General features: G+C 57.2%; 2 protein-coding genes across 7 annotated transcripts in view; both read right to left on the bottom strand.

The window, feature by feature from the left end:
• The window catches only part of LOC135458856 (calcium/calmodulin-dependent protein kinase type IV-like), an 18,305-nt gene extending 16,264 nt beyond the window's left edge, over positions 1-2,041 (bottom strand). Inside the window, exons 1-3 of one of the 6 annotated variants that reach the window (XM_064734266.1) lie at positions 1,966-2,041; positions 1,052-1,627; positions 592-728 (exon numbers count right to left, since the gene is read on the bottom strand). In XM_064734266.1, the coding sequence (XP_064590336.1) occupies positions 592-728; positions 1,052-1,054 (140 nt within the window). In that variant the 5' untranslated portion in view covers positions 1,055-1,627; positions 1,966-2,041. Of the gene's footprint in view, positions 1-591; positions 729-1,051; positions 1,785-1,916; positions 1,936-1,965 lie in introns of those variants that run through there. The other 5 variants (XM_064734267.1, XM_064734268.1, XM_064734269.1 and 2 more) reach the window with 5 other exon arrangements.
• An 18,753-nt stretch (positions 2,042-20,794) lies between these two features.
• On the bottom strand, positions 20,795-63,276 carry EFNA2 (ephrin A2). The gene is made up of 4 exons (XM_064734508.1): positions 63,099-63,276; positions 27,846-28,135; positions 23,373-23,438; positions 20,795-22,195 (listed from the first exon to the last, which is right to left on the bottom strand). The coding sequence occupies exons 1-4, from the start codon at positions 63,218-63,220 to the stop codon at positions 22,074-22,076; spliced, it is 600 nt and encodes a 199-aa protein (XP_064590578.1). The 5' UTR covers positions 63,221-63,276; the 3' UTR covers positions 20,795-22,073.
• Positions 63,277-70,512: the final 7,236 nt, after the last annotated feature.

The raw sequence follows: 70,512 nt of genomic DNA, 5'->3' as shown, positions 1-70,512 counted from the left end.
CCCCCATTTCCCTTCATCCACTCCCTCAAATCCCTCCACCTCCCCCAAATCCATCCCATCTGTATTCCTCAGCCTTCCCCACATCCCTCCATCCTCTTCATGTCTCTGTCTCTCTTCCTGCATCCTTTCCTGCATCCCTTCACCCCCCATTTCCTTTCATCCCCCTCCCCAAATCCATCCATCCATCCATCCATCCATCCATCCATCCATCCATCCATCCATCATCCATCCATCCATCCATCCATCCATCCATCCATCCATCCATCCATCCCCTTCCTATCTGTCCCTCCCTTCCTGCATCCCTTCACCCACCATTCCCCTTCATCCACCCCCCCAAATCCTTCATCTCCCCCAATCCATCCCCTCTGTATTCCTCACCCCTCCCCACATCCCTCCATCCCCCCCAAACCCGTCCCCTCTGTATTTCTCCATCCCTCCCCACATCCCTCCATCCCCCCCAAACCCGTCCCCTCTGTATTTCTCCATCCCTCCCCACATCCCTCCATCCCTCCTGCTTCCCTCCATCCCCCCCTGCCCCATCCATCTCCTGCCCCTCCCAGCCCCTCCCCGCTCGCTCTCCCCGCCCGGTACCGTCCCAGCTCGGGCCCCACGACGTAGAAATCTTCCAGTGCCGCCTCCCGGTGGGATCCATCGATCCAGAACTCGCTCTCGCCCTCGCTCTTGGACGTCGGCATGGTGGGCTGGGGGCTGCCAGCTGCCTGCAGCTGCTGGCAAGGGAAAGGGGAGCCCCCGGCATGGATGGGCGCCTCACCCGCACCCAAATCCCCCCCGCGCTTCCCGCAGAGCCCAGATGGCTCGGGAAAAACCAGCGCTGGGGATTATCGAGCGCGGCGGAATCACAAATCCCCTTCCCACCCGGCACGTACGATGCTTTTCCCGAGATAATTCCTTTCCCCCCCTCTGAGATGTTTCCCCCCCTCCCGGTTTTTTCCATCACCCCCTCCCTCTTTTCCCACCTGTTTGGGTCCCCCCCCAGCCCCTCCACGCGCCCCCCGGTAATTTTGGGGTGGGGTCGTGGCCCGGCACGTACCATTACCTGCGGCGCCGCCTCATCCCCGCCGCGGGGCGGCCGTGCCGAGGGTGGGCACGGGGGGTCCCGAGCCCGCGGCGCCGGGGCTGAGCCTGCCCGAGGGCCCTCCCGGTGCTCCCCAAACCGGGGCGTCACGGCTCAGATCTTCTGGGGGGCTTCAGGGGGCTGGGAGGGGGCGGGGATGGGAGGATGGAGGGATGGAAGGATGCGGGGATGGAGGGCTCGGGAATGGAGGGATGCAGGGACGGGAGGATGGAGGGATGGAGGGATGCAGGGATGGGAGGATGGAGGGATGCAGGGACGGGAGGATGGAGAGATGCAGGGATGGGAGGACTCGGGAGTGGAGAGAGCAGGGATGGAAGGATGGAGGGATGCAGGGATGGGAGGATGCCGGCCAGCACGGGTGCAGCTGCCACGATGCCGGGCTGGGAGGATGCCGGGATGGGATGTGAGGATGCAGGGATGCCGGGACAGAAGGATTCAGGGATGCCGGGATGGAAGGATTCAGGGATGCCGGGACACCGGGCAGCACCGGGAGGCGGCGATGCGACGCTGCCGGGAAGCGGGAGCGCAGCGCTGCAGGGAGAGAGGAAGATGAGGATGCGGGGCCGGGGCTGCGGAGCACCGGGACCCTCCCCGGCAGCATCAGCGGCTCCCGCCTGGCTCGGCCGTGCCACCCCCCGGCCCGGCGCCGCCACTGCACCCCCCCCGAGCCCCCCCGGGGCTACGGAACCCGCGCGGTGCTCGGGGGGAGCCCGGGCGGCCCCGAACCCACATCGCGATCCCGCACCGGCAGAACCGGCCCCGCTGCGGGGAGCACCGGAACCCCCCCGGTGCCGCGGCCCCTGTCCCGCCCCGCACGCACCGGGGCCGCGCTGTGCCCCCACCCCGAGCAGCCGGAACCGGGAACCCACCCCCTCCCCTCTCCCGGTGTCGGGGGTCGCGGGGCGGGGGGCGCGGGCGCTGCCCGGAGCCGCCGCACGGTGACGCCGTCGCCCACCGGATGGGAACGGGGGGGGCGGGGGGGAAACGGGGAGGTGGGAGGGGACGGGGCGGGGATGGGATTGGGATTGGAGAGGGATTGAGGTACGGGGCTGGGCTGGGAATGGGTTGGGAATGGTGGGAATGGTGGGAATGGCGTTGGGAATGGTGGGAATGGGCTGGGAATGGCACTGGGAGTGGCACTGGGAATGGTGGGAAAGAGACTGAGAATGGTGGGAAAGGCGGGAATGGCACTGGAAGTGGTGGGAATGACACTGGGAATGAAACTGGGAATGGTGGGAATGGCACTGGGAGCACTGGGAATGGCACTGGGAATGGTGGGAATGGCACTGGGAATGGTGGGAATGGCACTGGGAATGGCACTGGGAATGACAGGAATGGCACTGGGAATAGCACTGGGAATGGCAGGAATGGCACTGGGAATATCACTGGGAATGGCACTGGGAATGGCACTGGGAATGGTGGGAATGGCACTGGGAGCACTGGGAATGGCACTGGGAATGGTGGGAATGGCACTGGGAATGGCACTGGGAATGGTGGGAACAGAGAATGGCACTGGGAATGGCAGGAATGGCACTGGGAATGGTGGGAATGACACTGGGAATGGTGGGAATGGCACTGGGAATGGCACTGGGAATGGCACTGGGAATGGTGGGAATGGCACTGGGAATGGTGGGAATGGCACTGGGAATGGCACTGGGAATGGTGGGGCCCAGCTGGAGGAGGAGGATGAGCAGTGGAGGGGAGGGGTGAGATGGGATCAGGGATCATGGGTGGGTTTAGGGTGAGATTGGGATTGGGGACGGGCCTGGAACAGGGAATGGAGATGGGATGAGATCGGGCAGGGCTGGGACTGAGGATGGGATGGGATGGGAGGATGGGATGGGGTTGGGATGGATGGGATGGGATGGGATGGGATGGGATGGGATGGGATGGGATGGGATGGGATGGGATGGGATGGGATGGGATGGGGATGGGATGGGATGGGATGAGATGGGATGGGATGGGATGGGATGGGATGGGATGGGATGGGATGGGATGGGATGGGATGGGATGGGATGGGGATGGGATGGGGATGGGGATGGGATGGGATGGGATGGGATGGGATGGGATGGGATGGGATGGGATGGGATGGGATGGGATGGGATGGGATGGGTTGGGATGGGGATGGGATGGGATGGGATGAGATGGGATGGGATGAGATGGGATGGGATGAGATGGGGCAGGGCTGGGACTGAGGATGGGATGGGAGTGAGGATGGGATTGGGTTGGGATGGATGGGATGGGATGGATGGGATGGGATGGGATGGGATGGGATGGATGGGATGGGATGGGATGGGGATGGGATGGGGACAGGGCTGGGGTGAGACTTGGACTGGGGCCAGGAACAGAATCAGAATGGACACAGGATTAGAGAAGGAGATGGGATGGGGCCAGGGATGGGACTGTGGATGGTGTTTGCATGGGGCCAGGGATGGGATGGGCCTGTGGGGATGGAACAGGTCCAGGAATGGGGTGGCAGTGAAGATAGGGCTGGGAAAAGGACAGGAATGAGGCTGGAATGGGGCCAGGAACAGAGTGGGAGTGGGGATGGGGTTGGGGTGCTGCTGTCCCTGTGTCTGGAGCCACCCACACTGCCAGGGAGCCCATGGGGTGTTGTGCTCCCCATAGCAAAGGGAGCAGGAAATCCCTGCTGAACATCCAAGGCAAGGAAACAACAGATTTTTATGTTTTTCTATTAAGAACTGGAAATAAGGAGAGCATCCCATAGCACAGTGACCCTCCAGTGGGACTGAGGGGCAGACAGGCCCTGAGGATGCTTCAGCCCCCCCCCAAATCCCTCACCACAAACAGGAGACCCCCAAAAGGCCCCGCCATGAAGGTCTCACAGGCAGGAAACATTCTCCTTGTCATGGGCTCCCCGAGTATTTATTAGAATATTTTATCATATCTGAGGGAGGCAAACTCAGCCCTGCTTGATCTCCTCCAGTTGCAACTCCCTTTTGAAAGGGATGTTCTCCGTGCAGGGAGTGACCTGCTCCGTGAATAAATTGACTCTGCCTCCGTTCTCTCCCTGTCCTGCAATGTTGTGGAGACAAGGGTGGGCTGCAGAGGCTGCTTGGCATAATTAATATTTATCACAAGCACAATCCCCCCACCCCGTTCATCCCCAAAGAGTGGGGGGCTGCGTTGGCAGCTCCTTCCCTTTGGAAATCTCATCATTGGGTTCTTAATTAGGGGTCCAACCCCTCCTGGCACCCACAGACACCCACGGGTGGGCACGGGATGGACAGAGGGAAATGTGGATGGGAATGGGGCATCCCCCGACCCCTGCACACCCCAAAACCCCCATGAGGTGAGGGGTACCCTTGGCAGGAGCTGTCCCAACCCAGGACACGTCCCCAAGGGGCAGATCCAGCTGCTGGCAGCAGGAATTGCCCCGTTCCCTGCCGGGCTGGTGGGACGCTGGGGCTGGATCCGTCCTCCAGCCTTTTGTCTGTGGGAGAGGAATTAATTATTTTGTTCTCTCATTACCCCGGACTAAAAAATCCATTTCTGAGCAGCATAAATTTCGGTGCCTGAAGTGGCTATTTTAACATCCCGGGAAACATTTCTCTCCCTCCCTCGCCCTTTTCCCAATCATTTCTGTCTCATTGGCAGCCATCGATGTTCCGGATGAAGCACAAGATGGAGGGACATTATCCAAACCCTGCAAAACGGCCTTTTCTGGGTGGAAAATGGGGTGGAGAGGCTGAAATGGGGTCCTCACGATCCCCACAAACCCCCGGGCTGGGGGTCTGGTGCAAAGAGAGAGCAGAGTCTGAGAACGGCCCCACCAGGGACGTGCGCTGCTCAATTGTTTGGAACATAAAATGGAAATTAATACATGGGGTGACCCCCCCACGGCATCCCCCCCTTCCCCCCAGCGCCGCTCGCCTCGTTAATTGAACGGCGCGAAGCAAATGAGGTCAGAGCTCACTTGAGCCAGACAAGGACACGGGAACACGCGAGGCAGGGCTGTACCTGCCCGTGTTTAGCATTCCTGCCGGGATCCGCTCATTAAAAACCTAAAAGGCGGCTTAAGCATCCCATTAGAGCCGAGCCGGGCTCCGCAGCCTTCCCTCGCTGAGGTTTGCGGGGAGAGCCGGGCACAAGGAGGGGGTTTGCGGTTCCTGCCCCATTGCCGGCTCTTTGTGGGGGTTTGGAGCTTTTTTGGGGGTTCCAGGGGCAGGAGAGGTGCTGGAGCGTCCCAAACCCTGTGCCTGGGTCAGGGCCATCCCTGCCTCATCATCCTCACTCTTCCCAAGGAGATTCTCTCAGCCAGGCTTTGGGAACAGCTCCCACGCCGTGCCTCAGTTTCCCCAGCTCGGGCAGGGCCTTGGCTGTGGGTGCTGAGCGTTCCCATTTTCCAGGTGTCCCCAGGGATGTTCTGCTCCATCCCCAGCTGTGGGATCAGGCTCTGCAGGTGATGTCCCAGCCCTGCCAGGCCATAGATTTTGGGATTTTGGGATTTTTTCACCAGGATTTTGGGAAGAGGATCCTGTGGGACCCCTCCCAGTGTCCCCTCACCCAGGACAACCCAAAGGGCTCCGTGCCAGGGCTGTGGGCACCGATCCCATGGGATGCTCCGTTCCTGTGGCACTGATGCTGTCACTGCTCCAGGGCTATCTGGGGACCCCACTCCTCGTGTCCCATCCCAAACAGGACCCCAGCAAGTGACAGGCACCCCAAGCCACCCTGAGACTGCTCAGTGCCCCAGCCAGGAGCATCCACAACCTCGAGGCTTCTCTCAGGTGCCACCTTGTGCCACCTTGTGCCACCTCCTTGGGGCTTTCTCTTCCCCAGCCGCTCCATCCTCATCCCAAGGAGCCAACCCAGCATCTCCTCTTTCCAGAGGAGGCTCAGCCATCCAGCATTCCCTCTTTCCCAGCATCTCCCTACATCCTCCTCCACTTCCTCCCTCTTCCCTTTCTCCCTCTCTCTCTTTTTTATTTTTTTTTTTTTAAGACAAGAAATGAGTTGTCTTCCCGCAGATGTGACTAAAAGCACTCTGGAAATGTCAGCCACTGCTGGAAAGGGACCCAGATAACATTTAGCTTTAGGTAAGAGAGTAGATTTTCTCTGCACTAATTCATATTTATAAGCTCTCGTGTTCCCGGGGAGAGCGCGGCGCTGATGGCACTCGCTGATTGCCAGCGCGCGGAGCAGGGAATTGTTTTCATATCCGAGATTAAAGAGTGCTTTCTGCTCCCAGTGGCACCTGTGTATTTACACTGGTCATTCTCAATTCATTCTTATAAGATTAAGACTGGAAATGGGAAATGGTTATAAAGTGCTGAGCCCGGAGGGGTCGGGGGACGTGACGGGGACGGGGCAGAGCCCAGACCCTGAACTGGGAGCAGCCATGGGGGCTCTGCTCTCCCAGGGTGGGAAAAGTCTGTCCAGAGGGAAATTCCTCATCCAGATCCCATGGGATGGTCACTCTGAGTGACCCCAGAAAGGATGGTTGTGGATGGATGGGGATGGATGGGGATGGATGGGGATGGATGGGGATGGATGGGGCAGAGCCCGGACCCAGCACCAGGAGCAGCCATGGGGCTCTGCTCTCCATGGGTGGGAAAAGCCTGTCTAGAAGGAAATTCCTCATCCAGATCCCATGGGATGGTCACTCTGAGTGACCCCAGAAAGGGTAGGATGGATGGGGGGATGGATTGGGGCAGAGCCCAGACCCTGCACTGGGAGCAGCCACGGGGGCTCTGCTCTCCCAGGGTGGGAAAAGTCTGTCCAGAGGGAAATTCCTCATCCAGATCCCATGGGATGGTCACTCTGAGTGACCCCAGAAAGGATGGTTGTGGATGGTTGGGATGGATGGGGATGGATGGGGATGGATTGGGGCAGAGCCTGGACCCTGCACCAGGAGCAGCCCGATCTGAGGAGGGGCACGGGGGGTTCTGCTCTCCCTGGGTGGGAAAAATCTGTCCAGAGGGAAATTCCTCATCCAGATCCTATGGGATGGTCACTCTGAGTGACCCCAGAAGGGATGGATGGGGATGGATTGGGGCAGAGCCCAGACCCTGCAACGGGAGCAGCCACGGGGACTCTGCTCTCCCTGGGTGGGAAAAGTCTGTCCAGAGGGAAATTCCTCATCCAGATCCCATGGGATGGTCACTCTGAGTGACCCCAGAAGGGATGGATGGGGATGGATGGGGATGGATGGGGATGGATGGGGATGGATTGGGGCAGAGCCTGAACCCTGCACCAGGAGCAGCCCGATCTGAGGAGGGGCACGGGGGGGGTTCTGCTCTCCCTGGGTGGGAAAAGTCCATCCAGAGGGAAATTCCTCATCCAGATCCCATGGGATGGTCACTCTGAGTGACCCCAACAAGGATGGATGGTGATGGATGGGGATGGATGGAGACGGACGGCTGGAGCAGTGTGGGCAGCAGGATGGACACCGACTCACCACAGATTAGCTGAGAGCTTTATTTCTATTAAGATTAGGTAAAAGATTTATTTCTATTAAGATTAGGTGAAAGATTTATTTCTATTATGACTCGCTGGAAGATTTATTTCTACTATTATTATTTTTCAACACATCCCGGGGTTTGTGTCAGCTGATTAAAAGCAAACAAGTAAAGCTCCTCTTCTCCGTGGCGGATCAAGGATTTGGGAACTTTTAGAGCTTTATTTAGTTTTTCTCTGTTTTATTTAATTTTTTTTTTTTATAAATCGTGTTTGCAAAGTGGCTGAGCAGCTCCGGAGAGAGTTGGAGCGTAAATATGGGGGGTAAGGAAAAAAAAAAATCCAAAGACCCCGGGTTGAGGGGTTGGAATTAGGGGGAGGAAGGGGCAAAAAAAAAGGGGAGGAGGCGGTGGGGGATGCAGGAGGGGTTCGGGGTGGAAAGGGAAAAAGGCGAAAGGAGAAACAAGACAATGGCAGAAGGCACCCCGGGGACTTCCTGAGAGGTTTTAGAAATTCAAAATACGCCTTAGAGCCTCAAAGCTGTGTCAGTCACAGCCCCGGCGCAGGGATCACTAAGGCTGCGGCCAAACAATACCAGATTGTGTGAGGAAGGTGGGAAAATCGGGGGTCTCAGCGGCTCCCGCTCACACCAGCGGTTCCGCCCGTCAAGCACGCGTTCCACATGAATCAATTCTGGACAGAGCCGCGGCATAATCCCCGCCAGCCTCGCTATGACAACTTGAAGGAGAATTCGGCGGCTGAGTGACAGCAGACGGAGAACTGACAAGGCAAAAGGCCGCAGGACTTTCCTGCCCTTTTTTCCCCCTTTTTTCTTTTTTTTCTTTTTTCTTTTTTCCCTTTCATTCTCCCTTTTCCCCCTCCTCCTATTCCCCATCCCAGGAACTTTTCCCGGGGCAGCTCCTTGGGGCGCACACGTGTCCCTGTGCTGCTGCTGGGGGCTTTGCTCCCCTCCCTGCAGCCCCTCTGCCCTTTCCTTGCTCCCAGGGACCCTTCCCACAGCGGGATGCTCTGGGCTGTGGTCACCTCTGCCACCCAGACGGTCACAGGGGGACACGGGGCTGTGACCTCCAGCCACGGTGTTGGTGACAGAGGACACGTGGCGCTGGCAGCTTCAGCACAGGGCAGTGAGACCCCCAAATTGGGGGCTCACAGCATCCCCCTGTGGGGCTGGATGGAGCCTGGAAGAGCAGAGTGGCTCCCCCAGCCCAGCAGTGAGGCTTTAATTACTCCAGGCTCATTATCAGAGAGGTGTAATGAGCCCTGTGGGTTTTCCAGTTTATCCTGGGCTGTGGTCACCCATGTGGGGCTGTTTGGAGGTCGTGACAAATTCCACCCCTGGCCCAGGGGACATTGGCAGCACTCACTTCATTGTGCCAGCAAAGCCACCAGCACAGCCAGGGCTGGGGTGGAGGCCTGGGGGTGTTTTTGGGGATGGGAGCAGCACCCCTGAGCAGCTCCAAGCCAATATTTAAAGATTCCAGCGGTTAAAGCTGCTCCTCCATCCCCACAGCTGAAAGAAGCGCTAATCACCTCCCCGCGCCGCCCCCCGCGCTCCCGCCTCGTTAGGTAAACGAGTGTATTATTAATAATCATATCAAGGATAAAAAGTGCTTTTGTCACCTTTGGATCCCGCTCCTTTCCGGGCTGCCCTGTTCCGGTTCCACATGCCTGCTCAGGGAGGAAGGAGGGAGAAAGGAAACTAATTAAAAATTGCCAGTGTCTTATGTCGGAGCGTTTGGGTGCGTTGGGTGGTGAAAGACGAGCGGCTTGTTGCAAGAAAATCAATTTTACAGTTACAGGAGCAGAATAAATAGAGGTGGTGCGTTAAGGCAGGAGGATGAGCAGCCCCTGAGGGCTCCGGCTCCGCAGGGATACGGAATGAGCCAGCCCGGGATGCTCCGGGTGTCCCCACCCCATCCCGCCGCATCCCAGCTCCGTTTTGCTCAGAACCTGGTGAAAAACCACCAAAACTGCTCCTAAATTCAGGCTGGGTGCTGCAACCGGGGCAGAAATTAGGGAATTTTTTACAGGAAATTAAGAATTGGGACGCAGAGCGTGGCTGGGAGGTGCACATGGATTTAGGGGGTATCACCTCATCCCGACCCCGGGCAGCCCCGGCACGTCCCGGCCCCTGCTCGGAATCCATTCCCATCCCCGCCGCACGAGGCTCCATCTGTATTTTATTCCTCTCGCCTCTCCGCAGGCCTGTGGCTAAAATCTATTGCTTTCGTGCAGGATCTCATTGTCTTTTTGGGGTCAGGGAAACGGCGAGGCAGCCAATTCCCCTTGGCGGGGGGGTTAAACGCTGCTGGCCCCGCTCAGCCGTCCCGCGGGGGCCCCGATGCCTGGGAATGAGGGAGCAGCAGCCGGGGGTCCCCGACCAAAATGACTTTTATGCTAAACGGGATGCGGGGGGCGGGAGCCGCTGGGAGCGCCTCGGGATCTCGCTGCTGCTTCCAGAGGCATCACCCGGGACCCCTCCTGCTCCTCAATCCCTTCCCAGCTCCTCTTCCCAGCCCTGCATCCCTTTTTCCCCCCTTTCTGGCCTGGCTGGGCTCGCTGATCCTTTCCCTGCCTGATTCCAGCCCCATTAGATCTGTCCTTCCTTTACTCGTGGACACGATGATCCCTAATCCTCCAATCGTCCCTCGCCGGTTTTACATGCATCTCTAAGCTCCTCATAATAGATTTATTAAAAAAAAATTAAAAAGGGAAGGAAATAAAAACTGTCTGTGGGTTATTAGGGGATGTTTTGGTTTTAATTGAAAAGTAGCCAGAGAAGAGGGGCTGGATTTGGATCCACCGTGGTGAGAGGGATGGGATCAGCTCATCCCAAATGTCATGAGCATCCCTTTGCTGGGAAATAGAGAAGGGAAGGAGCTTGTGAGGGACTCCTTGGTGGGGTCAGGGGGTTCCCAGGGGGGGACAGGGGCGTTGTGTGCAGGGACAGAGCCCACTCCATGCTGTGGATCCCTGGATGGTGTTTGCTGGAGCCACCACTCAGCTCCGAGATGTTCCTGGAGTTTGCTGGGCTGGGATGTTTTTGACCAGGAGCTGCCTGGAGCAGGCTCTGGCCTGAGGAAAGGGAGGTCTCTGGGTGAATCAGCATTTCCGAGCTGTGCCAGGCATCCCAAATCCCCGCTCTCCATTAGCACCTAATAAAAACGCGGCTAATTATGAATTAGCGCCGGGATGAAAATGTTTTGGTTTCTGCTCCCCGGGAGCTGCTCAAACCCCTCGGCCAATTTGGAGAGAAGGATGGACAGCATCCCTCGGCCTCAGGGCCGGCGAGGGGGGACAGAGCTGGGGGCACCCAGAGCTGGGAGAATGCAGAGCTGGGGGCACCAGAACACAGAGCAGAGCTGGGGGCACCCAGAGCTGGGAGAATGCAGAAATGGGGGCACACAGAACTCAGGGCAGAGCCAGGGGCACCCAGAGTCGGGGACACTCAGAATTTGGGGAGCATCAGGACTGCACTGCACAAGGGATCCTTCCACCAGGAATCCCGGCATGAGGCACTTTGGGATCAGCAGCATCCCCAGATGAGCAGATGCTGCCCACACCAGCTGTGTGAAGGGCACAGCGGCTGCCCCGGTGCCACAACCCCTGCCCAGCGTGGCCCTTTTGGGGTCCCGAAGCTTCCTGGGCCATCAGGAGCAGCCCCAGGCTGGCACGGGCTCGGCTCGGAGCTCGTTGTGGATTCACGGCACTCCCCGGCACAAATGGGTTTAAACTACCTTAAGTGTTTCAGCAGGGAACTGGCGCTGGCGGTGTAACACTGTATTACCACAGCATTAGGAGTGAAGTATTGATCCTAATCCCCTGGTTCAAAAATAGGATTATCAGAAGGGGAGGGGAGGGAAGGGAGGGAGGGGATGCGGGAGGATCCCCATCCCCAGCCCCCGGAGACCCGGTCCTGCAGTGGGGGCAGAGGTTGGGGCACGGGGGTGGCACTGGGGGGATCATGGGGGTACCCAGGTATCCATCAGGGCAGTACCCAGGGATCCATCAGGGCAGTACCCAGGGATCCATCAGGGCTGCGGTACCATAGGATCCATTACAGGGCAGGTAACCCAGGATCCATCAGGGCGGTACCCAGGGATCCATCAGGGCGAAGGATCCACAGGGATCCCATCCCTGGCGGTACCCAAGGATCCATCAGGGCGGTACCAGGAATCCTCAGGGCGGCAAGGACCCAGGGATCCATCAGGGCGGAACCCAGGGATCCATCAGGGCGGTACCCAGGGATCCATCAGGGCGGTACCCAAGGATCCATCAGGGCGGTACCCAGGGATCCATCAGGGCGGAACCCAGGGATCCATCAGGGTGGAACCCAGGGATCCATCAGGGCGGTACCCAGGGATCCATCAGGGCGGTACCCAGGGATCCATCAGGGCGGAACTCAGGGATCCATCAGGGTGGTACCCAAGGATCCATCAGGGCGGAACCCAGGGATCCATCAGGGCTGTACCCAGGGATCCATCAGGGCGGAACCCAGGGATCCATCAGGGTGGAACCCAGGGATCCATCAGGGCGGTGCCCAGGGATCCATCAGGGTGGTACCCAGGGATCCATCAGGGCAGTACCCAGGGATCCATCAGGGTGGTACCCAGGGATCCATCAGGGTGGTACCCAGGGATCCATCACCCCTGGAATGGCTGCGTGCCCCCAGATCCAGTCTCACCCCTCATGCATTTGCCTGCCCCGAGCTCTTTGGGGTGAGCAGGAGCTGCCACCGCTTTGGAGCTTCTCCTCCCCAAAGCACCACGAGGGGCAGCGACCGTGGCAGGAGCGGTTCCGTCTGGCTGTGCCCAACATTCCCATCCCCGTGAAAAGCCATCTCCCCGCCTGATCGATCGCCACGCCGGTGCTCCTCATGGATTGATTGATTGACCGACGGAGCGAGCCCGGGGCTTGGAGAATTCCCCTTGCTGCCCCTCCTGTTTCTTCTTTACTTTCTGGAGCAGGGCAAGGGGGGAGCAGCTGCTGCCGTGGGGCACAGGGGGATGGGGAGGCTGCGAGGAGTGGGGTTACAACAGGGTTACACCGAGGAGTGAGGTGGCACAAGGAGCGGGTGGCACCGAGGGGCTGCTGCCGTGATCACCCCAGGGCTGACGGCGCTGGTCGGTCAGTGATGATGGGGGGTGAATTCCCTGGATTCCCTGGGGCGTGTCCCACTTCCCGGGATCCTGGGCATCCACCTGGAGCCGTCTCCTTACTCTGGATTAATGTACATGACAGAGGCTGGGCAGGGATGGAGGTTCTTCTGTGCGGGGCTCTTCCTCCATAGCAGCTCTGCTCTTTCTTGAGCTTTTCTTACTACAGATTAATGTACATGACAGTGGATCCCCTGTATTCCCTGTATTCCCTGGATTCCCTGGGGCGTGTCCCACTTCCCGGGATCCTGGGCATCCTTCTGGAGCCGTCTCCTTACTCTAGATTAATGTACATGACAGAGGCTGGGCAGGGATGGGGCTCTTCCTCCATCCCAGCCCCGCTTTTTCTTGAGCCTTTCTTACTATAGATTAATGTGCATGACGGTGGATTCCCTGGATTCCCTGGATTCTCCGGATTCCCTGGGGCATGTCCCACTTCCCGGGATCCTGAGCATCCACCTGGAGCCGTCTCCTCACTATACATGACAAGGGCTGGGCAGGGATCGGGCTCTCCGGTGCGGGAGAAAAGGGAGGGTCTGCGCAGCCCCCAGCCCATCCCAGCCCCGCTTTTCCTTCATCCCCCTCGGCCCCGGAGCCGGTCCCAGGGTGACCCCCCCGCCCCTCCCCGGCCACGGCCTCTCCCCGCCTGGCTGACTCTCCATACAGTTCCCATTTCGCTCCTAATCTCCTCTCTTAGTTTTTAATCCCCTCTCTCCTCCCAGGCTGCCTTTCCCTGTCCTCCCTCGCCTCCTCTCCTTCCCCTCTCCCTTCGCCTCCCCCTCCCCGCAAGACAAATTACCCTTAATGATATGCTGAAGGCCATGACACCCATGTTGTCTCTTTGTCATCCTTCGCGGTGCAGCGTGAAAAGATAATACAAACCGCGGCACTTATCTACAATTGAGCGCCAAGACAACCTGCTAATCCCTTAATAACGCGGCGCCGGCCCCACGGCTGCGCTCCCGCCGCTGAATGCCAAATCGGCCAAATCGCCTCCGCTGCCAGAACCCGCGGCCCGGCTCGGGGTGCCCCGGGACCCCGCAGGGCCGTGGTGCCGCTAAACGGGGGGAAAAACGCGGTACTGGAACCCGAAAGGTGCGGGGAGAGGGTGGGAGATGGGTACGGCAGAGGATGGGGGGATAATGAGCGATGGATGGGTGTAAAATTTTGGGGAGATGGGGGGAAAACGTAGATAAATGAGTGAAAAAGGATGGGGAGATGGGGAATATTGAGTGGCAGAGGGTGGGGGGAAATGCCCCATAAATGGACCTAAAATATTGGGAGGGTGGAGGAAAAATCTCAATAAATGGGTGAAAAATGTTGGAGAGATGAGGGTCATTGAGTGGCAGAGGATGGGGGGAAATCCCCAACTAAAAGGTTGGGGAGATGGGGGGAAAGTCTCCATAAATGGGCAAAAAAGGGTAGGGAGATGGGAGCATTGAGTAGCAGAGAATGGGGGGAAATCTCCCATGAACGGACCTAAAAGGTTGGGGAGATGGGGGAAAAATCTCAATAAATTGGTGAAAAAGGATGGGGAGATGAGCGTCATTGAGTGACAAAGGATGGGGGAAAATCTCCCATAAATGGACCCAAAAGGTTGGGAAGATGGGGGAAAAGCCCCAATAAATGGGTGAAAAAGGAGAGATGGGAGATGGGATCATTGAGTGGCAGAGAATGGGGGAAAATCCCCACCTAAAAGGTTGGGGAGATGGGGAAAAATCTTCCATAAATAATGGGTAAAAGAGGATGGGGAGATGAGGGTCATTGAGTGGCAAAGGATAAGGGGATAATTATCAATAAATTTATGCAAAAGGATGGGGAGATGAGATCATTGAGTGGCAGATGATGGAGGAAAATCCCCATGAATGGATCCAAAGGATGCAGTGGTAGGAGAGGCGAGCATGGGGTTGGTACCAGCTCCGAGGGGGAAGAGGCCAAATCCCTGTGGGCCCCTCCTGATTCTGCTGGTGCCCATGGAAAACCCATCTGAGCTGGTTGGTCCCTGTCCAGCTGCAATCTGCAGGACATCTGGGCACATCTGGGCATCCCAGAGGGGTTTGTGCCTGGTGCCCACCCCCCAGGATTGTCTAGTGTCAATGTGGGCTCAGTGACAGCCCCATGGGGAAAGGTGTGACATCCCTGCAGGTCCCATCCCAAACCCGCTCCTGATGGCCAATCCCAGTACAGACAACGGCACCGATTTGAGGTGCACCAACATCTGGGCACATCTGGGCATCCCAGAGGGATTATACTCAACGCCCATCCCAAAAATCCCATGGGACAACGAGCGTGGCTGCGCCCAGCACGTGACATCGGCGATGGGGACACCGTGTGACACCACACTGCCCTGACAGACAAGAATTGCCGCTCAATTTCCGGCTCCCTTTCCCCTTCCCACCCTCTGTGTGATTTACCTCTCCCCAGAGGAGCCCAAAAGCTGTAAACACACTTTTATTTGTCAGTCGTGTCCCCGCAGCCGCGCGGCTGTTGGGAAGGTAATAAATGATTCCGGTCCTCTTGGCTTGATGATGTCGGGATTAGGAGCCCTACATATTTTATGGAAACCTCTACATGATCTTCCTTGATAAATCATTTAAATAGGAGTGTCTTTTCTTGGTGTGGGATATAAAATATTTACTGGAGCGGGTGAAGGCTGTTCATCCGTGTTTACCCTCCCGCTTCCCTGCCCGGCTCTGGTGACAAACAGCTCAGCCCTCCACCAGCTCAATGGCACCTCGGCTGTGACACGGGGACAGGCTCCTTGGGCTTGAAAGCCGGGAATTTTGGGGATTTATGTGTTCCCCAAGTTGCGTTTTGCTGCAAAAAGGAGTGATTTTGGTGCTGCATCAGAGCATCCTCCCCGTAGCGCCCACCAGCCCCACGCCAGGGTGTGTTGGGCATGCCATGACCAGATCCAGGCAGCAAAACCAGGATTGCTGCAAGGACAGGAACTCACCAAGGTGAATTTTTGGGACCAACACATCCCCTCAGCTGCATTTTGTTGCAAAAAGAAATTATTTTGGTCCAGCACTCCGGAGCGCCCTCCTTGCAGCACCCACCAACCCCCCTGGCAGGGAATGTTTTCCACCAGCTCCAAACTGCAACCCCGAGGTTTCTCCAGCATCTCCCGCATCCCTGGGACCTAATCCCCGCATCCTTGCCCACCTCATCCCCACCTCCACCCCCCCGGCAGCCTCGGCGGCAGCGTCCTGCTCCCTCCTCCATTAGCATTCATGGCAATTCTTTTCATTTGTTACCTGGCAGGGGAATGAAAACACGTTGTTCCCCGCAGCGGGGGGTTTCCTACGGCGAGCCCCAACTTTTCAATCATTCCTTGGCAGCGCCGTGGCAGAGCGCGGCCCCCCCGCCCCCCGGGCAGGAGCCGGCGCTATTAAAAGGCTCACCCAGGGGCATGTATTTTCCATAAGACGCCGTGTACATGCTGTGCAACATTCAGGAGGATCATGCTGGAGCAATTGGTCCGGATATAATGCCGGTTACCTTGCGAGAGAGCAGCTCCGAGGGGAATGGATGCTCCCGCTCCGTGCCTGGGGGAGAAATCGCTCCCTGCAAAGCTCCGGGGTTGCGGTGGGGATGAGCGGCGCCGCTCAGGTCCGTGTGTGCCGACAGCCAAATTGGGCTTGGAAAGGGGGAAAAGGCGCAGGGAAGGTGATCTGGGGGTGGGTGAGACTCAGAGACCTCCCGAGGTGCCCTCACCTATGGGGTACTGTGAAGAAATCCTGCCCTGTGAAGGTGGTGAGGCCCTGGAATGGATTTCCCAGAGAAGCCGTGGCTGCACCATCCCTGGAAGTGTACTGGACAGGGCTTGGAGCAACCTGGGATAGTGGAAGATGTGCCTGGCATGGTGGAATGAGATTGGCTTTAATGCCCCTTCCCACACAAACCATTGTGGGATTCGCTGAATCGATGATTCCCAGGAATCTTGCACCATCCAGCAGCCCCCTCCCACCCCTCCACACCCTCCCTCCTCTCCCCGGGCTGGGGGGAATTGAACAAAACCAAATCTCCAGCGGCCCGAAAAGTTCCATTTCCTGCCCCGCCACAGAGGGAGCGGCCACGGCTGAGCCCAATTACACACTCGGCTGCGTTGGCTCCTGCAAATCGATGGCCACAAAGGGCCGGGGGTCCTTTGGCACCTGCATCCCCGCAGCATCCCCGGGCACGGCCCCGCATCCCGATGGGCCCGAGGGAGCCGCTGCTGCGCGCTCGCCTCCCCGCTCTGCTCTCCGTTGCCATAAATCATCCCCGCTCGGGGATTCTCCAGGTGCTCCGCAGCTGGCAGCTTGTTCCAGGAGCGCTCCTGCTTGTACCTATCAGGAGATAAGGACGGGAGGAGAGCGATGGCCGGGCAGGCGGGGAGGGGACGGCGGGGACAGGAGGGACATCGCGCATATCCCGCATCCCCTGCGAGCTGGATCGGGGCAGGAGCCGCCTGGAGGGACGAGACGGAGCCCGGGATGTGCCGGTGAGCCCGCGGGGAGCACACGGTGTGCGGGGTGTGGGGGTCCCCTGAGTGGGATGGGACAGGGGGACGAAGGGATGAGTCCCCTCGCCTGCTGCAAGCTCAGAGGGCTGGTGGCTCTGTGCCAATCCAGTTCACGGCACCTCATGGCCTCTGTGCAATCTAGTGCCCACTGTGAGGAGGCTGGTGGCCTCTGTGCCAACTCAGTGTCCTTGCCACTCGTGCCTGTGCCAATCTCAGTGCCCACTGTGCCAATCTCAGTGGCCTCTGTGCCAATCTCAGTGGTCACTGTGCCAATCTCAGTGCCCACTGTGCCAATCTCAGTGCCTCTGTGCCAATCTCAGTGCCCACTGTGCCACTTCCATCCCAGAGCCTGAGCCCTGCAGCACCCACCAGCCCCTGCAAAGCCACAATGCCACGGGGCACCCAGGGTGGCAAAGGGACAGCCTGGCCACTGAGGATTCATTGCAATGGAGCAAACTGAAGCTGGGTGTTGAAGAAAAATTCATTTTCATCCCAGGATATTGATTAAAAATTTTATTTTCATCCCAACTCCTTGCTCTGCCTCGAGCAGCCCTGGGGAAGGTTTGGCCTCCTCCCGTGGCACACAGTGGGCATGGTTGCCCTGAGCCACAGTGGCATCCCTGCTGGAACAGGCAACCTCTGTGGCACAAATTGGGAAAATACCTCTGGAAAGCCGAGCAGGGATGGGTGAATGAATAATCCTGCCTGCCAGAATGTCCCTGGAGAGAACACCAGGGCAGGGAGGGAGCTGGGGACCATCCTGAGCCTCCTCACGGTGCCAACCTGGACCACAACCCTGGGGCTGGGGGAGCTGCACCCTCAGTGCCCCCCACAGCTGGAATGCTGCACCAGGTTGGATATTCCACGGGCCAGCAGAGCATGGAGCACCCACTGCCTCCAGGGGATTAAATCTAAAATAACCTGATTATTGCCGAAATGCTGAAAGGAGCAGCGGGAGCAGAGACCTCGGAATGGTGCAGGATCACCCAGGGGTCCTGGTGCCTTTGCCCTGGAGCAGGTGGGGAGCAGGATGGCACCTCCCAGCCTGACTCCATGGAATCAGCCCCAGTTATCAGCTGGGATGACTCAGCTCCACTCCTGCTCTGACATTGCTGCCATGGGGATCCCGCAGCCCAAACAGGATCCAGCACACGCAGCATCCAGCTCTCCATCAGCACCACTCCTCACATCAAACCTCGATGCCTCTGCAGAAGAGACGGGCTCTAAAGGATCCCATTCAGGCCCTAAAGCCCCACGACTCCATTAATTAATTACTAACGACGATCCGTCTCAGCCTCGCGCCTGCCCGCTCGCTATTTTTACCTCCCTATTTCCAAATCCCAGCATTAAAAAAATCATGAGCCGGGTCTCAGAAAACCTCCTGAGCGGGTCTAAAAACTCATTTTTTGGTCAATCCCTGCCAGGCTCTTTCGCTGGTGGTTCCCTGTGACGGAGGAGCTGGAGGTGGCACCCACGTCCCCGGTGGTGGGTGGCATCTCTCCCGCTCCTGGCACACATATGGCCTTTATTAAAAAGCAAAATTAGTCTTTCACCCTCTGGTGGCAAAACTTCAGAGCTCGGATCAGCTGTGGGAGCCTCAATTAATTACCAGCGGGTTGTTCCTATTGCTGCTAATTATGCTGGAATGGGCATAAAATGCCAGGAAGGAGCACGGGCTGCTCCAAAAAAAAGTTTAGGATTTAAGAAAAGAAAGAGCAGAGGCAGAGGATGCTCGTGATGCCACCTCAAAGAAGCCTGTCCTGGCTTTGGTGGCCTGCCAGGATGTCACCTGTTGGTGTCTCATTGCTGGGGAAACTGAGGCAGCGGCAGGTGAGGAGCCGGGGGCTGTGGGAGCTGCCTGGCCCACCCGCCAGGCGGCCTCGCCTCCTATAATTAAGTACTATCAACAACTGCACATTAATTAATTTAATATCCATTATTATTAATTAACAGGGTAATTAAGTCCTTCCTGTAATTAACACACCACCCAGCAGAGAGGTCTGGCTGCAGAGCCAAGGGAAAAGGAGCAAGGATGGAACCCCTGGAGCCGGAGCCCTTTGGGGACACAACCCCGGCCACCCCCACAGAGGGGACACACGGAGAGGGAGAAGTGATTCCTCAAAAGCAAGGGCCTCGCACGACATTTATTTGTATTTTATTATAAAAAAATACAGAATCCAAATGGTGGGGGGGGGTGAGAGATCCGGTTACCATCAGCACGACGTCGAGGACGAAAGCGGAAATGTCGAAGGACGGAGCGAGGCGCGACGGGGACCAGCACAGGGGGGGACAGCACCAGGGGCAGGGGGGGCTGCTCCAGGGGACCCCCAGCCCTCCCCCACCGCCGCCTCCGTCCTTCCACTCTCCCACAGTCGCTGTACACAATATAGATATTTATATATATAATCTATATATATATAAAACACAGACCGAAGGCCAGGCGGGTGCTGCCGGCTCCGTGGCAGAGCCCGGCGGTGCCCCCCGCATCCCCCCCCCCCATAAACACAATGCTTTTGTCACCTTCGGGAACCACGACCTGGTCTGGACACACGGGACAGGGACAGGGACGGCAGGGAATGCGATTTTTTTTTTTTTTAATTATGTGGGATTTTTTTTTGTAATTTTCTTTTTTTTTTTTTGTAAATTTTTTTCTTTCTTTTTTTTTTTTTTTTTTGGATGGTCGGGATGAGCTTATTGCAAGATTCCAGCTTCCTAGTCTAAAAAATAAAAATAAAATAAAAATAAGATAAACCCTTCCATAAAATCCATTCTCAACAATACATAAAAAAAAACGCTCACAGTATAGCGCTGTATGTACAGGGACAGAGCCCCCCCCGGCCCCCACTGCGGGATCCACGCGGAATGGGGGGGGCTCCAGCCAGGTCTGAGCCCATCTCTGGCATCCCCCGGGACCACCGACCACCCCTGGCTTCTGTGGGATGGGCACAGGACCTGCCCAAGGTGGGACAGCCCCAGATTTAAGGCGAGGAGGGGTCAGACCCTGGGGCTGCGGGGTGACCCCTCCCTGGGGATCTGCCACCCCTGGGGTCACGGCCAACCTCGGATTGGGGGTTTGAAGGGGGGGGGGGTTTCACTTATTAATGCAAAGGAAAATGGGAAAAATCCCCAAGCCCAGCCCTGCAATGTCGGGGGACAACGGGGGAGCGCCAGGAAGGTCCCACACGTGTTCACCGGCCCCCCCATGGGGGATCCTGTACCCCCAAAGCATCGGGGGGACACGGAGCAGGGGGGAGGAGGCAAATCCACGGCACACCCTCCTCCCACCCCGGCGCCAGCCAAACGCCCTCGGAGCGATGCCCACGGCTGGGCGAGCCCGGCCTGCCGGCTCCCAGCGCCCGGCGGTGCTCCCCGTGCCAGCCGCCCATTCCCGGTGCTCCCCGTGCCAGCCACCCATTCCCGGTGCTCCCAGTGCCAGCCGCCATTCCGTGCTCCCATCACACCATTCCGGTGCTCCCAGTGCCGGCCATCCTCAGTGCCAGCCATTCCAGTGCTCCATGCCGCTATTGCATGCCAGCCATTCCAGTGCTCCCAGTGCCGGCCATCTGCAGTCCAGCCTTCTGTGCTCCAGCCAGCTATTGGCAATGCCAGCCATTCCCAGTGCTCCCAGTGCCGGCCATCCTCAGTGCCAGCCCTTCCCAGTGCTCCCAGTGCCAGCCATCTGCAGTGCCAGCCCTTCCTGGTGCTCCCAGTGCCAGCTATTGGCAATGCCAGCCATTCCCAGTGCTCCCAGTGCCGGCTATTGGCAATGCCAGCTCTTCCCAATGCTCCCAGCACCAGCCATCCTCAATGCCAGCTCTTCCCAATGCTCCCAGCACCAGCCATCCTCAATGCCAGCCCTTCCCGGTGCTCCCAGTGCCGGCCATCCTCAGCGCCAGCCTTCCCAGTGCCAGCCATCTGCAGTGCCAGCCCTTCCCAGCGCTCCCAGTGCCGGCCAACCTCAGTGCCAGCCATCCTAATGCCAGCCCTTCCCAGCGCTCCCAGTGCCGGCCATCCTCAGTGCCAGCCGTCCCCGGTGCTCTCTGTGCCGGTGTCCCCGGTGCTCCCGGTGCTGGCCGTTCCTGCTGCTCCCCATGCCGGGTGTCCCCGGTGCTCTCCTCGCTGCTCTCCCAGTGCCATCCTCGGTGCTGCCGTGCTGCCCAGACATCCCCGGTGATGCTCCCCAGTGTCCCCGGTGCTCTCTCCTTGTGGCTGCATCCAGTTTGCTGCTCACGGAGCCACCCCGGTGTCCCACGGGGACGCGGTGACATCCGTGGCACGAGTGGAGAGGTGCTCAGAGGGGGCTGTGTCCATCCAGGCCCCCCGTGCCCGGGGCAGGGGGTGGCCGGGGGTGGCAGGTCCGGCTCCGTGACGTCCTGTGGCCGGGCTGGGAAGGAGTCCGTGCCCACGGGGCCGGTGGCACCGTGGCTGTGTCCGGTGCTCCCGGTGGCTCTGCCCACGGTGGGGACAATGAGGGCTCAGCGGGGACTCGAGCCCGGCCCGTGCGGGTCAGTCTGGCACCAGGGGGACCCGACGGCAACAACTCAACGAATAAAAATAAAAATATTTTTTCTTTTAAAAAACCGAACGAAACCAAAACAAACCAAAAATAAAAAAAACAAAGGAAAAAAACCCCAAACGGACGAGGACTCTGTATTTGGTCTAGAAATGTAAAAAGCAACGCCCCACCGGTACAGCCGGAGCTGCGGGGCAGGGATGGAAATTCGGGACCCATTGCCCAGGGGACAGCCCAGCACCGCTCCCGGCGGGACGGCCGTGCCACGGCGGGGACTTCAGGCGGCGACACGACCCTCCCGGGGCACCATTCGGGGCGGGCGGGATCCGCGGAGCCGCTCCCGGCGCGTCCGTGCCGGTGCTACGAGACCAGGAGCGTCCAGACGACCGGCACCACCGCCAGCGCCGCCGGCGGCACCCTGAGGCTGCAGCAGGAGTTGTTGCTGGTGAAAATGGGCTCCGGGGACTCGTAGAGGGAATCGTCTGTGGAAAAGGAAGGGACAGAGGGAGGGTGAGACGGTGGGATGGCTGCGGAGGCGCGGGGATGCTCGGTCCGGGATGGAAGCGGAGGTGCGGGCATGCTCGGTCCGGGATGGAAGTGGAAGCACGGGGATGCTCGGCGTGCCACGATTGGGATCTGGCAGCATCCCCGCTGCTGACCCCTCCCCAAATCCCAGCTGCCACCCCCGGGATGTGACACGGGGACATCCAAGTGTGGCAGTGAGGGTGGGAATGCCGAGGGTGCTCCTGCTCCTGCCCTTTACTGGGATTTGGGAGCGCTGTACCCCGTCCCCGTGTGCCACACGGAGGTGACATTGTCCCCGGGGATGGACCCACTCGGGGCAGGGTCACCCCTTGCCCACAGCCTGGGAGGACACACAGGACCCCATGTGGCTGCTCCCCAACTCAGCTCGCTCCAGTTTGCCACTGGATTATGGATTTTTATGGCAGGAAAAGCAGAGTCTGGTCCTGCCTGGGGATGCTCCAATGTTCCACCCAGCTGATCCCCAGTTCCAGAGGGTCCCTCGTGCCAGGATGAAGTTTCCAGACTCATTTTTGAATGAGTCAATTCCAGGCTCATTCCAGGGCCAGACCCAGTCAAGGGGTGCCCCCTCCCACCATCCCCCAAGCCCAGCCTCTCTCCCCCTTCTCTTCCCCTCCGCAAGACAGAACAAAATCCCAATATTATTAAAATACTAAAAAATATTATCGGGAGAGATTTTTTTCTCCCCCCCCCTCATCCTGAATGGAGCACGATGAGTTTTTACAGATGGTTCTGTTATGTTGGGTTTTATTTTAAAGCCACCAAAGGAAGGGAGGCGAGAGCCATCGGTTACCCGGTGACATTCCGCTGTCCCCAGGGAGAGCTGCTGCCATTTGCTAATTACACGTTAACAGGAGAAGAAAATTATTAATTTGTTTTTTTAAATGGCTGATTTATGCGAGTTGGAAAAGTAGCCACTGAGCAGGGATGATTATTGTTATTCATATATTTTTTTTCCCTCTGTCTGGACAGTGCTGAGATGGCTCCAACAGAGCTGAGGGGCCCTGTCCCCATCCCTGTCACCATCAGGGTGGTAACCAAAGGCCACCACTCGTCCCCAACCCACAGGGCAGGACCTGGGGACCCCCCCAGGGACCCCCCAAACCTCTCACTTACTTGTTGGCCGAACATAAACCTTCAGCTTCAGGCAGGGCCTGTCCACCGTGTTCGGGGGGGAGGCGGCTGCAGGAGGAAAAGGGGACAAAGGGGGTGGATTGAGGGGAAAGCAGCAAAACAAGGGTCAAGGCACTGAATAAAAATAATAAACATTGGGAGAAAGGGAGAGGGAGGAATGGCAGTAATTATCAGGGTGATACTTCCTCTCGGGATGAGAAAATGGGGTTATTTTATATATATAAAAAGAGATTTAATTTTCTCTTATTTTTAATTAATGCAAGGGGTTTTTTACGCATCCCTTTTATTTTCCATTTTGGCACTTCACCCCATGGAGGGAAGGAGGAGGTGCTGAGCTGAGCAGGACCCTGAGCACCCCAACTCCTCCATCCCAGCCCCATCCCAGCTCCTCCAGGGCCCCATGGGGGTGGGGATTTTTTTACCCTCCTATTTTCTTTTCCTTTTTGGCGCTGCACCCCATGGGGGGACAGAGAAAATGCTGAACTGAGCAGCACCACAGGCATCCCACAGCATCCCATCCCACAGAATCCCATCCTGCAGAATTCTATCCCACAGAATCCCATTCCACAGAATCCCAACCCACAGAATCCCATTCCATAGAATTCCATCCTGCATCATCCCATCCTGCAGAATTCCATCCCACAGAATCCAAACCCACGGAATTCCATCCCACAACATCCAAATCCACACAATCTCATCCCACAGCATCCCACCCCACTGCATCCCATCTCAGCACCCTAAGTCACAGAATTCCATCCCACAGCATCCCATCCTGCAGAATTTCATCCCACAGAATCCAAACCCACAGAATTCCATCCCATAGCATTCCAACCCACAGAATTTCTTCCCACAGCATCCCATCCCACAGAATCCCATCCTGCAGCATCCCAAGCCACAGAATCCCATCCCACAGCATCCTATCCTGCAGAATTCTATCACACAGAATCCAAACCCACAGAATCCCATCCCACAGCATCCCAACCCACAGAATCCCATCCCACAGCATCCCAAGCCACAATCCCATCCCACAACATCCCATCCTACAGAATACCATCCTGCAGCATCCCAACCCACAGAATCCCATCCCACAGCATCCCATCCCACAGAATCCCATCCTGCAACATCCCAACCCACAGAATTCCATACCACAGCATCCCAACACACAGAATCCCATCCCACAGCATCCCATCCCACAGAATTCCATCCCACAGCATCCCATCCCACAGAATCCCATCCCACAGCATCCCATCCTACAGAATCCCATCCTGCAGCATCCCAACACACAAAATCCCATACCACAGCATCCCAACCCACAGAATCCCATCCCACAACATCCCAAGCCACAATCCCATCCCACAGTATCTCATCCCACAGAATCCCATCCCACAACATCCTATCCTGCAGAATTCTATCACACAGAATCCAAACCCACAGAATCCCATCCCACAGCATCAAACCCACAGAATCCATCCCACAGCATCCCAAGCCACAATCCCATCCCACAACATCCCATCCTACAGAATCCCATCCTGCAGCATCCCAACCCACACAATCCCATCCCACAACATCCCATCCCACAGAATTCCATCCCACAGCATCCAAACCCACAGAATCCCATCCTGCAGCATCCCAACTCACAGAATTCCATCCCACAGCATCCCAAGCCACAATCCCATCCTGCAGCATCCCAACACACAGAATCCCATCCCACAGCATCCCAACCCACAGAATCCCATCCCACAGCATCCCATCCTGCAGAATCCCACCCCATCCCACTGCATCCCAGCTCCATCCCCAGGGCCAGCGCTGCCCTTGACCCGCTCCAGAGGCACGAGCGTGTCCCGGTGCCGGCGGGTTAATGGATTCCAATCCGTGGGCTCGAGGAGGAGGTAATTTCTTTTCTTTCATGTCTCTGCTAAATACGGTTCCTCAAAGAGGCATAATTTCTAATGTTCCGCATGACGGGAATTCTAACCGGGTTAGCAATGATCAGCTTCCCATTTACTCCTGTGTAATCTCTCCCTAACGACATTAAAAAATAAAAAAAAATAAAATAAAATAAAAGCGGGGGGGGGGGGGAGGAAGAGAGACAGAGAGAGAGTTGTGGCCGCAGTTATTGCGCCGGTGACATTTTACGGGGGGAGAAGAGAGAAGGGGGGAAATGGTAATTTAATATAGATAAAAGGAACAAATTAAGTGGGCTGAAAACAGCTGCTTTAGGAAAAAGAGGAGGAATGATAAGGCGGAGGAGCGTGGCCGTGGCTCTGGAGAGGGCGGCGGGGTTGGGGTCGCGCTGCCGCGTTTGGGGCTGGGTTTTATCCCAGCACCTGCTCCCAGCAATGCTGGATTGTTTTTCCAGCGGGCTCCTCTCCCCCTCCTGGCCCTGTGGATGTTGTGGAAGTGGAAATTCCCTGCTGGGAGCCCCCGTCCTGCAGCCAGCACTGGAGTTTCCTCCTGAGCAGGCCAGGCAGTTCAGGTTTGGGTGAGAAAGGGAGCCCAGATTCGGGAGAACACAGGGATACATGGGAGAGCACAAGAATTCCATGTGAGAACATGGGAATTACATGGGAGAGCACAGGAATTACATGAGAGCTCAGAAATACATAGGAGAGCACAGGAGTAGATGCTAGAGCATGGAAATACATGTGAGACAATGGAAATTGCATGGGAGAGCACAGGAATTCCATGTGAGAACATGGGAATTACATGGGAGAGATCAAGTGTATATGGGAGAGCATGGGAATTACACAAGAGCACAGGAATTACATGGAAGAGCATGGAAACACATGTGAGAACATGGGAATTACATGAGAGCTCAGAAATACATAGGAGAGCATGGGAACAGATGGGAGAGCACAGGAATTACATGTAAGAGCATGGAAATACATGTGAGAACATGGGAATTACATGGGAGAGCACAGGAATTACACGAGAGCACAGAAATACATAGGAGATCATGGGAACAGATGGGAGAGCACAGGAATTACATGGAAGAACATGGGAATTACATGGGAGAGCTCAGGGGTATATGGGAGAGCACGGGAATTACATGAGAGCACAGAAATACAGAGGAGAGCACAGGAGTAGATGCTAGAGCATGGAAATACATGTGAGACAATGGAAATTGCATGGGAGAGCACAGGAATTCCATGTGAGAACATGGGAATTACATGGGAGAGATCAAGTGTATATGGGAGAGCATGGGAATTACACAAGAGCACAGGAATTACATGGAAGAGCATGGAAACACATGTGAGAACATGGGAATTACATGGGAGAGCACAGAAATACATGGGACAACATGGGAATAGATGGGAGTGCACAGGAATTACATGTAAGAGTGTGGAAATATATGTGAGAGGATGGAAATTACATGGGAGAGCACAGGAATTACATGAGAGCTCAGAAATACATAGGAGAGCACGGAACAGATGGGAGAGCACAGGAATTACACGTAAGAACATGGGAATTACACGGGAGAGCTCAGGTGTATATGGGAGAGCATGGGGATTACATGACAGCACAGAAATAAAGAGGAGAGCACAGGAATAGATGCTAGAGCATGGAAATACATGTGAGAGGATGGAAATTGCATGGAGAGCACAGGAATTCCATGTGAGAACATGGGAATTACATGGGAGAGATCAAGTGTATATGGGAGAGCATGGGAATTACATGAGAGCACAGAAATACATAGGAGAGCATGGGAACAGATGGGAGAGCACAGGAATTACATGTAAGAGCATGGAAATACATGTGAGAACATGGGAATTACATGGGAGAGCACAGAAATACATGGGAGAACATGGGAATAGATGGGAGAGCACAGGAATTACATGTAAGAGTATGGAAATATATGTGAGAGGATGGAAATTACATGGGAGAGCACAGGAATTCCATGTGAGAACATGGGAATTACATGGGAGAGCACAGAAATCACACGAGAGCACAGAAATACATGGGAGAACATGGGAATAGATGGGAGAGCTCGGGTGTGTATGGGAGAGCACAGGAATTACATGTAAGAGCATGGAAATATATATGAGAGGATGCAAATTACATGGGAGAGCACAGGAATTACATGTAAGAGCATGGAAATATATATGAGAGGATGCAAATTACATGGGAGAGCACAGGAATTACATGTAAGAGCATGGAAATATATATGAGAGGATGCAAATTACATGGGAGAGCACAGGAATTACATGTGGGACCACAGGAATATTTTTGAGAGCACAAGAATACACAGGAGTTTATGGGAACACTGCATGAGGCTGGGATCATTTCCACTTGAATGAAACCAGTGCCTCTGGACAGTCCTGGTCATCCTCATGCCCAGGCAAAAGTTTCCATGGGATGTTTGTTTGCCCTGAGCTGGATTTTTGAGAGGATTCTGCAGCATTTTGGCTCAACCAACACCCACCCAGCCACCAGGACCACGCCATGCCCACTCACAGATGTAGTAATACTCGTGGCCGGGTCGGAACTCGAAGCCCAGCGAGAAGGGGGTGAAGAGCTGGAACTTCTCGGAGAACTTGAGGGGCCCGTTGGGCGAGTCGGGGCGGTTGCACTCCCAGCGCTTGAAGCCGCGCTGCCGGTGGTCGCAGGACGCGTGGCCCTCGTAGTTGACCATGTAGAGGATGTACCTCTCCATCCGCTCCGGCAGCGGCTCCTCGTAGTGAGGGCAGTAGATGTCCAGGTAGTCGTTGATGCTCACCTCCACCGTGTAGTCCCCGCGGTGGAACCTGCGGAGATGTTGGGGCAGAGGGTCACAAACTCGTCTGGAGACCCCTCCCAGCGTGGAATCACATGGAGGTTTGGGTTGGGAGGGACCTAAAAGCTCATTCAGTCCCCGTGGGTGTTCTGTTTTTGGGCTCTGTTTGGTGTCCTGGGATGGGACTCTACCAAACTGCTCTTTTGGGACTGAAAATCCTCCTTGTTTTGCAGGAAACACCCAAGGAGAGCATTCCCAGGAGATCAAGTGGTGTCTCCAGCTGTTGGATACGAGTGGGTAAGGGGAGGCAGGCAAACACAGGACCATGGAATCCCAGGATGGTTTGGGTGGGAAGGACCCTAAAGCCCATCCAGTGCCCATGGGTGCTCTTTTTGGTGTCCTGGGATGGGACCCTGCCAAGCTGCTCTTTTGGGACTGAAAATTCTCCTTGTTTTGCAGGAAAAACCCAAGGAGAGCATTCCCAGGAGATCAAGTGGTGTCTCCAGCTGATCCAGGACTATCAGATATGAGTGGGTAAGGAGGGCAGGCAAACACAGGACCATGGAATCCCAGGACCCTAAAGCCCATCCAGTCCCCCCTGACATGGCAGGGACACCTTCCACCATCCCAGGTTGCTCCAAATCCCATCCAACCTGGCCTTGGACACTTCCAAGGATGGGGCAGCCACAGCTGCTCTGGGCACCCTGTGCCAGGGCCTCACCTCTGTGTGATCCAAAGCCTGATCCAACCCCTACCAGCCCCATTAACCTCCAGATTAACCCAAATCCTCTTTGTTTCATGCCAACAAACCGGCACCATTTGGCAGGAAACCGCACAAAAACGGCGATTCCCGGCGGCGCCGCAATCCCGGTGTCACTGGTGTTCTTGGCACTGACAACCCCAGAGATTAAGGGATTATCAGCACTGGAGAACTCTGTGGCACATGCCAGCAACCCCCTCCATCTCCTCACAGGGTGGCCCCTGTGACCCCCTCCCCAAATTCCAGACCCCCAGCACCACAGCTGATGGAGCTCAAGGCCAAATTCGCCGTTCCCCCATTGGCAGCTTGGCTTCCCCTCCTCACTGAGTGAGGTTTTTTTCATATAAATTTAAGGGGTTTTCCTATCAATTTGAAGTTTTTTCCTATCAATTTGAGGTTTTTTATATCAATTTAATGTTCTCCCCATCAGGTAGCCCCCCCAAAACCTCAGCACTGCCAGGACAGTGGTCACCCCACATCCCCAGGGTTTGGCCAGTGGATGGAGAGATCAGCACATCCTTGGTGGGTTGGGGACAGTGACCACAACCCCCTCAACCTCTCAAAGCAAAATTTTGGGGCTCCCAAACACCCCCTGAGGCTGTGGCAGCTGCTGAGATGGCTCCAATTCATCCAGAAACACCCCAAAAGTGCAGCCCCATCCCTATGGGAGCAGAGAGTGACCCCCAAAAGGGAAGGGGGGCAAGAAGGGAGGAGGTGTGGGGAGGACTGGGGGGGTCCTGCAGCCCCCCTCCAGCTCATTACCTGCCTCATAAGCTCTCTGATCACACAGGGAACACGCTAATTAAGGAGCAGGGTTTCTCCCTCTCCTTCCCTCTCCTTTCCCGAGCCAGTTGTGCCAACCCTGCCCCTGGCAAGGTAACATTGGAAAATGTAAAATTAATACAAAGGGCTGGAATTTACAGGGAAACAATTTTCAAATGCGCGGAGAACAATAAAAAATATTTAAAGGAGGAAAAAAACCAACAAAAAAAGCTTCTTCTCGCTGCCTTTTATTTAAAAAAAAATTATTTATTTTAATGATCGTTACTAAAGCCCAAAGAAAGGCGGGGGGGCCCCCACTTACCAGGGGAATAATAGTAGTAATAATTATTACATTTTGGGGGAAAAACTCACTTTGAGGGAGTGACAAATTGCTGAATTAAAGCTGATTAAAGCTGATTAATGGCCCAGACACAGATGGATGCAGGGGGGCCACGGGGAGGAGGTCACCCTCCTTTAGGGGGCTGTGGGGAGGAGTCACTCTCCTTTGGGTGAGGGGGTTTAGGGGACCCCCAGCATGGTGCACCCCATGTTCTGGGCTCCCCCAGTGCATCCCAGTTTGATGATATGGGATGGGGATGATTCCAGCAACAGGGATGCACCCAGGACAACCTCCAGATCCATGGACAGCCCAGCTCCAGAGCTCCATGCTCCCACCCTCAGGACCTGTCACCCACCCAGCCTGGCTCCATCAGATTTGGGTTTAATCAACAATTTCTCAGCATCATGATACCCCTGCCCCTTCCATGACAGGAGCAAGAATCCATAGAAAGGAAATTGTCTGGAATTAAAATCTCACCACACCGGGGCAGGGTGGCAATTCCATGCTGGAAACACATTGGCTTCTCAAGTTTTTTACCTCTTGGATATTCACTGTGGAGGGGAAAATCCCATCCAAGAGGAGAGGCACCTGCAGATGGAGACCCCAGACCCAACCAGGAGAGCAAATCCCACACCCAAACCCTGGTCCTGCTCCCCCACACCACAGCCAGTGCCTCAGTTTCCCCTCAGAGCTGCAGCAGCACCCTCCCAAAATCCCCAAATTCGGGCAGCGACCCAGCACAGGAACAAAGCAGATTTGTCTCTCTATACCCTGCGAGACCAGCCAGTGTCCCAAGGGTTAAATAATTCAGATTTTTCTTTCCTGAACAGCTTGAAAAGAGATATGATTGCGCCCACTGGAATACAGGAGGGGGGGGGGATATTATGGATGGAAAAGAGCTATTTAAGCTGAGGAACGGTGTTGGCACATAAACAAATGGGTATAAACCGGCCATGAATAAATTGAGGCTGGAAATTAGGAGGTTTGGAACCGCTGGGGGCTCGCAGGGGCAGAGGGGCGAGGGGGGGACTGGGGCAGGGGGCCAGGTATGGGGTCCCCCCCGCTCCAAGGGCACCCGTCCTTGCAGGGCCAGGCACTGAGAGATTTAAAATCTCCCTTCCGCTTTCATCTCCCGAAATCTCCTTCATTCAAATAGTCACAGCGTGATCAGGAGTAATAAGCCTATTACAGAGCAAAATAAAACACAGCAGCCTTCCCCTCCCTGCCCACCCCCCCCAAACCAGCCCCCCCCCCCAGCCCTCCTGCCCTCTTTGGGGCTATTAAACACAACCCAAGGGAAATTCAGATGTGGAGAAGCCAATGTCACCCCTTCCCCAGCTCCCCCAGGTGTCCCCCCGCTCAGGAAATGGGGACAAAGTGGCTCCGGGAGCTGGGGGGGTGGCAGGGAAGGGTCCCTGGGGTGCAGGTGCCCACTGGCCCCTTGCACAGCTCCTTTCTGCATTAATCCTGTTGCTCAGCTGGCTCTGTGGCCGGCAATGGAGCTCACACCGGGAATGTTTAAGGCGGTTTTCCATCTGCTTCTCCTTCTCCTTGGGCAGGAATCACTGCCAAGCCCGGAGCCATCCGCCATCCCTCGGGATGACAATGGCAGCGCTGGGCAGGAGCAGGACGGGGCCACCAGGGGGAAATTGGGCCATGTGCTGTCCCAGTGTCCTGGAGGCTGAGCCCTATTCCCTGCTCGAGAGGCAAAAGTCACCTGCGGAGCTGGGAGCGGATGGAGCCAGAGCTGGATGCACACCTGTGTCCACCCAGTTTAGGCCTGGTGGGTTTGGCCACCCCAAACCTCATCCCACTGCCCCGTCCCACCACCTCACCAGTTCCAATGTTGATTTTAACCGTGTTTTCAAATATTTTCCATGGCAGAAGAGACCGTCCCCAAACTCCCTCCAGGCTGTGCCAGAGCATCCCAGCACCCCACCATGGCCAGGCCCTGATGCTGGCAAGGGTGAGATGGCATTCAGGGGATGCCCTGTCCCCATCAACCCCAACCCCTGGGAGGGTGGCAGTGACAAATCCCAGTCCCCAGAGGCTCTGGTGTTGTCCCTGGTGGGACGGAGCGGGGACGGCGTCGTGGCTCACGGAGCGCCAGTAATGCGGTCCGGAGGGACCCCGCCGTACACACAGCACCTAAATTATTTAATTTCTCCAAACTGCTGCACCTTTATAAATCATTAAAAGCTCCTTTTGATCTGTGTTAATGAGGTTTCCTGAGTGCGGGGCTGGGAAATGCTTCGGCGCCAGAAAGCGACGCCGCTGATTAAAAAAAATCAAGAGGGGGTGAGTGGGAGCGTGGGGGGCACGGGCAGGGGCTGGGGGGCACGGAGAGGTGGGCACGGGGAGGTGGGCACAGGGCAGGGGGCACAGGGGCTCCCCAGGGCCCAGCCAGACAGTGGAGGGGCTTTAGGGATGCCCATTATGTTTATGTTCTTTCTCTTTCAGTTTTCCTTCCCTTTTCTCTCTCCCTTCCCTTTCCTCTTTCCTGGAGCTTTCCAGCTGGGGAATCCCAGGAACATGCTGGTCCCTGGGAAGTGCTGGTGCCAGGCTGGGGCTCTTGGCCCTCCCGGTGCTCTGGGTAACAATTCCCTGTTTGGGGAGCAGCAGGATGGGATGAAAGCCCCGGGGCTGTCACTGGGAGCCTCAGGAGGGTCCGGTCCCAGCAGTGCCACCGTCGGTGACCCCGTGGGAGCGCCGCGGCGCCGGCCCTGACAGCTTTAATGCCGATATTTATCTGTGCTCCAAAGCTCCGAGCCCGGCTCCACACTCAGGAGCTCCATCACCGGGATCAGCAGCGACGGTGACAGCTCCCGATGATGGCAGCTGGGTTTGGGTTTGACATGGCTGGGGACAGTGGTGGGGACAGACAGGGGTGGGGATGGGGATAGACACAAGGACAGGGATGAGGATAAGGATGGAGATAAGAATGTGGAAAGAGACAGGGATGGGGACAGGGATAAGGAGAGGGATGGGGACAGGAGTGGGAATGGGGAGAGGGACAGGGATGGGAATGGGGACAGAGATAAGATATGGGGACAGGGATGGCAGGGGGAATAAACAGGGACAGTGATGGAGACGGGGATGGAGATAAAAACTGGTATAGGGACAGGGATGGGGATGGAGATAAAACACCAGTATAGGGACAGGGATGGGGATAGGACTGGGGGTGGAAATGGGGACAGGCATGGGAACGGCAATAGAGACAGGGATGGGGATGTAGACAGGGACAGGGATGGTGATGGGACTGGGGATGGAAATAGGGACAAGCATAAGAACAGCAGGGAGGCAGGGATGTGGTGGGGATGAACGGGGATAGAGACAGGGATGGAGATGGGCACAGGGATGGGATAAGGACTGGGGCAGGCATTGTGGCTAACAAAAACAAATTCCATGCAGACCCAAGGGGCACTTCCCCAGCCCTGGCATCCCTGGAGCTGCTCAGGGAGCAGCACTGCCCCAGCTGGAGCAGGCGAGCAGCACCCCCAGCCCGGCTCAGCGGAGCTCACACCTCCACTGACGGATATTTCCCTTTCCCTCCTTTTAAGGTAAATGACAGAAAATCCCAGGACAGCCATCAGCCTCCGAGGTAACCTCGTCCCGCCTCGGCCGCGTTCCCACAGGATTCAGCGGCTCCTGTTACCTGGGGCAACGGCGGGGAAATGACGGCTGGCATCTAAATTGCCATCATTATGCTCCAGAGCCAACACTCCCCATTTACACTTTATTGTCATCTTTTGCTTTAGGGAGATGCTGAGATATTACAGGACGGGGTGACAGAGCGGGATGAGCGGGGACGCACGAGGAGAGAGGCGCGGAGATAAATGGGGACCCCCGGAGCTGTTATTTCAGCCTGATTGCGGATCCGGAAGCGGAGCCGAGCCCGATCCCGCAGGCTGTGGGGAGCTTTTAGCACACACAAGAAAATAAAATTTGTTTAAATGCAAGCGCCAGCCTGGCGGGGCCCGGGCACGTGGTGGCTGGGAGAGGATTCCCACCAAAACGGCGCGGAAGCAGCTCAGCCTCCTCCTGCTGCAGGGATGCTGATGGGAAAAGGGAGCTGAGCCTCACCAACAGCTGCTGCTGAGACCACACTTTGTGGGGTTGGCACCCCTTTGTGGGGTTGGCACCCCTTTGTGGAGCTGGTACCTCAATATTGGACAGATATCCCATTGTGGGGCTGGTACCCCCTTGTGGGGCTGATATCCCCTTGTGGGGCTGGTACCTCAATATTGGGCAGGAATCCCATTGTGGGGCTGATATCCCCTTGTGGAGCTGGTACCTCAATATTGGACAGATATCCCATTGTGGGGCTGATATCCCCTTGTGGGGCTGGTACCTCAATATTGGACAGGAATCCCATTGTGGGGCTGGCACCCCTTTGTGGGGCTGGTACCTCAATATTGGACAGGAATCCCATTGTGGGGCTGGTACCTCAATATTGGACAGGAATCCCATTGTGGGGCTGGCACCCCATTGTGGGGGTGGCACCCCTTGTGGGCTGGCATGCCTTTGTGGGCTGGTACTCGATATGACAGATACCCATTGTGGGGCTGATTCCCCTTGTGGGGCTGGTACCCCTTTGTGGGGCCGGTACCTCAATATTGGACAGGTATCCCATTGTGGGGCTGGCACCCCTTTGTGGGGCTGGCACCCCTTTGTGGGGCTGGTACTTTGATATTGGACAGGAATCCCATTGTGGGGCTGGTACCCCCTTGTGGGGCTGGTACCTCAATATTGGACAGGAATCCCATTGTGGGGCTGGCACCCCATTGCATCTCCTGCACCCCACTGCAGTGAGGTCACCGGGATCACTCCAAGGATACTCCTGGGCACCCCAAAGCAAAATTTGGCTCTCCGAATTCCAAGTTCATTCTCCCTCCCCATCCCGCTTTTTGCCAAGATGCACAAAGGAAATGCAAAGCCAAATTTGGGATGTCAGCCCCCCATCCCCATAGGGGTGACTGCAGTGAGACAGGGCCAGGAGGAGGAATGGGGCCTTTCAAGTGTTTGCAGAGAAAAAAGAGAGAAAAAAGCAAAAAGTTCAAAAACTGAGCAATTTTCCAAGGAAGAGTCAGGGTGGCTTCACCCTCAACACCAGAGCATCGTGCATGGGATTGGGATTGGGAGATTCCTTCCCACACAACACCTCCCTGAGTGGGATCCTGGAGCTCACAGTGTGGGATAAACCCAACCAGAGCCACAACCCCACGGATGCACAGGGAGCTGGGAGTTCCACATGACCCAGCACGACACAGACACGCAGCATGGATGGACCCTGCCATGATGCCAAGCATGGAGCAGACAGGTTTTTCCCTCAGACTCATGACATCACCCTCTTGTCCAGAAAAAACGCAGGTGTCAGCCGGAAATCATGGTTTTGGCACACAAATATTCAATTTTCCACATGCCACAGCCTATCCAGGGGGATGAACCCCCTCCCCGGGCAGGTGGAGCCTCTTTTGGGGGAGCTCTACCCTCACCCCACAACCAAAGCTCCCTGGAACTGCTCCAGCTGCTGCAATTCCCACCACTCACCCCTCATTAGCATGGATGCTCGTTAGCCCAGCGCTGAGACTAATCAATACTGCCATTAACCGACTCCCTGGAATTAATGCGCTTGAACCTGGCAGGCCGCAGGATATTGGTCATTTTTCCACTTAACCTGGCAGGAGGAGTTTTTCCCTGTGCTGGTGGCACTGGATGACAGAGGGAAGCTGGGACAGCTCATCCCTTCAGCTCCTGGCTGCTGCTTCAGCACCAGCTTTGGGTTCACCACCACTTTTTGGTCACCCCAAGGTTGTTGGAGACTCTCCGGGGTCTCCAACCCTGTCCCAAGCCATTGAGTTGGAGACCCTAGAGAGGGTTCTGGGGTCTCCATCACAGCATAGGGACACCCAGATCGTCACCCTCTGGTGCCACACCATTCCTGCAGCAGCTCCATCCCTTCTGCCCCAGGTTCCTGGCCCTGGAGCCCCGGGCAGGCACAGCCAAGCTGCTCTCCAGGGCACCCCAGAGCCACCCTCCCCTGCTGCTCCCGCCGCCTCGCAGCGCCTCTGGCTAAACAGAGATCAGAAATGTTAGATCTTTCTTAACATCTCCTGCCAGCACTGTCAGTGGCCCTCTCCAGAGTACCAGGGCCCTCTGTTATGTAAACACAGCACATTCTCTGTCAAAGATTAAAAAAAAAAAAGCCTCATTTGCACATAAAAGCAGCCTCTGCACTAGTTACGGGCACTGTGGCATGTAAGGAAGACTGTAGGTTAAATTCAATAATAAAGTGGGGCGGCGCAGAGGTCCTGCTCCAGCTCCTTCTCCCACAGCTGCTCCAGCCTGACCTGCAGCCACCAAGTGGTGCCAGTCACAGGTCCCTGGGATGGATGGGGACTGAGGAGACACCCTGAGCCCAGGCTGGGCTGTGCCTGAGTGACCCCAGGCCCCTCAGACCACCCTGGTGCCCCTCTGTGCCCCCTTCATGCTCATGGCACCCCAGACTCCACCATGCCCATCTCCTCCCCTTGGCACTCCATCCAGAGCGGGGCCTGCTGCCCCACATCCCTCCCCACGTATTTTTGGGAGCTGGCACCACCCTCACACCCCAGCACAGCTCTGCCATCGTCACGGAGCAGCTCCACACAGGGAACCACACGGATCACGAATGTGACACCGGATCACGGATGTGACACCGCGGATGTGACACCCCTTGCTGCCAGCCCTTGGTGACTGCTGTGGGATGGCACCGGGGGGGAATCTCTGGCCAGGGCAGGGAGTGCCAGCAGCCCAGCTGGCTCCGGGGATGGCGGCAGCCAGCCGGGCCCGCGGCCGGTTCCACGCAAATCGAATCAACAGAAACGGAACGGTCGGAGAGACGAGGGCTGGAAAGTGTCACGGTAATTGTGTTAGTGCCAGCAGGGCCGTGGCTGCTCCAGGAGCCAGGGGCACGGTGAGGTGGGCATGGCAGGGTGGCACAGAGCAATGGGCACACAAGGATGGTCATGATGGGATGGGCACAGGGGCTCACCAGACACCCAAATCTGTCAGGCCCAGGGGGAGGGAGTGAGGATCCAAGAGGGATCAGGGTGAGGACCAGCAAACCCAGACAGCCACAGAGCCAGGTGGCACGAGGAGTCACAGCGATGGTTGACAGTGAAGGTGACAGGGACACCAGGCTCCAGAGGGAGGCGATTCATTCCCAAATCACTGCATGCCACCATCCAGCACCCATGTCCCCATCAGCCTGGGGATCATGTCACCATCCAGCAGCCATGTCCCCATGTCCCCATCAGCCTGGGGATCGTGTCACCATCCAGCAGCTGTGTCCCCATGGCCATCAGCCTGGGGATCGTGTCACCATCCAGCAGCCGTGTCCCCATGGCCACCAGCCGGGCACACATGACCCCAAAGACACCAGCCTGGCACTTGTGTCCCTGTGCATGCTCAGCCCCGCTCACGTCTGTGGCAGCCGGGCACGTGCCAGCCGTGCACGGGATCACGCGTGCTCATCCGTGCTCCGGCGGCTCACGCTGAGCGCCCTAATTACCGCGTCTGGCCAGGCGGGCGGGCGCTGATAACGGGCACGGGACGGAGCTGCCGGGGGTTATCAGGCGGCGACAGCCGGGCCCCCCGCCGCCCGCGCCGCAGCCCGCTGGGACAGCCGGATCAAGGCGCGCTTTGGGGGTCTCCAAGGGGCGGGGGATGGGGTAAACAGCCCCCCAGGGGTGACCTCATTAGCACGGCCGAGCCCCGATGTTGTTGTGGCTGGGCCTGGCATGCTGCAGGCAGAGCCTCGGGATGTGGGGTCACCACGGTGTCGGTGCCAGCCTCTTGTCGCATCTGCTGTCACCTCCCTGCTGTCCTGGGGGTGAGGGACATCCACCCTGCCAGTCCCACTGTCACCAGGCTGGACAGAGATTTTGGGTGCTGTGAGGGCCTGGGTGGCAGCAGGAAAGGCCTCTGAGGAGATAGATCAGTGTCACACTCCAGTCTCTGAGCCAAACCAGCCACTGTCCCAGAGTCATTCCACTTGTCTCATCCCAGAGCCACAACCAGGACATGGCACAGTCCTGCTGTGACACCAGCACGGTATCCACTGCTTCTGTGCCTCAGTTTACCTGCCCCAGGGCTGGATCTTCCTGCATGGTGTGCGTCCAGCAGCAGAAGCAACACAGAAGGAGCACATTCCCCATCCCAACTGGCTAAAGACACAAAAATTAACATGGATAAACACAGACTGCTGCATTATTTCACTTATTGACCACTATTTTCGGGGGGTTGGCAGGAGGACTGGTGACTCTTTAACCTTGGAGCACTTGGCCTGGCAGGGAATTTGGGGCGAGCAGTGTCGGTAATTTGATCGGCGGGAGCCGGGCGAGCGCTGGCCCCGCAATCACCGGGAAAACGCCGACGCGGTGGAAATCGGCCGCCGCTGCCCAGCGGGAGCGGGCACGGGGACACAGCTCAAAAGGAAGGACACAGCGGGCACCTGTGTGCCCCCCGCCTCTATTCTGTGCCACCCTGGCACTCCCAGGGGACACCGGTGGGTTCCAGACCCCCACCAAAGGACACCACTGTCCCCCTGTCCCGGCAGTGCGGGGATGCAGAGCCAGAATTTATCACATCCGCCCCGACAGCTCCCTTTGACAGAGTCTCGGGGGGGTGAGCAATGCCTTTTGTCTGCCCAACAATTAATTATTTCCTGGCTAATGATGAACTCCGACTTGCCAAGCAGGGAGCGTCTGCATGGCAAACCCTCCCTCACCCCACTCTGCCCTCTCACCACAACCTCTCCCATGGCAGGGTGGGATGTTGGGGCACCAGGGATAAGGCTGGGCTGTGAAACCCCCCTGCATCTCACCATCCTTCTCACAGGCACGCTGCCCACCAAAAAGGGCGCCCCAAAAGCAGGAGGATGGTGCTGGGCAGGCAGGATGGGTCCCCTCTGGCGGTGCCAGCAGGTGGGTGCTGCTCTGTGCTGCGGCAGCAGGTGCTGGCAGCACTCTAAGTGCCACTGGCGGCAGCCCTGGAGCGCTCCAGGAGGGGATAACCGGCTGATGGGGCCGAGCTAATGGAGAAAATCCATTTAGGATCACTCGATACTCTCCCCTGGGCTTTCATTACACCTCGGGGCTCTGCAGGGCACCGGGCCTCTGCCAGCCCAGATCCCATCGCTGCCGGCTGGATGTCTCGGCAGAGGGACTGGAGGGATGTGGGGAGGGATGTGCATGGGAGGAATGAGGAAAGAGAAGCAGGGAGGGATGCAGGAAGGGATGTGCATGGGAAGGGATGCAGGGAGGGATGCAGGAAGGGATACGCATAGTGAGGGATGTAGAAAGAGATGCAAGGAGGGATGCAGGAAGGGATGTGCATGGCAAGTGATGCAGGAAGGGACACAGGGAGCCTTGTGCACAAAGCCTGCAGCTCTGAGCTTGTAGCTGCAGGTGACAAGAGCAACGCCAGCAATCCCTGCGAGGGACAGCGACAAACTGGGGTGCAATGGGGCCTTGCCCTGGAGCAGCTCCCAAGGAGCCCGGCCTGGCTCAGTGCCACAGGCAGGAACAGCGACCCCCGGGGCTGCAGGCACTCAGGCCAAGCTCCCCGCAGTGGGAAAGGCGACAGAGCCATGAAAAGAAGTAAAATAATTATCGGGCACTGGCGGCTCAGGCTCCCGCCCGGCGCGTTCTGTTTAAGGCTAGTTAATAGCCAGTGTTCTCTGGTTAGGCCTGAATGACATTTCCAGAGTTATAATAACTGAGCTATTACTCGCCGTATTGATGCATTCCCCCCGCCGGCAGCGGCTCATCCCGCGCCGTGCCGCCCGGCCGCCGAAAGCTCCTTTAGTCAATAGCACTTCTATTTTTCATTACTCCCTGGAAATGTGGCTCTTGGAAGCTCATCCGTCATTCAATTACGCCCTGGTTCAGTCCTATCATACACGTGTCATAAAGTTCCTCAGATCTGAACTGCTGTTAATTTTCTGCGCCATCCCAAGGGGATGCCCGGGACGTGCCTGGAAAGCAACCAGGCAGCCGAGGGCATGCCGGGTACGGGCGCTCCCGGGAGCGGGGGCTGCGGCACTGCCCGGGCACGGGGGGCTCCAGCAGCCCAGGGGTCACCCCAGAGCTCGGACATCGTCCCTTCCCCACGGCAGAGGCAGCGGGCCTGGCGCAGCACGACCTTGGCAGCGCTGGGAATTTATTCCTTGGGTTGGTTTATTCTTTTATCAGGTGTTGGTTTAACAGGGTGAGCTCCCCCCGCTTCCCCTTTAATCCTATCGGCATCTGTGTTCGGCACGTCCGTACCCAGAATAATCACCTGCCTGGCAGATTTGTCACTTCACCAGATGTAATCGGGGAACTTTTCTCTTTTTTTTTTTTCTTCCTTTTTTTTTTCCTTTTCCTTTTTGAAACTCTCCTTATTTTCTGTTTCTTAGAAGCTGCAGCTCGCGGGCAGAGGCGGCTGCTGCAGGCAGTACCTGTTCCAGGTCACCCTCCCCAAACCCAAGGGTTTGCTCTGCTCAGAGCTGGGGTTTGGCTGAGGGGAGGATGACAGGGCAGTGGCACCGAGGGTGGATGCCAAACGCTATGCCACGATGGCTGTGCCTGCCATCCTCTGCTGGATGGGCACAAACCCTGAGCCAGAGGGGGAAAGGGGCACAGGATGAGGCTGGGGGATGTTGGATGCTGAGTCAGGGGGATGCCAAGCTGGGAGGATGCCAGGTCAGGGGGACACAGAGGTTGCTCACAACATGTCCCTGCACAGATGCCAAGGACCATCAGGTCCTTCAGAGCCTTAAAAACTCACACCCGAGAGGTGATGTTGGTCCTGCTCCCCTTCACACCCATGCAGGCACCACTCCTGCTGTCCCACCATGGAGTGCCTGTGCCTCTCTCCCAGCCAGGGCTTCCCTGGGGATCCCTGTCCTGTCCAGTGTGTCCTGTCCAGTCCCCTCAGCAGTGCCTGGGTGGTCTCAGCCACTCCACGTGTCCTCCCAGCAGGACAATGACCTGGTCACCGTCCTGCTCCTGCGCACTCCCACGCGCTGCTTTCCCTAAGCTGGGACGGACACACGCCCGGGTGGGACAGACACACGCCCTGGTGTTGGAGAACATCCTGTCACTTGTCAGCCCCCAGGACAGCCATGCTCCTGCCAGGCCCCTTCCTGCTCCTTGGGATTGATAAACAAACACTCCCATCAGGAGGATGAGCCAGGAACGGCCCAGCCACGAGGGGACAATCCCCGGAGTGTCAGTCATGCTGGAACAGCTTTCACCTCAGTTCTGATCAGGGAAACTGAGGCAGGGAAAGGGCTGTGGATGTGCAGGGTGGGATGTGCGAGCTGGGCACCCTCTGCCAGCCTGGCATTTCCCTTCTCCCCTCCCAGCCCAGGCTCCCGCTGCGCTCTGGGCACGGCTAATGACCGGCCTAATTGATCTCTGACGAGGCACCAGAGATCGATGCTGCTGGATCCCGCTGCAGGCTCTGTGAAAAGCCATTTCTCCTGCCCGGCCGGGCAGCACCGCCCCTCGCCCGCAGGGAAGCGCCCATCGATCGGGGCAGGGATCGATGGGGTGGGGAGGGGATGGAGGGAAAGGGGCCACCCCCGCCGAGGGGAGCATCCCCTGGCACCCAGCGGGCCCTTGTCACCATTGCAGGTGACACAGGGCACAGCCAGCAGCGAGGGGAAGGGGAAGGGGAAGGGGAAGGGGAAGGGGAAGGGGAAGGGGAAGGGGAAGGGAAGGGGAAGGGGAAGAGGAAGGGGAAGGGGAGGAAGGAGAGAAGGAGAAGAGAAGAGAAGGGAAGGAGAAGAGAAGGGAAGGAGAAGAGAAGAGAAGGGAAGGAGAAGAGAAGAGAAGGAGAAGAGAAGAGAAGGAGAAGAGAAGGAGAAGAGAAGAGAAGAGAAGAGAAGAGAAGAGAAGAGAAAGAGAAGAGAAGAGAAGAGAAGAGAAAGAGAAGAGAAGAGAAGAGAAGAGAAGAGAAGAGAAGAGAAGAGAAGAGAAGAGAAGAGAAGAGAAGAGAAGAGAAGAGAAGAGAAGAGAAGAGAAGAGAAGAGAAGAGAAGAGAAGAGAGAAGGACAAACAGAGGCACAGAGCCCAGCGGTCCCTGTGAGGTCACAGTGCCAGCACATCCACACTGATTTCCTCGCCTGACTCTTCCCCCTTTATCCCTTCCCCTTGTGTCCCACCGGCCAAATTTGACCTGATTTGGTGACACCGGCCGGGGTCTTTACTTCTCAGTGGCCCCATCCTCCCCTCTCCTTTCACTGGGGTTTAAGCCTTTTCACTCCATCCATTCACTCCAAGGCTAATCAGATTAAAGCCCTGCCCGGGGGTGCTGCCTCCCCTTGCACAGATTCACCCCCTTATCCCCCCCTCCCCTCGCTTCACCTCCTTTTTCCCCTGTCAGGTTTTGGCAGCCAACTCCAAGGGCCGGGCATGGCCATGCCAGGGGTCAGTGGTGGCACCAGCTGCCCTTGTGTCCCCAGGGAAGGGCACAGAGTGTGGGTTCTGGGGGTACACAAGGGGGAATGATCTTCTGGAGATGATGAGGGTGCAAGGCAGGGATGAAGAGGGTGGCAGGATGGCGATGAAGGCAGCACCAGCCACAGGTCTGCAAAGCCATCCTGCTCTTTGAAGAATCCCTCCTCCTCCTCAGCCTGGCTTCACATCCCAGGTCGAGTTATAGGAGCATTTCATTTAGGAGAAATTTAGGAAAAAGGGGTACTTTTTTTTAACTTCTCCTCCTCTTTTCACCCAGAATCATGAGTGGGTGAAGCCAGGACCACGGTGCCCACCCTGGAGCAATTTCCCACTAGAAAGGAACAATTTCCCACTACAAACTTCCTGGCTTATCCCACGTGCTATAGCCCCCCAAAAAATCACCCAATGCCCCCATCTTAAACCTTAACCATCGATTTCCATTCCCCTTGGCCCAGCCCTGCACACAAACGCATTCGCCACGGCAGGGATTGTATGCAAAGGCGGAGAGGGGGAATGAATAATTCATCTCCGCTGTCTTTCAGAATTACACTGTGGAAAAATAAATCTGAGACTACTATATAAAAAAAAAAAAATTAAAAAAAAAATAAAATAAAGGAGAAAGGAGCCGAGGGGAGGGGAGGGGGGCAGCGCTGGGTTCGCGGCCCCGCGGCCGGAGCGGGATGCGGGGATGGATGGAAATGAAAAGCGCCGGCGCGTCCGCGGCTCCTCTTGCATTGAGCGGCTCCGCATTGAGGCCCGTGCGGAAACCACCGGAATCCCTTCCTGTGCTTTGTTCTGCGGCCCTTTCAGCGGGGGCTTACGGGGCTGGGCAGGGGGCGGCGGGCAGGGCAGGGGGCTTTGAAGGAAGGCACTGATGCGATCGGATGGTTGAGTTCAAGGGGCGGCGAGGGGGGGCTGGAATGGGTGAGAGGGGGCTGAGATGGGTCAGGGGGGTTGGAATGGGTCAGGGGGGTTGGAATGGGTCAGGGGGCTCTACTGGGTGAGAAGGGGGCTGGAATGGGTGACTGCACTGAGGTGAGTCAGGGGGGACTGGAATAGGTGAGAGGGGCTGGAAAGGGTCAGGGGGGCTGGAATGGGTGAGAGGGGCTGGAATGGGTCAGGGGGAGCTGGAATGGGTCAGGGGGAGCTGGAATGGGTCAGGGGGCTCGAATGGGTGAGAGGGGCTGGAATGGGTCAGGGGGAACTGGAATGGGTGAGAGGGGCTGGAATGGGTGAGAAGGGGGCTGCCCTGGGTGACTGCACTGAGGTGGGGCAGGGGAGCTGGAAATGGGTCAGGGGGGCTGGAATGGGTCAGGGGGAGCTGGAATGGGTCAGGGGGGGTTGGAATGGGTCAGGGGGCTGGAATGGGTGAGATGGGCTGGAATGGGTCAGGGGGAGCTTGAATGGGTCAGGGGGGCTGGAATGGGTCAGGGGGACTGGAATGGGTCAGGGGGAGCTGGAATGGGTCAGGGGGCTCGAATGGGTGAGAAGGGGGCTGCCCTGGGTGACTGCACTGAGGTGGGTCAGGGGGGGCTTGAATGGGTCAGGGGGGTGGAATGGGTGAGACGGTGCTGGAATGGGTCAGGGGGCTCTGCTGGGTGACATGGGCTGCCCTGGGTGACTGCACTGAGGTAAGCAGGGGGCTGTTCAGGTGATGGAGGGGCTGCCCTGCTCACGGGGCTGTGCTGAGCTGAGTCAGGGGCTCCCTGACACCAGACCCCACTGGTCTGGGGTGCAGTGTGCCCCCCCAGCTCAGCCAGAACCCCCTCATCACCACCCTGCAGGAAGGAGGGATGCTCTGCCCCATCCCAGAGCGGTCCCAGCTGGGTTTAGGGCCATGCCCTGACCCCTCCTGGTGCCCAGAACACCCTGGATGGAACCAGCATCCCCCTGGCAGCTGGTGGGGGCCACGTGCTGCCGCACAAACGGGGAGGGGAGGAAGCGGGAGGCACTTTAATTTGGCTATTTAAAAATAAAGAAATAACGCAGGCTTTGAAAGCCCGGAGGGGTCCCAGCGGAGGGACCTCATCCCCCCTTCAAAGGCCGCCTCTGCTTTCTTCCCCCCGCTCACAGCACACAAAGGTGCACGAGCACTTTCGTCTCTGTGGAAAGACCTTTTTAATTGGTTCCAGGCAGAAGGTTAAAATCTCTCCCCTTCCCTGTGCGCTTGGCTAAGAGGGGAAAGGGGGGAAAAAGGGGGAGGAAGGGTTGTGTGGAAGCAAAACAACTCTGCCTGGTGTGAGCAGGGGGGCACCCAGGGGCAGCATCCCCAACACGGGGTCCAGGGTCACTGAGGGTGATGGGATCCAGGTGGCAGCAGGGGACACCCAGGGGGGCACTAAGGGGGCTGTGCCAGGCTCTGGGGCAGGAGGTGCTCAGGGGAAAAGGGAGATGCTGGGTGTGAGGCTGCTCGGTGCTTCCATGGGAATGCAGGGTTTGAGGGTTTTAGATTCCTAAAAAAAGCGGGTGGAAATGTGGTGCCTGGGGTCTTCTCATGGGGAGGAAGCTGGGCAGAGCAGGAGGGCACCCAAGGGGCTGCTCCCACCTCTGTGTGTCTCCCCATGGCCACAGAGAACCCTGGGCACATCCCCATCCGCAGTGGGGTGACCCCAGGATGGCATCACAGAGCACCCACCTGGAACCCAGCCCCTCACCATTCCCATTGCCATTGCCATCCCATGTCAGTGCCTCTGCCATCCTCCTGGTCCTGCCATCCTCCTCCCAGGCTTGCCATGCTCCCAATATTTCCATCCTGCTATTCCTGCCATCCTCACAGCGCTGCCATCCTCCCAAATCTCACTATCATCCCAGCATTGCCATCCTCCCAAATCTTGCCATTCTCCCAGCACTGTCATCCTCCTAAATTCTGCCATCCTCCCCAGTTTTACCATCCTCCCAATCTTGCCATCCTCCCAAATTTTGCCATTCTCCAAGCACTGCCATCCTTCCAAATCTTGCCATCCTCCAGCACTACCATCCTCCAGCACTGCCATCCTCCCAAATCTTACCATCCTCCCAAATCTTGCCACCCTCCCAGCACTGCTATCCCCTATCCCTGTCATCCTATCTCAATCCTCCATCCTCCACCCCAATACTGCCATCCTTTTGGTCCTGCCATCCTCCCAGCCCTGCCATCCTCCCAAATCTTGTCATCCTCCCTTATCCTGTCATCCTCCCAGCACTGCCATCCTCCTAAATCTTGCCATCTTCCCAAATCTTGCCATCCTCCCAGCACTGCCATTCTCCCAAATCCCGCCATCCTCCCTTATCCTGCCATCCTCTCAAATCTTGCCATCCTCTTGTTCCTGCCATCCTCCCAGCCCTGCCATCCAGCCAGCAACTTGGGTTTCCTTTCACGGAAGGGGGAGCTGAGAAAAACGCATCAATTATTGAGCCGGGGCGGCGAGCGCGCCGCGTCCCCCTTGCTGATGCCGCTCAGGTAGAGCCGCGCGAGCCGCAGTCAGACACCTCTAACACGATTAAGCTGCAGGGCTCTGCCAGCGCGCTTCAAGGTCAACTTCTCTGAGGCTGACAAAAGGCACGGCGGGCAGCGGCTCCCCCCGCCCCCGCCCGGGGTGGCAGCACGCTGGGGACGGGCACGGGCGGCACCCAGGGATGGCAGAGGGACGGGGGGAGAGCCAGGGCAAGGTGGCGGGGGTGCCAGGGGGATGGGGAGGCAGTGGTGGGGTCCTGCTGGGATCAGAGTGTAATAGTGGGGTTCCTGCTGGAATGGGGATGCAGTGCCCAGGCTCCTAGTGGGATGGGGAGACTCTGATGGGGTCCCTGCTGGGATGGGGATGCAGTGATGGGGTTGCTGCTGGGATCAGGGTGCAGTGGTGGGGCTCCTGCCAGGATGGGGATGCAGTGCCCAGGCTCCCAGAGGGATGGGGAGGCAGTGCTGGGGTTCCTGCTGGGATGGGGAGGCAGTGGTGGGGTTCCTGCTGGGATCAGAGTGCAGTGCTGGGGTTCCTGCTGGGATGGGGATGAAGTGGTGGAGCTCCTGATGGGATGGGGATGCAGTGGTGGGGTCCCTGCTGGGATGCAGAGGCTGGGTTGGGGTTCTTCCAGGGATTGGGAGGCAGTGGTGGGGTTCCCACTGGGATCAGAGTGCAGTGCTGGGGTCCCTGCTGGGATCAAGGTGGCAATAGTGGGGTTCCTGCTGGGATGGGGATGCAGTGCTGGGATTCCCACTGGGATCAGGGTGCAGTAGTGGGGTTCCTTCTGGGATGGGGAGGCAATGGTGGAGCTCCTGCTGGGATCAGGGTGCAGTGATGGGGCTTCTGCCAGGATGGGGATGCAGTGCCCAGGCTCCCAGTGGGATGGGGATGCAGTGGTGGGGCTCCTGCTGCGATTAGAGTGCAGTATTGGGGTTCCTGCTGGGATGGGGAGGCAGTGCTGGGGTTCCTGCTGGGATCAGGGTGCAGTGGTGGGGTTCCTGCTGGGATGGGGATGCAGTGCCCAGGCTCCCAGAGGGATGGGGAGGCAGTGCTGGGGTTCCTGCTGGGATGGGGAGGCAGTGCTGGGGCTCCCATTGGGATCAGGGTGCAGTAGTGGGGCTCCCAGTGGGATGGGGATGCAGTGGTAGAACTCCTGCTGGGATCAGAGTGCAATGGTGGGGTTGCTGCTGGAGTGGGTCCAGCCCTGCTGGGATGGGGATGCAGTGCTCAGGCTCCCAGTGGGATGGGGATATAGCAGGGGCTCCTGCTGGGATGGGGAGGCAGCGATGGGGTCCTCACTGGGATCAGGGTGCAGTGCTGGGGTTCCTGCTGGGATGGGGAGGCAGTGCCCGGGCTCCCAGAGGGATGAGGAGGCAGTGGTGGGGCTCTTGCTGGGATGGGGATGCAATGATGGGGTCCCTGCTGGGATCAGAGTGCAATGGTGGAGCTCCTGCTGGGATGGGGATGCAGTGCCCAGGCTCCCAGTGGGATGGGGATACAGTAGTGGGGTCCTTACTGGGATCAGGGTGCAGTACTGGGGTCCCTGCTGGGATGGGGATGCAGTGTCCAGGCTCCCAGTGGGATGGGGATGCAGTGGTAGAACTCCTGCCAGGATCAGAGTACAGTGCTGGAGCTCCTGCTGGGATAAGGATGCAGTGCTGGGGCTCCCACTAGGAATGGGATTTGGTACTAGTGCTGGGGATTTGGTACAGGGCTCCCAAGCCCAGGGCAGGGACCCTCCGTGCCCCTCTGCAGCAAAGCCACTCCTGTCATGCTGTGAGGCAGGAGTGGGTCCAGCCCTGCTGGCTGCACGTGGAGCTGGAATTGGATCCAGATGTTTCCCCAGCGGCCGGAAACCGCTTCCCTCATCTCACAGCCCCTTCTACAGCCCCACAGGCCTTGGTGGGGACCAGCTCTGCCCAGCATGGAGTGGTGACAACAGGGCTGGGATCCACCCTGGCAGCTCAGGAGGGGACAAGGTGGCAATGCCAGCTGTGCCGTGGTGCTCCTGCGCTTGATGTTTGGGTACTCACAGTGACAGGACCCCCACACTCCACCCCCTGCTCATTCCCTTCAAAAACCACCCTGCTCTCATGGCAAAGGAGGGACAGCCACCCCAACCACACTCCACGAGAATTCCCTGCAGAACAGGGATGGGTGCCCACCAGGATGGGTGATCTCTGGGTTGGACACTCACCATGCCAGTCAGAACACAACAAAGCCATAAAAAACCCAAACCTCAGCAAGAGAGGACCCAGCTCCAATATCTGGGTGCACATGTGTTGGGGAAGGGCTGACAGGCGGCTCCAACAATGGGGTGCATGACACAGGTCACCCCCAACACCATTCCTGAGAGGTCTCCCAAAGGACACCACACCCACAGGTCCCTGTCACCACCTCAAGACATGTCCTGCTTTGGGGAGGGTTCCCAGGGCAGTGGGATGGAGATGCAGCTTTCTGGCCCTGCCACAAGACTGAGGAAAACCTCTTAAAAACCCCACCTGAGAAGCCAGAACCCAAATTCCTCCCCTCTCCCATTATTTAAAGCCCATCCAGCTTCCAAGTCCTCGAGGATGCAAGAATCTCAATTACCATTAAAAGAATGCGTTCCTGCTCCTCCATTACGGAGAAAAGCATGAAAACCCAACCCCTGGGAATTCCACAACTCTAGAAAGAAGAAAAATAAAATATTCATGTAATTTAGATTATTTAAAACGTGGCACTTGGTAAACCAGACTCTGCACTGGAGGGAACTGGGGGTGCTCCCACCTTGCAGAAGGCCAGGACAGGGGCTGGAAAACCCAGTTGTGACCACACAGATCCTGGTGCCACCCCGGGCACCCCACACCCAGGATCTGGTGTTAAATGGGTTTTTAAACACCTCTGAGCATGTGGGATGCTGCAGAAGGACAGCAGGTTATTTTTATCGTTGCATTAGTTCCAGTTTAATTGCCGGGATGTCATTAACAGCACGGAGCAGGGTCCAGGCATGGGGACACTGACACCAGTGTGTCCTGTCCCAAATCCTGTGGATTGAGACCCTGAATGTGCCTCTCCTCCCACCAAAGAGCTTGGTGACAGTCAGGGACAGGAACCATTGATCAGGGACAGGAGCCACCAACCAGGGCTGGACCTTCCTGGATCATTCCCTCCCTGTCCAAACGCTCCTTCTCCTCCAGCTCCACCCAGCAGCTCCAGGGAACAGCATTGTGGCTCCCTCCTCCTCTTCCTCTCTCCATGGCAGGCCCCAATTCCCTCCAGTGCTCCACAACTGGGAATTCTCCTGTTGTCCCTGGTTCTCCATCGTGTCCCACCAGCCCATCCCACCTGGGACCATCCTCCCTCCTGCTCCCTTCACCAGCCCCTCTCGAAATTCCCACATCTCCAGCAGGGCCAAACACCCCTGGTTTGTGCCAGAGCCAGAGGCTGGGATCTCTTGGGTCACCCAGAGCTGGGATGCACACTCAGCTCTTCCCTTGGCTGCTCCCACTGGTGCTGACCGAGACCTTCCCAGCACTGGAGCTGAGCTAATCCCGGGTTTCACAGCCCAAGGGGCTGGGGGGTGGCACTGCCATGGAGGGAACTCTCTGCTGTCCCTGTCTGTCCCTGTCTGCTCTGTGCTCAGGAGAGCACAGGGGAGCAGAGCCACTGCTGAGAAACCACCTTGGAGGAAAGCAAAGCTGCCCATAAATAATGGCACACAAATGGGGACACTGGAATTGCCAGGTGTGATCCCAACGGTTTCTTTCCATTGGAAAAGCCAGGATTGTGCTGCCAATGGCTGCCCAGAGCTTTGGATCATGCCCAGCACAGTGTCCCCAACCCACCAGGGACTGGTCACCCCCCAGCCAGGCCCCCACAATGCCAGATGGGATCAGACACAGGACATGAGATTTGCTGGGGGCGGTTTCCCAGCAGATCGAGGTTGCCAGAGGTGCCCAAACAGGCAGGGCAGGGTCACAGGAGGTGACAGTGGCTTAATCCCAAAATAGGAATGGCCCCTAGCAGGGAAAGCCTGGCCAAGGAGCATCAGCCCCAGGTGGACACAGAGCTGCACCCCAGGCTCTGTAACACCCCTGTACCAGTGCCCCTGCACCAGTTCAGCACTGGGGAGGTGACACCCGGCAGGGACAGGGCCACGTGGCTCCTGCAGAGCCCTGTGACGTTCTCGGGTGGGTTTGCTTTATAGGGTCAGGGAGGAAGGAACCGGCGCGGAGATATTTAAGTGGCGTTTCGCCATCAGAAAAAATTAGAGTCACAATATTAATTAATCCTCAAAGCACTTTACGAACATTAACTAATTAAGCCTCCCAACCCCTCTGCGAGGTGGGAAAGGTATCATTGTCCTCGTTTCACAGCTGCAGAAAACCGAGAGTGTGGAGGTGACGTGACTCGCCCAAGGTCGCTGCGAGCCAGGCAAAGGTGGGAACAGGTTCCCAAAATCTGCACCTCGCTCCTCAGCAGGACAGGACCCAGCAGTGCTGAGCATGCTGAGACCCTGAAGCCCAGGAATGCTGGATTCCAGCATCCCCAGCCAGGTCTCAGCATCCTCATCCCCATCCCAGCATCCCGATCCCCACCCAGGGCAGGATGGAGAGGGACAAACCAGGACCTGTATCCCCAAAGGAACATCCTGGGGGAAAATCCCACCAAACCCAGGGGCAGGGAGTAAAACCAGAAACCACCGAGGGGTTTTATGGAAAGCCCCACCGACCCTGCGTGGTTTAAAAGCGATTAGAGCCCTGCCTGGGTTATCAACCAGCGTCTCAATCCCGCGGCATCGATCCGGATAATAGCCGGCAATTGTTCAGATACAATATCATAAAGTCACTTTAACTACAGCCATAAAGCTTCCCCCGCCTGCAGCACCGCTGGGCTCCCCACGTCGTGCTGGGGACAGGCACCAGCAGCACGTGCTCAGGGCTGAGGATGGTGGGGGGACCCCTCCAGGACCCCCTGAATAAGGACAGGATCCTCAGGGATCGCCCCTCGTTTCCACTGCTGGGAGCGGAGGGAATGTGGAGCCCCTCGGGGTTCCCCTTGGGAATCTGCAGTGCTGGGGTTAGGGAGCTCCAATGCAGCCACTGAGATCTGATATTTCAAGTGTTAATACGTGGGATTGATAGGAACTGGGAGAAATGGGGGGGTTCTCTCAAATGTCCCTATAGAGCAGCCCGGATCCCCCTGCTCCCCTGGTTTGTCATTGTCTCCAATACAAGGAAATCCTGGCTGGGCAGTGCTGGAATCTCCCTCCTTCACCTCCTTCCCACCGCCAGCCCCCCATCCCAGGGCGCTCCCAGTTTGTGCTCCCTGCCCTGGGTCCCCAGGAGCGCCACTGGAGAGCACAGCTCTGGAGGACACCGCTGGAGAACCCAGACTCCTCACCCGCCGCCTCCTCACCCAGCGCTTCCCACTGCTTAATGAGCACAAAATATTTCCATGTTGCCAATTACTTGGTTCGTTTGTGCTGCTGCGGGCAGCGCTGGCGCAGGGAAAATCCCCCCCAGAGCTGGCCTGGCCCCCAGGGAGCAGGGAGAGCCCTGGCTGGGTCTCCCCTGGGCTCAGCATCCTCATCCTCCTCCTCACCATGCACCCCGAGACCCTCTCGCCCCGGGGTCACCATCATCAGCAGCCTCCTATCAACATTCCCGCATCCCCAGTGACATTTCCATGGCCCCAGTGTGACACAGTAGGAAAGCAATTCCTTGCTTTAAACAAACCTTTCAGGGACTTATAAAAAGATTTGGAAGCCCTTTTTCAGTTGTCCCCCAGCAGACAATTGGGGTCCAACCTGTTGGTGCCACTTTCCAGCATGGAGAAAATCCCGAACAACAGCAGAGATGTGGGTCCATCCCTGCTCCCATCACATCCCCAGACAGGATTTCCCCAGCTGGAGCCCTGTCCCCTGGCCAGAATTGCTGCTGTGACCATCACCACAAAACCATTCCAGCAGGTCGATCCCGAGAGCGGCGTTCCTCCCACCTGCACCCATAAATCCTCCCTCCAACTGGAGCAAGGAAGTGATTTATAAGGTGGAATAAAAATCACAACGTTTAAGGAAAAAAATATTAAAAAGTCACAAAAATCCATCCAGCTGGATTCCCCTCCCATGGGAATGGGGTCTCAGTGACACCAGGATTTTGGGGCAGCGAGGGATATGCTGGGAAGGGGCCAGAATGAATTGGGTCTGGCGCTGCCAAACCACCTGGATGTGGGATGCACACCGAAATCAGCCACAGATGTGAGCCACCGTGTGCCCACACAGATCCCAAACCAGTGTGGAAAGAGCTGGGGGGCTCCAGTCCCTCCTCATGGAGCCCTGGGCTCTGTGGACATGAACGAGGAACTTCACTGCCGACATCCCAATCTCTGCTCCCGTCTGAAATTCCCACATCCAACCCTGGAGCGGGCAGACGCACTGTGCAGCAGGGCATGGTGCTGTGAGAGCCATGTCCTTCTCCATCTCTCAATCACTCCACCAACATTAATTCCCTAATTTAGCCCCTGGCAGCAATCCTCACCTTACCCACGGAGAAAGTGAGGCTGGGGGAGGGAGAAGCCATTTGTCTCCAAATAACGAGCTGGAAGCCGGATCCAGGATCACCCCCAGCTTGCAGGACGAGAGTCCCTGCTCCCGATCCAAAGCTTTCTATCATAAAAGACAACATTATGATTTATGATTATCATTACTCAGCTTTGAAATGGAGTCCAGGTTCTCCTGGAGTCCAGATCCTGGCTGTGACACCGGGCCCTGGACATTCCCCCACTGGCGGCACTCCGCATCCCAATGTCGGGAAGAGCCGAAGAACAATGGAAAACTGCAGATGGTGGCAGGATGAGACAGCGGTTGGGTGCTGGAACTGAGGTCCACTGACCCCAGGAGCCATCACAGACACGGGAAAGCTGGGAATGCCAGGAAAAGCAGGCAGGGAAAGCCGGGAGCTGGTCCGAGCTGAAGGTCACCGGCAGCAATGAGCGTTAGGAAAGCCGGCACTGGTTGGGCTGGACGCTGCCTCCAGAGCACACATCCTGCAAAAGCAATCCCCGTTCCCAAACCTGCTTCCAACTCCGCCAATTTAGCCTTAAATCCCACCTCAAAGGGTCAGGAGCAATGCCAGGGCCGTGGCGGGGCATTGATCCTGGTGTTCCACAGGACTCGGCACCCGCGCGGCTCTGGCCAAACCAATCCCCGCGACCCTGCGGTGATCCAGCGGAGACGTGGATGGAACTCAGAGCCAGGAGCCATTTCTATTCCAGACAAGCTCAGATTCTCTGTTGGAAACTACACGGGAGCACCATTTTGACCAGCATTTACAGCCGGGACAGGTGCCAGAATTCCGGTGTGCCAGTGCCGTAGCCGACGGCAGATCTCCAACAATGGGACGGTCACCGGGACAGTCACGGCACAGCCCGGCATGGCCACGGCTCCATCCCGAGCCCCTCAGCCAGAGCAGCAGATTCTCCCAACCACCCAGCACCAAAGATCTTGAAAAAGCCAAGGAGAGAGCCTGGAGCATTCCCAAGATCGACACCAAGCCCTGGAGCATGAGGCCGATCCTGAGAGAAGAACCTTGCAAGGTTCAGGAAAACAGTGATTTCCCAAATAAAGGATTTTGCAGCCCTCACCCAAATCCCCCAGCAGCAGCATGGAGAGGGGATGGGGGAAAGTCCTCACCCTAAAATGGGGATCCCAGGAGCTCACCCAGGGTATGAGAGAGCGGCCGGACACACAGAGAGAATTTCAGTTACAGGATTTGTACAGGTTTTTTAAAATGCAGAAAAATGGTGGAAAGGCAGGAAAAAGCGGAATGGGAAAATTGAAACATCCAAACACCAGGAGGGAGGGAAATGCTCCTGCAAAAGAGAATTTTTTCCCAGTAGTATCTCTCCTATCTCCCACCCCACTCTCCTGGATGGCCTGCTCAGTCAGTGCTGAAAATTGGGTGAAATTTGGAAAAAACCCATTTGGAAGGGTCGGCACATCAGCCCTGGCTCAGGCAGCTCCAGCGCAGTGTTGGGTAAAAATAAAACACAATTTGTGGGCACAATGTAAGAAGAAGGGGTCGGCGAGCAAACCAGGAAGGTTTGTGGAATTCCAGCGGAAAGATTTTTTCCAAATTCCTGGATTTGGAAAAAGCTGCTATTCCTGAGGTGAAGAACGGCTGACAAAAGGTCCTTTAGATTTCAGGGAAAAGGGAAAACAACCGCTGTTGCATTGTATAAAAGCACCAACCATTCCAAAATAACCTTGGAATAAAAACGCCCATCCCAGCACAGGATGGGAACGGACAGACGGACACGGCCCAGGCGGCTCCGCCAACCCAACCCGGCATCGCTGGGGCTGTGCCAGCATCTCCCAACCCTTCGGAAGCCGGGTACCCCCGGCCCTCCCCGCCGTCCCGGGGGGCTCTGCCCCGCGTTTTTCCACTCAATTTCCTCCCCGCGTCGGCAGGAGATAAATCCCTCTGCTGAGGCAGGCGGCCGGAACGGCAAAGCCAGCGGTGCCAAGTTTAATAAGCAACCCTGATCGAGAATCCAGATAATAATTGGGATTATCGAGCTGGCTGGGAAAGAGCTTCCTCAGCTCCTCATGGCACCCGCGCCCGGCACCCGGGTGACAATGACCCCCAGTGGGGCTGGGACGTTGATGGGATGCTCCTGAGGAGCAGCACAAGCCCGTCCATCACTGAATATTAAAATAAAATCAAAATAATACACCGCTTTCTGAGTGCTCCGCGCGCTGTCAGAACCTGCGGCACAAGGGAGCCCCCAAAATTCCATGGGAAGAGCCTGGGGGTCCCAGCTCCATCCCCACCTCTGCAGGAGCTTCCCTACATCCTGATTTTTGTGGGGGACACACGGAGCCAGCACCGTCCCAGCGCCCGCGGAGAAGCTCAGCCGCTGAAATAATCCCGTCGCGGTTGAATTTTGTGCAGGGCACGAGGTCCAGGGGCTTTCTTTCCTCAGTGGAAACAGGATTGGAAAAGGAAAGAATTGGGATTTTTCGAGTTCTCTACAGGGTCAGGCTGATTTTATTTTACTGCAAATATAAATAGGGTTTTTGATAAATAATAATAAAAAAAAAATAGACAGTCTAAATAAAACCCCCCTGGAAGACATGGCACGGAATTTGGAATCCTGGCAGGAATTGCTGTAGCCGGGCTGAGTGCTCTGGAATATTTGTATTTGCTGTCTAAACACTTTATCTCTTTCCCAGCACATGGGTGAGTTTTGCTCCCGTGTAATGTTCAAGGAAAAATAAACCGAGACGGATAATTCCTCCTCTTCTGCAGATAGAAAAAGAAAAATCCGACAAAACTTGGTTGCACTGGGGGGAAACAGCAAAATATTTCCAGGGAAATTCGGCCGAACGCCAAGGAAATAGATGGAGGAGGAAATTGGGATGTGGCAGGAGGAGGAAGCTGGGGATGGAATGGGGATTCCCTATTCCCAGCCATTAAAAACCCCCATAACCATTTATTCCCCTTTTTTTCCCAAAAAGTCAGCGGCGCTGGGAATTGAAGCCGAGAGAGGTTTGGCACAAAAGATCCGAAATCCAGAGTTGGATTCTTGGGGGACTTTGGGGCTGGTAGAGAAGGAGCTGAAACAAAAAGTCCATTCCTGAAGGCGAACAAAAAAAAAGGTATTGAGGGATGGTGTAAAACTCTGCGGATCTGGAAACGCTTCGGCAGCACAGCGGGAGTACTGGGGTGGGAATATTGGTGGTGGGAATATCAGTGGTGGGAATACTGGTGGTGGGAATATCAGTGGTGGGAATACCAGTTCTGGCATCCACAGGGAGCGGTGGCTCCGGGTCCAGCACTAGGATGGTTTTTAGTGGGATCGACCTGGCACGGGCAGCTCCGGCGTTTGCACGGACCCACGCGTGTGCTTGGAGGTTCACAGCTGCAGGGAAAACAGGAGAATCCCACAAAACAAGGCTGGAGAAGCTGGAAACATCAAGGAAAGAGGAAAACTGGGAGGTCAGGAAGAGGCGATGTGCTGAGGGAGCGTAGGGATGGATCCCACAGGATCCCACCATGGCATAAATTTATCCCAAAGGATCCCACCCCAGCACAGGTGTATCCCAAAGGATCCCACCACAGCACAGGTGTATCCCAAAGGATCCCACCCCAGCACAGCCCCACCAGGACATTGTTCAGCCCTGTGGCTGTTGCTCTCCAGCAGCAGCATCACTCCCTGCTCCGCTGGGCCTTGGGAAGAAAAACGGGAAGAGGGGAAAAATTTAAAAGTGGAAGAATTTAAAAAAAATATATATATAGTCTAAATCCCTGTTTCTGAATCCCTCTCATGTTGTTTCAAAATGAAGGATGTGCCCTAAAGGTGACACCTGTCCCATACAGAGCTGGTGTCACACCAAGGGAAATGCCGGGAATGCTCCCAGGCTCCGAGCACCACCCTGCCTGGCCAAAATCCACAAAGCTTTGATTTCGCCACGGGTTTGGGGCTCAACAAGAAAATTTTGGCAAAACCACTTCCCAGCCGCCCTTTAGGCTGAAGCCTCAGGCTGGCAGCTCCATGGCCGTGGATCTCCCCATCACCAGCCCCATTCACACTGAAGGCATCACAGCTGAGGCCACAGAGTGACCCCGGTGGTGACCCCAGCCCTGCCCTCACCCCCTCCCAGCACAGCCCACTCACAACACCCCCCCACAGCCCCCGCTCCGCTCTTTTGAGCCGGGAGCCTCATTAGGAGGTAATTAGCTGCGGAACAATGGGAAGCTCTTTAGCAGCCCAGGCACAGCGGCAGCAACAAGCCAAGGGGGGAAAGAGGGAGGAGAAATAAATAAATAACAACACTGTGACCACCCGGGAGCAAGCCAGGACGGAGCAGGGACACGGGCTCCATCCGCCTTCCCTGCTCTCAGCTTTGTCCCTTCCCGCTTTTCCTGCCGGGATCAAACCAACCCTGGCGCATCCCACACCCCATGGGCGCCATTTCCCCGGCCAGACAGTGGGAACAGCCATGGGGTCCCCAAATCCACAATGGGGCAAAGAGTTTGGGAGCACAGATACCCCTAAACACAGCCCTGGTTTTGGGCATTCCAAAATGCCTCTGGAATTCATCTGGCAAAGGCCAAAGTGGCCAGCGGGTAATCCCAACATTCTGGAGAATCATGGAATCACTTGGATTGGGAAAGAGCTCCAAAATCTTGATTCCCAGCCATAATCCAGCCTGGACTCTTGGAGCACGGTGCTTCCCCCTGTATTTGCAGAGGCCAAACAGGGCCTGGTCCTGTTTTTGGGATGGATCTCCAAGCAGAGGGAAGCAACCATTGAGATGAGCATTGAGTCATGGCAGAGGGGGAAAAGGAATTGAAGCAGCTCTTAGGGGCTGCAGGTAACAGTGCTCCGAGCTGCCTGCCTTCCACAAATCCCATTAAATCCAAGGAAGCGGGGCAGGATCTCTGCCCCAAGTGGGGAAAACCAGCTTGGATCAGAACGGAGCCTCAGAAATCACGATTAATATCTAACACAAAAGAACCGAAATTGTCACCATCAGGAACGAGGAGCTATTTAAGGAACAATTGCTGCAATTTTCCAGCCAACCCAGCAGCTGAACCTTGTCAGGCACAGGCAGGTACGGCTCCAGCCAGCTCCTGATGTGGCACTGGGATGGACACAGCCAGACAGCCCTGGAGCCAGGTAAACCCACAGCCAGGTACATCCTGGAGCCCCCAGGTAGGAATTCCAGGGGAATGTCACACAGGGGATGGCACAGCACTGCCAGACAGGGGAATTTTTGGCATTCGGATTATTTGTGTGTGCAAAGTGTATTTATGTGGGAGGGGGGGTGGGGTGAACAAACACCCATATATGTAAATAAATCGATAATTTCTATAATAGATATAAATATATTTGTATGTAAATATATATATAAATCAATATAAATATAAATGTGCCTTTCTTTATACAGCAGCACTTTCACAGCTTTCCATGGTACCCCAGGGCATCTCTCACCCCCTGGACCATTCCCAATGCCCACCCTCTGTGTGTACCCCAGGATACCCCAGGATCCAGGGGGGCATTTTGGGGGGGGATTTTGGGGAGGATTTTGGGGGGAATCTGACCCTCCAGCAGCTCCACACACCCCCAGCCCATCCTCGCATTAGGATGCGGCGCATGGCCGGCATTTGGATACCAAATGTGCAACCAGCAGGGAATGTAATTGCGGTCCCTGGAAAGGGACAGGCGGAGACGGCGACGGGCACGGAGAGAGAATCCTGTCAGCGACGCCGGCCCGCTGGTGTCTGCTCTCCATTAACCACTCGCCGCAGCCCTGGGCTGGTGAGGAATTGCTAACACGGCTTAACGGGCTGGAAAAGAGGGGTGGGAAGGGCTGGGAGTGATCTCGGCACAAAGGGAGAGCAGAAGGAGGAAAAACTCAAAGAGCAGGAATTGCACAGGACGAGGCAGAGAGCTGGCACACCCAAACACCCAGCACTGCCCTGGCACGCCGAGAGGGCACTGGGGCTGATGGTGACACAGGAACAACCCGAGTGCCAGGGTTAAAATTCACATTAAAATCACTTCAAGGGGGAAACAGGGCAAAATTCACAATTAAATCACTACAAGGGAGAAACAGGGCAAAATTCACAATTAAATCACTACAAGGGAGAAACAGGGCAAAATTCACAATAAAATCACTCCAAGGGGGAAACAGGGTAAAATTCACATTAAAATCACTACAAGGGGGAAACAGGGCAAAATTCACAATAAAATCACTCCAAGGAGGAAACAGGGTAAAATTCACATTAAAATCACTTCAATGGGGAAACAGGGCAAAATTCACAATAAAATTGCTCCAAGGGGGGAACAGAGCAAAATTCACATTAAAATCACGCCAAGGAGGAAACAGGGCATGTTTCTGATGTGGGCCTCAGTATGATGTCCATGGGAGCAGGGAGGGGAGACACAGAGAACTGGGGACCCCAAAAGTCACAGCCAAAGCCAGGATACAGAGATTTTGGGATCCAGCCCCAAACCAACATGGACACATGGATGGGATCACCCAAGCTGAGCCCTCTCTCTTGGTCACCCCTCTGCAGCACCAAATTCCCCTGGAAAAAAAACAGATGTGGCATCATCTTCACTCCCTTGATGGAGAAGTGGGGCATGCAGCCTGGCCACAGCCCCTTGTGACACACAGGCGGGCAAGTTGGCCCTGGTTTGGTGGTCAGTGGGTCACAGCCACGGTTTTCCTGGCCACGGCCACCATGCTCCAGCCTCTTGGACAAAGCACCAGCGACTGGCAGGCGCCAGGGCTGCAGCTCCAGGAGATGGGAATGCAGAAAAAAGGGGCACAAAATGCAATGGGATTGGCGACATGATCTAAATCCCCTCTCCAAGATGTGCCCCGCTCACCTCAACCCCACCACCCCTGTGGCAGAGGCACCTTTTCCCCCAAAAGTCCTGCTCTGCCATCACCCTGAGCATCACCTGGCTCTGTAAATCCCCCTGCCAGAAACCATTTCTCCGGTTCTCGATCCCAGGATTGGGGAGTGCAGAGGAGCAGAACAGAAATCCCAGCTGTGCTCACAAACCACGCCGAAAAATAATACAGAAATCAGCAAAAGAGCCGTTCGGAGGCAGCGCCGTGACCTCGGCGCTGAACCAGGCCACGGGCACGATCCCGCCCGGTCCTGGGGATCTGTGCTGTGCACAGAGGGAGGAGAACCCCTGCCACCGTGTGCACATTCCTGCTGTGGATCCAGGCACACGGCAGTGACCACGGGATTGCTGCAGGAACACCGACCAGCGTTCGGGAATGACGATTCCCTGCCCGTCACCCGGCAGAGCGGGGCACGGCAACAAATCCCAAACCCTTCGTGCTTCCTTGGCTTCCCAGGGGTTTCCAGCACAGGCATGGGTCATGATCACAGGCCTGGGGACTTTCTGAGGACAGGTCACTGTGTCCCACAGATCCTTTCCCCCATAGCACGGAGGTTTTCCCATATCCCTGATTTTCTGTCGCGCGGCGCCGCGTGCCGAGACATCCACCCTAAACCCGCTGTGGTGGGGGGGAAAATGGGGGCCAAAACTGGACACCCCAACCCGCTGGGTGATGCTGGACACTCCAGCACACCCCAATCGAGCTGGTTGGCTCCCATGGAAAATCCACCCTGGAATGCTACGGGTGAGCGGCTCCTGCACCAGAAAACACGGAGGGACGGCAGGACGAGCCCTGGGTGTTGTGCCAGACCCCTGCCCGCAGTGCCAGGCCAGGGAGGAGCCCCAAGGTCCCATCCATGGGCACATCACGCTGGACACGACCAATGGATCCACCCATGGCCGGCCCAGCCATGGCCAACAGATCCACACCCGGGGAGCGACCATCGGCAGCGCCCGTACGTGCCACGGAGCAAAAACCCACACTTCCACATGGCAACAAAACTGCCCATTATTATATAATTCTGCCTTCATCATCCTTCATTTTTTTTCCTGGATAACCTAGGAGTTCCAGCCAGCCAAACGTTTTCCTAGCGCATCCTCACAAAACCATTTAAAAATAAAAATAAACCTTGTAAATCCACAGCGAGTGGTTAAATCTCTCCCCAGAACAGGGAAATTGCAGCATCCCGAGGTACCACTTATTTTTAATTTAGCCCCAATTATGAAATATAGAATTATTCTAATCTGGGCAAATCATATCGACCATGAGATTTATTCCTGTCTTTTATAAAATATAGATTGCCGTATAAACCTGAAGAAAAATATTTAGCGGCAGAGAAGGTCTGTGGGTTCAAACAGGACATTTTAACCTTGGGTCTTTTCCCCCTTTTTTTTTTAAACCCCTTTTTATTTCCCCCTTACTAAAGGAGATGTTGGCAGGGGGAGAAAAGAATGAAAACAAGCGACCAGAAAACACAGAAATACATTTTTCCTTCATTTTTAAGAATGAGGCGGTCTTGTAGTAACTCCAGAGGAAAAAAATAAACCCACCGCTGGGTTCAAAAAGGGAATAAGCAGGAAACTCAATGGCAATTTCAATCTTTGCAACCCCTAATAAATTGCCTCGAATTCCGAGAGCCGAAGGCGCAGGCGGGGAGCGCTGGCGACACGGGGCGCTCCCACATTGGGGAAATTTGGGTCACATCCCGGAGCCAGGCGCTGCGGACGTGCCTGCTGAACCCACCAGCCATTGTCTGCTCTTCCCTCCCAGCCCCTCGCTCTTCCCCCTCCACTCCATTTTTTATTTTTCCTCCCCCCCCCCCACCAACCCCGTCCTCGAAAATATTTTCCCTGCCAACAGCAGATTTAGAAATGTATAAATATATATATATATGGGATAATGATCCACCGTGGATTTTTCCAGGAGAAATTCTCGGCGGCTTCTACGAGGGGGCGAAGGGGATGGAGGCGACGCCATCAGCGGTGCTGGGTCCCGGGACGCCCCTCACCACTGGCCAAGGGGTTGCTTTTGGCTGTTGGCACCACCATCAGAACCCTTGGGTGCCAAATCCCATCCCCAGGAGCCCCTGAGCGCCAAATCCCAAACGTCAGAACCTTTGGGTGGCAAATCCCAGCCATTGGAACCTTTGGGTGCCAAAATCCCAGCCACCGCCCCAACCACCCTCATTTCCAGGATGCCACAGTTGGACCTGGGGGGACACCTCACACATGGTTGGCATTTGGGAGAACAAAAACCACAAAGTGTTGGGAGCACCAGGAGCTAAAAAATCAAAAAACTTCGCAATGGGCAAAGAAAAAAAAAAAAATTAGGAAAAAAAAAATAATTCCCTGGCTCTTACAATCCCCCACAAAAATGTGAGGGAGATAATAAAATCCATATGCACCGCAGGCGGCCCACGACGCAGGCACCACCGCCAAGGAACCACCAGCAAGGCACAAAGGGACGGGCTGGCCCCAGTTTTGGGGAGGACAGAGGGGCACGGGTGGGTCCCCCAAAGGGAAGTGTGGAGGTTGGGTGGACACCCAGTGCTGCTGAGGGTTCCGAGCCCTGCGCACGTCCCAGCGCCGAAACGGAACTTTATCCAGCTGCACTGGTGACATCGAGGGAGAGAAGGTGGCACCGAGGGTCCCCTCATGGATGGCAGAAGGGGATGAGGCAGCTGGAGGAGCTGCCCCACATCCCTGGCAGCTCTGGGGATGAGGACCAGGCCACGCCGTGCCCCACAAGGCCACTGTCACGCAGGGATTGAGGGGGACAAAGAACTCCCAGCTTGACCCAGAAAACAGGACAGCCCAAAGCCAGGGGCTGCACCCACCAAGCTCATCCCTCACCACTCACAGACACTGCCAGGCTTGGGAGAACTTTGAGGAATTTTGGGGGAAATGGGGATTTGGTGGCTGGTGTTTGTTCTTACAGGAATCCCCACAAACGGGCCCGTTCAGACCCCAAAGAGTGTCCCCAACAGGGAGGGTTTGGGGGGTCCCAAAGGTCCCAACCACCTGAGCATACCCAGAGCAGAATTCCTCCCGCTTCCAACTCACCAGCAGTTTTGGGTTCCTCAAAATCGCGAACAAAGAAATACGACAGAAACAAAACTCTTGCCCCCAAATTAAAAAAAAAAAAAACACTTGGTGGGGACAAAAAAACACACAGAAAAATCGAAATTCCAACTGGAGTCAAGAAACGAAGCCAACTGTGGGGATTGCGCTCCCAGGATGGGAATGACCCGGGAGCAGCAGGGCCGGCCATCCCCAGCCCCGCACGCCCCGTGCCCCCCTCGGGCCCGTTTTGCCATTTTCCCCCCCAAATCGTTCTTCCCCACTCCCCCGCAGCCGCACCCGCCGCTTTGGGCGGATTTCGGGGTTTTTTTCGCAGAACCTTCATCCCCGGAGAGGGACCGGGGTGGCGGGGGGGAGGAACTTGAACTTCCCCGAAGTTGGGCGCGGAGGGGCCGGGGGGGGCCGAGCCGCAGCCGCCGCCGCCCCCGGGAACGCGCCCCGCGCCCCGCGATGCTCCCGGCGCTGCCGCAGCCCCCGGGGACGCTCCGCCCGGGGCCCCGCGGGAACTTTCGGGGGAGGGAGCCCCGGGGACCACCCCCCTCCCCGGGGCCGCCCAGCCCGTTCACCGGACCCCACCGGGGGCTCGAGGGGGACCCGAGCGGCCACGGGCGGCGGCGGCCGCTGTCACCGGGCGCTCAGCGGGTGTGTGTGCGGGGGGGAAACACCGAGTGGAAGTCGGGCGCCGAGGCCGCCCCCGCCGCCCCCCGCCTCACCTGGGATTGCTCCGGTTCCAGTAGACGGCGAAGCGGTCCGAGATAACTTTCCCGGTCTCGTCGGTCCAGACGCAGACGCCGAGGAGCGCGGCGAGCAGCGCGGCCGCCCCGCAGCGCACCATCGTCCCGGCGGGCGGCGGGCGCGGCTCCGGCCGCTTCAGGGGGCGGCGGGGCCCTGGGGCCGGCCGGGGACGGCGGGCGGGCGGCGGGCGGCGGCGGCGGCGGGCGGGCGCCCAGCCCTCACCATCGCCCGCGGCCCCGGGCGCCGTCAGCGGGGGGACTCGGGGGCGGCCGCGGTGCGGCGGCGCCGGGGCAGCCGCATCCCGCGCTCGGGCGGCGGGGACCGGCCCGGTTCCCGCGGCGCCCCGGGATCGCCCCGGTACCGGGAACCTTCCGCCACCCCCCACCACCACCTCCCGCGCCCAACTTCGGCCAAGTTCCTCCGAGCCCCGCGGCGCCGCCGCCGCCGCCCGGCGCCGAGCCCCCGGTGCTGCCGCCGCACCTGCGGGCTCAGCCCCGGGCCCCGCCGAGGGCTGCTCCGCCCCGGGGGACACCGGAGAGACAAAGGCCGGGCCGGGAGGCCGCCGCTCGCTCAGTGCCGCCGCGCCATGCTGCGCCCGCCGCCCGCGCCCCCCGCGCCCCCCGCCCGGGCCCGCCCCCGCGCCGGGCCCGCCCCCGGCACCGGCCCCGCCCCGCGCCCCGCCCCCGCCCCGCCTCTGACACATTGTTGCCACCGGCGGCCGCGCGCGCGCTCCCGGCGCGCTCCCAGGGCGGGGCTCCCGCGCGCCCCCGCGGCCACGCCCCTGCGGGGGGGAGGGGGGGGGTTGAAGATTGGGGGGGGTCGAAGATTGGGGGGGGGTCGAAGATTGAGGAGGGGTCACAGCGGCGGGGTGAACGGGCCCGTACCCCGGGGGAGGGGAATCTGCGTGGGGAGGGGGTCACAGACACCGTGGGGGGGATCTTTGGAACGGGCGGGGGTCGCACCGGGTGGGCTGGGAGGAATTTGAGATTGGAGGGTCACACCGGTGTGGGGGTCTTTGGGAGGGGATGGGTCGCACTGGCAGAGCAGGGGGGCTTTGAAAAGGGGAGAGGTTCGCTGGCAGGAGATTGGGAATTTGGAAGGGGGGGATCACATGTGTGGGTGGGGGGCTTAGGAAGCAGGAGGGAGGTTTGGGGTCTGTTACCCTGAGGAAGGGATGGGTTGTTGGGGGGTTTGGGGTACCCGGGCAGCGATGGGCAGGAAATGTTGGGAAGGGGCAGTGAGGGGCTCACACTAGAGGGGACAGGGACGGGGATGGGGACAGGGACATGTCCTGTGACCCACAGGTGAGAAGGAAAGACAGACAGAAGGTCCCACCCTCTGCAGGGACATTTTTTAATCTCTGATAAAAGGATAAATTAAACAATAATTCCTGTTAAGGGATCACTCTGCATTGTCGAAATCTTGGAAAACAGTGATGGGAATAACACAGAGCCCTGAAGCTGCTGTGGGGCCATGTCTGGCTCTGGGGAGGACTTTGGGAGCATGGACAATCCAGTGGAATTTTTGGTCACAGGTGTGCTACATCCCTGAACAAGGACACCCCATGGTGCCAGAGCCACATCCCCAAGCCAGGACACCCCACGGCCCTGGGGTCACATCCCTGAGCAAGGACACTCCTCTTGGGCTGTCCAGGCCAGCTGCTCCTTGCTGGGCAGGACCTGCTCTGCTCCCAGAGTCCCCCAGATCACCCCAAGTTCCAAAAACTGCTTCAGAAGGATGAGTGAACACGAAGGGACTCCCGACCCTCCTCCCCAGTGACCATGGAATGTCCCCCTGGGTGTCCTGGAGTGTCCTCCCAGGTGTATAGGTCCCCCCTGAGCCCCCAGAGCCAGAGCTGGCTCCCAGCAGAATTCCTCAGGTGCCTCCAGATGCAAAGACGCTTCCAGTTGGATTCACAAAGCACCAAGGTGCCCATTAAGTCCATCAGGAGGAGCAGTTCCAGCACATCCCGCTGCCTGTCCTTCTGCTCAGCATCCAAATATCCCTGCAAATCCATCTCCATCTCACGAGCTCTTAGGAGTTTGTCCGTGCTAAAAGGGAGGGAGCGGCCCAGCGTAAAACACCTCCAGCGCCACACGGAGAGGTGGGATATAAATAAAATATGGATCCTCCTCATTATTTATTTAGCAAATCTGTTTAGGAAAAACTCCACGGACTGTGGGGCTCAGCATCCCTCCTCCCACCCCAAACCAAAACAAATAAAAACCGAATGATTTCGGAATAATGCTGGCGGAGCGTCCTCCCGCGCCGCGGCTCCATCAAGGTTATCCATCTCCTCATCCTGCTCCCATCAGGATCCGTCTCCATCAAGCCCCCGACAGCCAATCTCCCTCCTGTCAGCGGACGCTGCCATAAACCCCGACACTTGTCTGTCAACTTCATTTGTTTCCATCTCTCCAGCCAAGCCACTAAAAGCCTTTCCGGGCTCTCCAGGAGGCCCGGCCACGGTTCCTCCCAGCCCTGGCAGAGCCACATTCCAGGGCCAGCTCCAGGGGTGTGGTAAAATCCACAGCTCTCACCCCACAGAGCAATCCCATCAGTGTCTGTGGATTGGGAATGGGGATGATCTAAAGGGCACCGTGCTGGCCAAGGGATCAGCCATGCCTTGTGGTGCCAGGTCACCAACGGGCACAGAGATTACCAGTTCATCCCAGCTCGGCCCAGGGCATCCCAGCTGAACCCAGTGGATCCCAGCTCAGCTCAGTGCATCCTGGCTTAGCTGAGTTCAACCCAGTGCATCCCAGCTCAACCAAACTCAGCCCAGGCCAACCCAGTTCAACCCAGTGCATCCCAGTTCAACCCAGTGCCTCCCAACTCAGCCCAGGGCATCCCAGTTCAACCCAGTGCATCCCAACTCAGCCCAGCTCAGCCTAGTTCAAGCCAGTGCATCCCAGATCAGCCCAGTGCATCCCAGTTTAGCTGAGTTCAACCCAGTGCATCCCAGCTCAGCCAAACTCAGCCCAGCGCATCCCAGTTCAACCCAGTGCATCCCAGCTCAGCCCAGGGCATCCCAGTTCAACCCAGTGCATCCCAGCTCAGCCAAACTCAGCCCAGGGCATCCCAGCTCAGCCCAGTTCAAGCCAGTGGATCCCAGATCAGCCCAGTGCATCCCAGTTCAACCCAGTGCATCCCAGCTTGGCCCAGTGCATCCCAACTCAGCCCAGTTCAATGCAGTGCATCCCAGCTTGGCCCAGTTCAACCCAGTGCATCCCAGCTCAGCCCCGCTCAGCCCAGCTCAGCCCAGTTCAACTCAGTACATCCCAACTCAGCCCAGCTCAGCCCAGCTCAGCCCAGTGCATCCCAGCTCAGTCCTACTGGAGCTGTGGGGGATCCCAGATGAAATTCCCTGGAAAATGGGATGATCCATTAGGAGCAGCCCAACACCTGCTCCAGTGCGTTCCCTCCCAGCCAGGATCAGTCCCAACCTGAGGGAGGGCTCAGCCCTGCTTTGCATGGAATGATTTCTCCTTCCCCACTCCTGGTAAAAGGAAGAAAAACCTTTTCCAGGATTTTATGGCTTCTCCAAACAGCACCAGGTTGTTTTTCTAACCAAACAAAACCAACTATTTGCCTTAATTACTGCAAATCCTGCAATTTCCAGCCCCCAACTCCATGCAGGGGGCAAGGCTGGATGCAGGGAGGGATAATTCACACCCGCCTTCCTCTGCATTAATTGGATCGGCCAGGAAATTATGGAAAATATTTGTTCCTGATAGAAAAACCGTTCCCATTAAAAAGGTGAAGGAGTCACAGGGAAAAGGCTGAGAAGCGCAGAGCAGAGCCAGGCTGCTGGGAATGGAGCTGCAACAGGAGAAAAAGGGTCCCTTGGAGCTTCCTGAAGTGGAAGGGATGGGTGTGATGGGAAATCCCAGCTGGCAGCAGGATCCAGATGCCCGGCATGGACACAAGAGGGTGGTGATGATGCCCTCAGCCAAGGGATCCTTGGCATTGTGTGGCATCCAAAGGCACCAAGCCCCCATCCACGGACTCTGATGCCATCCAAAGGTCAGGGAGGGGCCCATCCCTGGCTCACAGCGCTGGGGACACCCATCCATGTGGCCAGACTGTGGCACTGCTCTGGCTCGCAGTTTTCCTCCCTGGAGCCTCCCACGCTCCTGAGTTTATTCAGAATACCAAATAAACTGCCGCATGCATGCAAAAACACAAAACCCCACAATCACACCCCAAATGTGGGGGCACCCTGAGCTCTTGTGTGGCCCCCAGGATCTGGGGCAGTGTCTCCCCTGCATCGGGGTGGGAGAGAGCCCCAGCCTGCTGCTCAGGGTGGGAACACAGCGCTCGGGAACACCCAAACCCCTCCCGCAGCCCGGGGCCGTTCACACCTTCCCGAGCAGCACCGGGCTCGTTCTTGCCGCCTCATCTGATGCTCGTTAAAACGCCCAGCCCCAAAATCCAGCTGCGGGTAAATCCTTCCCTCGAGAGACAGCGGCTCCCCCTGGGCTCGGTGGCGTTTGGTGGCCGCTGTCCCTCGTCCATCGGGGACGGTGGCACCGCTCCAGCAGTGTCCTCAAAACAATTCCCATTATGAATTAACCCACAGTCCCCTGGAGAAGGGGGCGGGAACGGCACCTGCACACAGGCGCACACCTGGAAAAGCAGCCGGGAAAGCGTCGAGGGCCAAAATCCCGAGGTTTCGCCCCAAAGCTGAGGAGACGGCGGAGCGGCGGCACCGCATTGCTTAGGCAATACCCCCCTCTAGTGCCGGTGCCCCTCGCGGCCCCCCGGGGTTGTCACCGTGCACTCGGGTCGCCGTTAATGCGACACAGCCCCGGACACTGCTTGGATTGGGGAAAACACACGGGAAAACAAAAAAATCCCCGGAGATCGCAGCTCCACAGCCCTAAAACCCACTGGGGACAAGCCGGGAGTTTTGGGGAGGGTCTGCAGCCCCTCATCCCTCTGGGATCCCTGCAGAGACCACTCCTAGAACCCCATTAACGCCACTAAAGGCATTGCTAAGGCCACCGTGTCCCTGTCCCACAACCACCGCGCCCCGCACGCCGTCCTGAAGCCCCGCAGCCCCCGCTGCCCATCCGGCTGCGCTCCGGGAGCTTTTGAATATGGAAAGCGCAGGGGGAAAAGCGTTTTCTGTTCGGCCAAAACCCACCCAAGTGGAATGGGGAGGGGCGGGGGGGGAGGGAGGGCAGCCCGAGGAGTTAATCCACTTTGAATTGCAGCGGCTCCAGCCCGCGCTCCGGGTTGACAGCTTGACAGAGACGGATTGGCAGCTCCCGAGGTGAAACATCCCGGCCGAGGCGCGGAGCCGCAGGAAAACCCGGCTTGGAGGTGGCAGGTTCCACCGTGTGGTTTTGCATGAGTGGGATGGGGGGAAAAATAAATTAAATAAATAAAGGTGAGAAGGGAGAGCAGGGAGCTGGAACAGGCCTTGGCAAGGGGAATGGTTCCCTGGAGCTTCCCTGTCACAGGGACCCCTCGGTGGCTCCTCAAGGACCCCCAAACCTGACCCTGGGGTCTGCAGGCACAATCCCCCAGAGACCACCACAGCATCATCCCAGTGTCTGAGGCACCTCTCATCTCCCACAGGACTTGGGGCAGAGTTTTCCCATCGGGATCCTCAAGGAGCTGCTGGAATATAAATGAATAATAAACCGGGGTGAAGGAGAATGAGCACCCTGGGGTGGGTCACACACCTGCTCAGGGGGGTGATAGGCCAGCACAGCCCCAGGCAAGGCGTTAAATCCTTTCGTTTGGCAGGAAAAAAGGCATTTTCCAGGCAGGGAAGAGCCGGGAAGGCGAGGCCCGGCTCTGCCTCCCAGGGCTGCTGCCTGTCAGCAGCCGGGAATCACTGAACTACGACGGATGTCTCGGAGGGATGATAGGGCAGCGACCCTCATATTTTCTGCGGCGAGCGCTCCTGTAAGCTCCCTTTGTGCTGGAATGATGGGAATTCATTACAGAGCACCCCCCGCCGCGGGCTGGCTCCCAGGGGAGGGATCTGCCGGCTCTCTCCGAGGCTAAATGGGATTAGGTTATCTCCAGGCACGGATACCCAGACAAGAGCACACCAGGAACATCCCGGAGCGTCCAGCCCGGGACTCAGGCTCAGGTATCAGCACCAGCTCCTCCAGGTGAGGATCCATGATCTGCTCCCAGATGGACACAGCAGGGAGATTTACTGGTGATGCTGATCCTGGAGATGTTTGTGTTTTGGGGGAAAAGTCACTCCAAAGGACGCTCACCCTAATCCTGACTCTAATCCTGGGATCAACCACTCAGCAAAGCGTGGCACAGGCTCTGCCAGCCCTGTTCTCCCAGTTTCGGTGCCAGCGGCCCTGATGCCACTCTCAGTTCTGCATCATGGCACAGGGAGTGGGCTGAGCTGGGTTTCACCCTGGGAGAGGTGGGAGAAGCCAGAGGGAGCATCACTGTGCCCAGCCTGGCACTGCTGGTGATGCTCCCAGGAGGACCCACCGTGAGCTGCTGCAGGAGCAGGAATCCTCAGGCTGGGCCAAAACAGCTTAAAACAGCAAAAACTCCATCTCAGGGGCTGGCAAAAGCAGAGGTTGAGTTGGGGTGGAAGCACCCTCACTCTGCCCTGCCCACAGCGGGGCTTGGCTGCTCCACTCTGGAGGCCCCTAAAGACCACCACAACCTCCCAAAGACCACCACAACCTCTCAAAGACCACCACAATCTCCTGAAGCCCCCACCACTGTGACCACCTCCATGCAGATCCCACCACAACCCTGCTGGGCCCCCCCAAACTCCTCCAGTGCCTTCCCTCAGCACAAGCGGCAGCTGCAGGGTTGGTGTGAGCATGGCTGCACTTGCTCCACACTCCCTCTCCCTGTGGCTGCTGGATTCCCTCAATCATGTCAAACAAACCCAGAGAAAAACACGTTTGACTGCATCAAAGTTCAAACCTCCACCTGGCCGCGTCCCCGAGCTGGGACCCTTTAAAGCTGCGAAGATGTAAACTCCCCCAGGTCTTCATTATGTCTTACAGGCCCGATATTATATCAGATTATGGAATCATTAAACAAAAAATTGTACTCGGCGCTGTCCGGAGGGGCCTCCAGTTACCTTGTCTAAATATAACAGCATCATTTTTAACTGAGGAGCTGGTACAGTCCCTTGGGCCTTCATTATATTTCATGGGTCTGGGCTGGAATATCATCTCCCTCATGGCAGAACTCATCCTGCGCTCGTGCCAAGGCCAAGGCCAGCAGTGCTGGATGCCCCCTCTCCATGGGACAGCTCCCACTCCGTGGGGCACCCCCTCACTGGCAGAGAGAGGAGTGGGATGGGCTGAGAGGATTGAACAAAGGATGGAGATGAAGGGAGAACAGCATTGGGGAGGGGGGGATCAGAGCCAGGTACGCGCCCAATTA

The sequence above is a fragment of the Zonotrichia leucophrys genome, chromosome 28 (assembly GCF_028769735.1).
Source record: "Zonotrichia leucophrys gambelii isolate GWCS_2022_RI chromosome 28, RI_Zleu_2.0, whole genome shotgun sequence".
NCBI lineage: Eukaryota > Metazoa > Chordata > Aves > Passeriformes > Passerellidae > Zonotrichia > Zonotrichia leucophrys.
The sequence above is the reverse complement of the archived record's forward strand: the minus strand, read 5'-3'. Positions and strand labels throughout refer to the sequence as shown.

Coding starts and splice junctions, on each gene's coding strand:
- EFNA2 (XM_064734508.1), bottom strand. CDS start 63,220: ATGGTGCGCTGCGGGGCGGCCGCGCTGCTCGCCGCGCTCCTCGGCGTC. Junction 28,136..63,098: donor TGGAACCGGAGCAATCCCAG/GTGAGGCGGGGG, acceptor ACATCTCCGCAG/GTTCCACCGCGGGGACTACA. Junction 22,196..23,372: donor GGTTTATGTTCGGCCAACAA/GTAAGTGAGAGG, acceptor CCTTTTCCACAG/ACGATTCCCTCTACGAGTCC.